The following is a 64,851-nucleotide window of genomic DNA, read 5'->3' as shown; positions in this document are numbered from 1 at the left end:
AGCGCCCCAAAGGTTGGTACCGGATGGCGTTGAAGGTCAAAGGCAAATATCCAGAGGGAGACGCCTGGTTGGGCCCGGACGGATGGAGGAGTCACTCTGTAGCTGGAGAGTGGCCTGCTTCCTACCATGGGACGAGCTTAGATGGAGCCAAAGGCATCATCAAGAGTCACTACAAGGCTGGAGACGGAGCTGCATATGGACGAGGAATCTACTCAACACCAGACATACATGTTGCTGAGAAGGAGCAGTACGCCAAGACCTTCCAATCGAAGAAGACGGGGAAAAGCTACAAAGTGATCCTGCAAAATCGAATCAATCCTGAAAGAAGAGAGGTATACCAACGGAAATCTGACTACTGGCTGATTCCTGTTGGTGAAGGAACGTCTGCCTTACAGGAAAAAGAGATAGTAGAGGGAGCTATTCGACCCTACGGCATTCTGATTCAGAAAGTAAAGGAAGACAATGACGGAGATAAAATAGGTGATGAAAGCGCTTGTTCACTTTGTGGTATTGTTCGTTCATTCGTTTCTGCAGTTCGAAAGATGTTTGATTAGAGACATGGCATATTTCTAGTTGGCTGGTTCTCAAGGGATTCTCATTGGCTTTGTTCAAGGCAACTTCTACTGTTATCATTTTCTCTTCACAATGTAACATTTGCTTTGACTTTCAATCTATTGTATAAACCAAAAAACAATCTAATGACCAAAGCTGATCCACCATATCAGTTTATTTATGAATGATAAGATTTCTCCATGAACAAAGAAATGTATCTTAAAATTGAAATTGCTAGTGTCAGTGATTTTCAACATAAAAAATGATGCCTGGTTAAAACTTTTACTTACTTTTTTCTAATAAGATGGAAAAAAGATTATTTAACACAGTGTTTAGGGGCCTTAAGAACTGTCAGAAATAATAACTATTTGCAGTCTTATGCTTTTAACTGTACAGTGTATTGTAAATATAATTATATAACACAGTATATTTAATAGGCACATTTTGTAAGTATTGACCTTGTTTATTAGAGTACTGTTTGTCTGTGTCTAATTATTAAAAGTTCAACAGTGGAAGAACATTACCCCCTGATCTCGATTTCGTACATAAAGTGTCATTATATAGGTATTAATATGTGAAACTGACCTTTTCCTGAACCATGCTTGTGTTTTATTGTTAAAACCAGCACCCACCCAAAACAATTTTGCGATCAATTCAGGATTTTTTTAGGCTGTATAATGTGCAATAACTTTGTGCTTGTTGCCCAGTAGTTGCAGAAATGCTGTGTGTGTGCTGGGATCCTTTGCAAAGGTTTATTTGTGTATTTCCTTATTAAACATATCAGAAAATGTTGTTGGAATCCTTTGTTTCAGATTTCCACATTAAGAGTAACTTATTTTACACTAAAGTTGACTGCAACCAGTTTTCTAGAAACACTTTACACTTTGATAATCTTTCATTTGTTCTGTGATATAAATAAAGAGCTGAAATTAATCTTCTCTTAAGTGTTTTATTGGTGCTGGGATCTTGGAGGATTTCCTACAGAGACGCTATCAAGTTTTAAAACTGGAAGTTGTACTGTCTGCTGATACAGACCACACCCCTTTGGTGCAAATGTGCTTAGTGTACAAAATAAAAACACCTTGATAATTAGAAAATACAAATTATTTGACTAAATTGTATTTCAAGCAAATGGAAAACTGTCTGTAAAAATAATTATGATAAATAAACAATGACAGACAAAAATGTCAAATTAAGATAAAAACTGAAATAATATGAACAAAGTTTGTTTAAAGCCTCACTGTTATTGTTATGCAATGTATTTTCTAACAAGGAAAGAACCATGTAGTTAGGTGTAGCTGTGCAGTAGTTAAGAAATGATTCCTGTCTCACTGAATGAGCTCTGATCTCAGTGTTCATAAAGTATAAACAGCATTTGCAGAATACTTTCCTCCTTGACACAGCCAAGCTTCTTTTGTTAATTGTACAGGGAAGGCTGTAGAACTGGTATCCGCGGTTGCTCTATGTTGAAGCAGCAAACATTTTTTGAAAATGAAAGTGTAAGAAAATTCTCTAATCTATTTTTATACCAAGTTTCTGATAAGATATTACTTTAGAAGCGAAGCTCACACACACACACACACTCTGTTGACTAGGGAAGAGAGACACTTTGCTTGAATCCTCCTCAACCATGTTTAAGGACCCAGATTTAAGAGCAGAAATTGTATCTTTCATTCTTGGACAGGAGGTTAAACCCTATGACAACCAAACAAACAAGACAAGAGCAAATATTTTGTCTCTTGAGGACTTTCACCTCCGACAAATCTTGGTGAAACAACAGGTTGAGAATGAATTGTTCATCGATGAGAAAGAGTTTTTTGACCCGCAGTATGACCGCGACTTCACTCATCTCTCTGACTCGGCTGAATGCATGAGAGGTGACGAGCCTTACGAGCGCCCCAAAGGTTGGTACCGCATGGCGTTGAAGGTCAGAGGCAAATATCCAGAGGGAGACGCCTGGTTGGGCCCGGACGGATGGAGGAGTCACTCTGTAGCTGGAGAGTGGCCGGTCTCCTACCATGGGACGAGCTCAGATGGAGCCAGAGGCATCGTCAACAGTCACTACAAGGCTGGAGATAGAGATTTATATGGAAGAGGAATCTACTCAACACCAGACATACGTGTTGCTGAGAATGAGCAGTACGCCAGGACCTTCCAATCGAAGAAGACGGGGAAAAGCTACAAAGTGATCCTACAAAACCGAATCAATCCTGAAAGAAGAGAGATATGCAAAAGATCTGACTACTGGCTGATTCGTGTTGATGAAGGAACGCCTGCCTGGAAGGAGGAAGAGATAGCAGAGAGAGCTATTCGACCTTACGGCATTCTGATTCAGGAGATGAAGGAAGTTAATGAGGCGGAGGCTGGTTTACTTGGTGGAATTGTTCAATACTTCTATGACCTTATGAACTTCTAAAGATGTTTAGAGACATGGCATATTTCTAGTTGACTGGTTATCAAGGGCCTTTCAATGTTGTCTTCACAATGTTACATCTGCTTTGACTTCAATCACTTGTATAACCCAATGATCAAAGCTAATCAACCACATACATTAAATCACATGGGAGTTCATTTGTATACATAATTGCTTTATTGAGTAATGCAGACATTATTTTAAAAGGCCTGAAACGTTATCTTTCTCAATCAGCTTATTTATTAATGATAAGAGATCTACACATGAAAAATGTTTATCTTAAAACTAAAATAATTGTGTTACTTCACATAATACATTTCTGTATATGTAGTGTCTGTGATTTCCTCAATATCTGAAGATCTGGAAAGTTAAACTTTACACAAATTAGAACAAATGAGGCCTTGTTTTCACTTGTACTTACTTTGTTGTACTTAGAAGGAGAAAAGCTGATTTTAAAAACAACGTTTTTAGGTGCCTTAAAAACTGTGTAATAATTACAAACTATTTGCAGAATCTTGTGGTCAACACTTTGAGAAAATGTATATCTGATGATTTATTGTATCAAAGTGTCAGCTGCTTTTAACTGTACAGTGTATTGTAAATGTAATCATATCAGGGAGAATATTTAATTTCATTATTAATGAACTTGTTTTTTATATTATTTGTCGGTGTCTAATTATTAAAAGTTCAACAGAGGAAGAACATTACCATCTGATCTTGCTTCTGTGAATAGCAAGTGTCATTATTTAGGTTTTAATATGTGAACTGACCTTTTCCTGAACCATGCTTGTGTTTATTGTTCAAACCAGCACTCACCCAATTCAATTTTGTGATCACATAGGAAAAGTGTTCCCAGCCTGTCTTCGCAGAAATCAAGAGGCTAAGCTGTTTCCAGCTATATAATGTGTAATAACTTTGTGCTTGTTGCGCTTTACACTTTGATCATTTTTTTATTTGTTCTTTTATAAATAAAGAGCTGAAATTAATCTTCCCTCAAGTGTTTTATTGGTGCTGGGATCTTGGGGGATTTCCTACAGAGATGCTGTCAAGTTTTAAAACTGGTAGTTCTACTGTCTGCTGATACAGACCACACCCCTTTGGTGCAAAAGTGCTTAGTGTACAAAATAAAAACACCTTGATAATTACAAAATACAAATTATTTGACCAAATTGTATTTCAAGCAAATGGAAAACTGTCTGTAAAAATAATTATGATAAATAAACACATGATAATAACGCCAATCCGAAGTCGTTATGACAAATTAAGATCAAAACTGAAATAATATGAACAAAGTTTGTTTAAAGCCTCACTGGTATTGTTATGCAATGTATTTTTTAACAAGGAAAGAGCCATGTAGTCAGGTGTAGCTGTGCAGTAGTTAAGAAATAACACACAGCCAAGCTTCTTTTTTAAGTGTTCAGGGAAGGCTGTAGAACAGGTTTCCGCAGTTTGCTCTATGTTGAAGCAGCACATGTTTTTTTAAGGTGTCAACTTTGAGTCAAAATGAAAGTGTAAGAGAATTCTCTAATCAATTTTTATTCCGAGTTTCTGTTAAAATACTATAAACTAAGCACACACACACGCGCACGCGCACACGCACACGCACACGCACACACACACACACACACACACACACACACACACACACACACACACACACACACACACACACACACACACACACACACACACACACACACACACACACACACACCATTGTTGGACAGGTGGTTAAACCCTATGACAACCTAACAAACAAGAGCACACAAGGGGACGGGTAATAACCGGAAAAGCATGACATGGGACCTTTGAAAAAAAGTAAGTGAAATAAAAAATAAAAATAACATTTTGAAAAGAAAAGCAACATTTTAAAAAAAGAGTCAAATTCTGAGAAAAGAGCACATTCTAAGAACATTTGCATATTTAGAAAAAAAAGTCAAATTCTGAGAAAAAAGTCTAAATTGAGATGCATTGTGGGACATGTAGTTTATGGGCAACGTGTTTCTGTAAATCATCATGTAACCGTATAATAAACATATAATATTCTTTGCAAGCTCTTGTGGGGCCGCAGAAAATGAGGTCACGGGCCGGATTTGGCCCACGGGCCTTGAGTTTGAATTTATTTTAAAAAAAATACACGAATAAAAAGTTACAGTGCAGTTTAAGATGTGAATAGTTCACACAGAAGTTCCACTTTACTGATGCCTTTCTTTAAAGTTTCTCTGAAAATGAGCTCTGTACGCTTGTATGGCACATACATCCAGAGCAGCATACACAGAGAAAAACAACCAGGACAAAGTCCCCAGACACGGATTCCCTGGGGTTACTAGCCCCAAATGTCCTGGAAGGAGGAATGGATAGCAGAGAGAGCTATTCGACCTTACGGCATTCTGATGCAGGAGATGAAGGAAGATAATGAGGCTGAGGCGGAGGCTGGTTTACTTGGTGGAATTTTTCAATACTTCTATGACCGTATGAACTTCTAAAGATGTTTAGAGACATGGCATATTTCTAGTTGACTGGTTATCAAGGGCCTTTCAATGTTGTCTTCACAGTGTTACATCTGCTTTGACTTCAATCACTTGTATAACCCAATGATCAAAGCTAATCAACCACATACATTAAATCACATGGGAGTTCATTTTTATACATAATTGCTTTATTGAGTAATGCAGACATTATTTTAAAAGGCCTGAAACGGTTTCTTTCTCAATCGATGACAAAGACTTTTTTGACCCGCGGTATGACTACGACTTCACTGATCTCTCTGACTCGGCTGAGTGCGTGAGAGGTGGCGAGCCTTATGAGCGCCAAAGGTTGGTACCGGATGGCGTTAAAGGTCCTAGGCAGATATCCATACGGAAACACCTGGTTGGGCACAAAAGGATGGAGGAGTCACTCTGTAGCTGGAGACTGGCCTGCTCCCTACCATGGGACGAGCTCAGAAGGAGCTAAAGGCATCATCAACAGTCACTACAAGGCTGGAGATAGAGCTGCATATGGAAGAAGAATCTACTCAACACCAGACATACGTGTCGCTGAGAGTGCGGGGTACGCCGAGACCTTCAAATCAAAGACGGGGAAAAGCTACAAAGTGATCCTGCAAAATCGAATCAATCCTGAAAGAAGAGAGAAATGCCCAAGACCTGACTACTGGCTGATTCCTGTTGATGCAGGAACATCTGCCTCGAAGGAGAAAGAGATAGCAGAGGGAGCTATTCGACCTTACGGCATTCTGATTAAGGAGATGAAGTAAGACGACGGCGTAAAGGTCTTGTAAAAGCTTTGTTCAGGGCTATTTTTCTAACTTTGACTGTTATCATTTTGTCTGCACAATGTCACATTTGCTTTGACTTTCAATGTATTGTAAACTATTGAACAAACCAATGAACAAAGCGGATCAACCACAGGGACACTTATCTCTACTTTAGTAACAACAAATGAAACCTTGTTTACATTTTTACTTAATTTGTTTCTACTTAGATGGAGGAAAGCTGATTTTAAAACAAAAAACGAAATCTTGTTTTATAAAATTAATATCTGATGAGTTTATGTTTCTAAATGTCAGCTGCTTTGAACTGTATTGGAAATATAACTATTTTACCCAGTAGATGTAATAGAGAAATGTAGTTATTATTGAGCTTGTTTATTATAGAGTACAAATTGTCTGTGTCTAGTTATTCAAAGTGACATTACCATCTGATCTTGCTTGCGTTTGGTTCATATAAAGTGTTAATGTATAGGTATTAATATGTGAACTGACCTGACTAACATTCAGAGACATTTTGTTGAATTCCTTTCGTTCAGATTTTTATTTCAGGGATCTTGGGGGATTTCCTACAAGTTTTAAAATGGACAGTTCTACTATTTTCTGATTCAGACCAGACCACTTTGGTGCAAATTATTTGACAAATTCGTAAGTGTAATAAATGGAAAACTCTGAACTATGAAATGAACCCAGGATAATAATGCAAATCCTGAATCATAAACATTTTCAATTAATATATAAACAGAAATCGTCACTTGTATTGTTATGTTCTAACACAGAAAGAGCCATGTAGTACATTTAAATGTACAGTAGTTAAGAAATGATTCCCATCTCACTGAATCAGCTTTGAGCTAAAAAAAAAAAAAAAAACGTTCTAAAATAGCACACACCCTAGTTTCCTGTTGTTGATTTGAAGTCATTCAAACACGGAGAACAGTAGCAGAGGCTTCCACCGTTGCTCTGTGTCAACATAATACTGAGAGAGAATCTCACCACTAACGTTTCTGTTAGAGATGTCCCGATCCGATCACGTGATCGGGGATCGGAGCCAATCACGTGATTTTCAAAAGATCGGAATCGGGAGAGAAAAAATCGGGGATCCGGATTTTTTTATTTTTTTTAAATACTTTTTTTAAAATGTTGTATTCAATGTTACAAAACAAAAATGACCATGTTCAAGTCTTAAAGTCATCCTGAGGCCTTAGTTTTGGTTTCAAATTACAGAACATCATGTATGTGTTGCTTCTTTGGGGCTTGTTTTCATAGACCTGCTTATTTCTCTCAAATCTGGCAACAGAGTGGGCGCAGTGTCTAATTGTAGCAGTAAGCTAACGAGTACTGATAAGCTTTATTTTGTTTTGATCCAATGCTGCACAACTGAACTGATACAATGCTGCTGTGAAAAAAAGAAGCTATATCCATGTTGGATAGAATATACAATTTAAATAAAAAAATAACTTTAAGGGACAACTTGAATGCTTTTTTTCCTGTTAATGTATTGCATAAAGATCGGATCGGGAAAAATCGTTATCGGCAAATTGTCAAAATCAAATGATCGGAATCGGATCGGGAGCAAAAAAAGGTGATCGGGACATCCCTAGTTTCTGTGAAGGCAGAGTTCAGCTCACACACAGTGAACAAGAGAAGAACAGAGACGCTTTGTTCCTCAACTATGTATTTGAACCTTAAATTGAACATGAAAGTTTTATCTTCAATTATTGGACTGCCCGTTAAACCCTTTGGCATTGAAACATGCATTCCGACTGGCAACAGGACTGAATGATCACCTGAATTCAATACATTTGTCTATATAGTGTTCGTGTTGCTAAGAGAGATTTTTATACCAAGATCTTCACACCGGACACGACGGGGAAAAGTTACAAATTGATCCTGCAAAATCGAATCAACCCTGACCTAAGACACATCTGTGAATAACCTAGATACTGGGTTATTCGTTTAATGGAAGGACTGCCTGCCAGTAATGAGAAGCAGCTAGTCGAGAGAGCTATTCAACCATATGGCATTCTGATCAGGGACATTTCATTTAAAACAAATATTGAACAATGACTGGAGAAATAACTCGTTTTTTTGACTAGATATGTTGTTCTCATTCTCTCATCATAAAAGTTTATTTTTTTGGACTACTATTATTATTATTATTATTATCATAGTTGTTCTTATATCTTTCTATCTTTGATTTATTTGATCAAATCCTCAGCTCTCGTGAAAAGATGATTGTTCAAAAATGTGGTGAAAAAAAAGGAAGCAAATATTTAAACATTTACTCTTGTTATTATTTGACATATGACACACGCCTGTACTTCCTGTTATTGGTAACTGCCACACTCCAAATCTAATTCTGTTAAAAATAATGTTGCAAAGCTTTGTTAAAGGTGGGGTAGGTCATTCACTTTCAGGCTGCGTACTTTCAAATTCTAGCGCACTCGAGCTGGTTTCTCCATTCTTACCTACCTTTAATGTTTACTACAATATTTTTTAAGATGGAAAATCAGCTGATGCATTCAGGTTTTTCTGATTGTATTTGTGTATTCTTAGCTTTTTTTCATTTCTTTACCTAACTTGACCTATTTTTTACCATAACTGTCATTATTCATACATGTAAAACTCTATCAGATTACAGTTATCAAAGAGGCAGGGAAACGTTACCTCTCAATATGTAGTTCTGGTAGTTCTGGTCAGCTTCTGCGCCCACTTTGATGAGACAGGTCAGACCTTCGGCCATCACAAACTCATGGACCAGGTCTTTGTCATCCTGGAGTAAAACAGGGGGGGAAAGAGAGCATAGGACAAGTAAGCACAGTACACACTGGTTTTATACTTATAGAATCACACAAAATCCCTCCTAGAACTCATCATTTGACTCGAGTGAATTCAGGTTGTATTCTCTTTTGTTACCACATGGTGTCAGTGCTTGGACTAACAATGCTTCATTCCCCAGAACAGCTGATACATACACGTGTCAACAACCATGTGTTTAGTCATTTGTCAATTTAGACTGTCATGTGTCTAGGGTAAAAAATAAGCATGGAATCTGGGAGAAAACTCCGGCCTTTTTTTAATTGTTTTAACCAAGCTGCAGCAGTGGAACGACAAAGAGAAGAGATGGATGTTTTTAATTTAACTGACAAGACATTTTGTGCTAAATGATCAAATGAAAAAATGTTGGAGGTCAATTTAAGTGTTTGTAAATTTAATAATTGTACTTAAATGCTGCATTAGCAAGCACTTGCATTGCTATTTAATTGTTTTTGTTATAGTTCAGTATTCTTGTGTTCTTTTGTGTTCCAGAAAAAGCACTTTTGAGCTTTATGTGGCTCACTCCTCTCATCTTAAAATAAAGATTCACACAAACACATGAGTACAAATACACCCCACACACAAAGGCCTACACACACCCACATACACACACACACACACACACACAGGGAGAGAAACGCCACGTTGATGGAGATCCCTGTCATCAGGGAGGCGCATGGTGGCCACAATAACTAACTGTATTCTGCAATAACAAACGGACAGTAATTGCATGTGAAATATGCGTGTTACCTGAAAGATCTGCTTTAGAGAGAACAGGGCCCTTCTCAAGTCACGTCCATTGGAGTTATACAGTCTTTCTGGAGGGAGAGAGACACAAGGGAGTGGTTATTATCAACAAACAGTAATAAAAAGCTCAAGTTAAAAACTGTTTCCCCATTATTTTAAGCAAGTGTTTTTTACATAATCTGCTTGTATTGTTCCTTTCCGTGTGAATGTGCACCTTTCATCTCACACCAATCCTCATATGTCTCATGACTAAGTCGATAAAACTTGGAAGTGAAAATGAGTCTCAGCTGTGCAAGACTTGCGCAATAGTTTGATATGCAGAGGAAGGCCGGAGGTAGATGGAACCAATCGCACCGCTCAGCTCTGATCACCTGAGGCAGGCACTTCATCACACACTTTGCATGGTTTCTGTCTTTATAACAAACACACACACATGCACACACATGCACATGCACACACACACACACACACATTGCAGTGGTGATTAGAGCTGTATTGGAATGTTAATGAGCTGCTGGCCGGGCTTCAACGGTGAGGTATTCAGGTCACGACATGGAAAGCACTCAGAACCAACGACTACGAGCTCTAACACCATCACATCTGATATTTAGCCTTATTATTTCTATACATGATTACAAGACATCATTAATAGACTTCTATCAAACTACAGGGCCATAAAAGTCTGTGTACTTGCATATATGGTAGCATTGCATTACATAGTGAGTTTAATATATATTTCTACGACCCTATCCTATAATAAAGTATGTATTACCCTAACACCATTAGAATCAACATAATTCTAGTATAGGAGCAAAGGTGTGGGTATATTTTGCTGTTGATATTTAATCTGAAAATGCATTAATTAAAACCACAAGTTTCAACACAAGCTTTCAAGTTGCCTGGTGTTGGGCACGCATCAATTCACTTTGTGTTACAGTGGAATCCTTAGTGTCCCGAGTGTATATCTGTGCATCCACATATATGCCTACGGGGGCTTTACAATTAAAAAAATACCTTTCATGTGAAACATAATAAATATTTTTGAAAATAATGTGCAATAACGTTTTTGAGGCTGTAATGCTGTACACATAGTACTATTATTTGCATGTACATAGTATACCACAAGGATCAGACAGAAACACATATTGTCCATACTGTCCATGTGTGTGTATGAACTGTGTGCAGGGGCTGGGAGACTGTGTGTGTAAACCAGAGTTTGTATGTTGATGAAATATCTTCACTCCATCAGCGAAGGGTTAAAAGTCTACAGAGGTAAGGGCCTGCTGTCTGTAGCTAAGTGGGAACCATCACTAAGCTAGACAAGGCTAACACAAAATCAAAATCATTATCATTACGCACACAGACTACAAATGACCAGCCTTTCTGTTTCTCCGTCTGCGGGACGCTTTGTGTGAGTTCAGCAGCGGCATTCATGAAATACATCATGGTAGTCTACAGAAGAGATAATCAAATCAACCACATCATTAGAGCCTAGGGGGCAGCTGGTGATGAGTGTCAGTGGGAGGAAATGAGTGATTCTCACAAATAGGTATAATAGCAGGAAAAGAGAGGGAATAATATGTATAGATAGGCATGAAAGAGGTGGGCGTAATAAAGGGAATAGAAGGAAAGGAAAGGAAAGGAAAACACAAGACAGGTCAGGAAAGAAAAAGAAAGTAAAGGATTGAAAAAGAAAGGAAAGGAAAGGAAATGAAAGGAAAGGAAAGGAAATGAAAGGAAAGGAAAAGAAAGGCAAGGAAAGGCAAGGAAAGGGTGACCACTGACTGCATGCAAGGGTATGATTTGAGGCAGAGGTGACATGGAACTGCCCTTCCAAAGATAAACAAACTAAATGTGTTTCCTGGCATGTATTTGAAATAAAACTTTTGAATTTTTAACCTTTTCTAAGCCAGCTGTTATAAACAAAATCAATATGACAGGGGTCAATTAAGCATAATCACTTTCTGGCACAGAGAAAAACCAGTTCACTTTTTCCCTTAACCTTTTGATTACAGAACCACTTCAAAAAAAACAATGAATATATAATCGACCCCTCATTTAGGTAAACAAACAATTGTTGCATTTTCCTCATTCTCGTTTGTCTAGTATTCCCTGGAAATGAAGTGGCCTCTCAGTGATTCGAGGAACACTCGGCCCTTCAAGGCCAACGTTAGATTCAGTCGGTCACGTGTAATGTTCATGGTCTTTATCAGGAGCTGTCAGAGTAACCTTTAGCAAAACGTCTGCTGCCCATCAGGGTCATGTCAGCAGCAGCGATAAGCCTTACACTCGGCTTGATTCATTATGGTGTAGCCTACTGCTGGTGATGCATTCAGGTGTGACAAGGTGGGTATTATTATTAGCTAGATTGTAAAGGGACAACCATCTGCAATGTAAAATAAACACACTAAATTAAAAGTTCAGTAAACACAATTTTGGAATCCAACAATTCTTTAATGTTCAGCAAATGTAAACATTAAATATGAAATGGTTCCACATAATCACATTGTTTTATGTAAGAATGTACCATCTCTATAATATCTTAAGAGACAATCCATGTACTCTGCCTGCTAGATATATATATCTCTTTATATTATTTAATAGTTTAACATTTATTTTCTTGCTGTTTATAGTGTTTATTATAATTATCATTTATTTATATGTATTCTTAGTTAGTGCCATAAGTTAAAGTAGTTTCTACGCTTTTATTTTGAAGGCATGTTTTGGGCACTGGGTGATTAGAGCACCTGGTGTAATTGTATATATTGGAGACAGGTGGGTGGTGGGGGCCAGAGCACTAGTAGGCAAACGTTTTTTTACCAGGGTGTTTCAAGCCAGCAAAAGGAAAGCCATAGGAAAGGCTTAAGGAAGAGGGACATAGGAAACGGGATATAGGAAACCTGTTCGTTGTACTTTGTTATCGGAATAAACTGCACGAATGGAGAATCTTGTCTGGACCTGGATCATTGCCCTGCGTAAGATCTGCTAACTAGTGCCTCAGCGGCTGTATTATTTTAACTTAATTAATTATCTGTTTTATTTCTATATGGTTTTGGCCGCTACACTGCCTATTGGTTGAGATCCCCTTCTTTAACAGATTTTCTTGAACCAAATATCTTCATTTTTTGATACAATTTTTAACTCACTTTAATTGGACATGAAAATATTCAGTAGAAAAATGCGATTAACTTATTAACATGTTTTTTGCACAGCGAAAAACAGTCTCACATCCATGCCAACTTTAAGTTTGCCATGGCGATACTGTGTAGTCACTTGATGTTTGCTAATAAAGTCTTGTCAACATAATTACCCCTCTGCTCCAGAGTCATCAGAGTCAGACACGCTAAATAATCAATGGGCCAATTTCCCATTGTCACAAAAGGCTCCAGCTGTCTTAACACTGTGTGTCTGGAGCGATGGTGCTTTCAAGCTGGAAATAATTCAAACAAATGACTCTCACCTTCAACCTCTGGGCCAAACAGCTTGGCCTAACAACTCTGCATTTCTCCAGAGGGAGACTGAAATAACAAACCAAAGACAAACTAGGAAGATAACACATCATCATTTGGTGTGTGAGTTTTTTTTTTTACTTGCCTAAAGTCCATTTGTTTGCCTCTTAAAAAATATTTTTTTAGTTATCAAATAAAAAACGAAGTAAATAAATCTGGAGTTAGCTGACAACTAAACTCATGTTTCCAGGCTAATTGAAATACTAATTTGAGCTCATCAACTTTAGCAGCATTTCTTGTGAGTGCCCTATCTTCACATGTGCCACCTTTAACATGTGAAAAGGAAGCCAGATGGTTCTCTCTTAAGCTACTTCCATTATCAGCTTCAGAAAAAGTATGTGTTTAATTGTTTTTTCACCAGTTGTCTACTAAAATGATCAAATGATTTGCATGATTGCTGAGCCCTGTAAATAAGGTTCCCTCTGCTGGTCTCAGAGAGAGATTAGTCAAATCAGAGAAAAGATGGGAGGTTTTGGAAGTGAGGGTTTGCCTGTCAACGTGTCTAGCTGGTCATTCTCCTTTTTTCCTGGCCCTTGATTTTCTTATTGTCACAAGAAAAGCTGAGGCACTCACTGGGATGTATCATTGTGGTTTGTACGCAGCCTGTGTATAGTGTGTTTGTGTTTGTGTATATGAGAGAGTGTTAACCTCTGTGTGTGTTCACTGAGAGCAGACAGACAGATGAAGGAAAGACAGAAAGGCACATTTTCTTTATAGGTTCGCTTGGAGTTTTACTGTTTTGTTTTGGAGGAATTGCAGTTCTATCCAAGCTGTTTCACCGTGACCTCACATGCACTGCAATATGTCCGCCTTAACGAGTCATTTAGTCCCATATACCATCTTTAAATATTTAATTTTCTTAAAGCGGGGGCAAAATCAACCAGCAGAATTATGAATCCACTTGTTCCCTGTTTACTTATTATCAAACAAACCTCTTGGTCCATATGGCTTTGATGATATTTAACAACACACACAACCTATGAACTGTACACTAAGTGGCTATTCTCAGAGCCTCTCCCAGGGGGCCCGGCTTTTTCTATAATTAGAGCTTTATGGGGACATGGAGTCCAGTTACTGTGGGAGCTTCATAGGGTTTATCACATCCGAAACACCGTGTGAGGAGGACCCAAGAAATATGTCTATTGTGCACTTATCCAATTATTCTATTTATGAGGAAAACAAGCCCTCTGGAAAATATAGAGTAAAAACTGTGTGTGTGTGTGTGTGTGTGTGTGTGTGTGTGTGTGTGTGTGTGTGTGTGTGTGTGTGTGTGTGTGTGTGTGTGTGTGTGTGTGTGTGTGTGTGTGTGTGTGTGTGTGTGTGTGTGTGCACGGGCCATCTCAGGCTACAGCAGGCCTAATCCACAGCAGAACTGCACAGTACTTATTTGACCTGCTGCGACATATCACATGCTAAATCCCAAAGTCCTTTAATTGATTGAAGTGTAATTCTGCTTAGTTGGCCTCAGTAAATGGAACCAACAGTCTACTACTACTACTACTACTACTACTACTACTACTACTATGCTTAATCCCTGAGATTGAACAACAGCTCAGCTCAGCAGAAGTGTCTTGAAGTCAACCTGGTTACAGAAATAGTGTTGTGAAGGTGAGAGTCTGCAGGCTGAGAAGAAAAATGTGATTATCTGTTTGGCATTCAACATATGAGCTTATTAAATTCATCCATAAGCATCAAAAACATACAGTATGTTCGTGCATTTTCTGTATTCTAAAGCGTGATTGTTGGCCACAGCAGCAGCTTGTTCTTTTAAAAAGCTCTTAAAATCTGGAGTACACAATCTGCACATCAACAAATGGAAAACAGATTATAACAAATAGTGGAAATGGTGGGGAATTAAGCAGCTAAAGAGCAAGATACTATATTTATCTCTAGCTATTAAAGACTATACACAGAGATAAAAGACTGTTGGACTTACATTGATTTGGCCCAGCTTGAAATGAATGCTAATGTTGCGTAGTATTTTTCTGATTGTGCCACTGTTTGCTAACATGTTCTCCATATGCATGCTAAGCTGTATTTATAGCATGTTTTCACTGCTCCCTAGTGGTCAAGGAATGTGTTATGGCAGGTTTAAATAAACATGCAACTGACTCAAATGCATGTATGAATGAAAGGGTTAATGAAGAAGACTATTGAAGCCATTGCAAGGTTATCTTAAAATGCAGTTTCTCTGCTGAGGAAGTTAGGGTATAATAATAACTTGAGGTAACAGACGCTTAATTCATGTTGTTCTACAATCTTGGAAGTAAAAGATGAAACAGCCTGTTTTCTCACTTCCAAATTCACTTTCTAATACTACGAAGAAACCCAACTGTTTGCACCTTGGCCAATTCAAAAACAAAAGGTATTGAAACTTTAAAAGTTTGGTTTATTTAAAGCCAATGCAGTAGCACTTTAAACAGTGTGCTGATGTAACTGCAAGTACATTTGTTTTATGGTTGATTTTAAGTCAACTCGGATAAAATCATTGACTTAAAGGTGACCTATCATGCAAAATGCACTTTTGTACGTCTTTTCTTCATGAATATGTGTCCCCCCAGTGTTCCAGGGAACTCACCAAGTGTCAGAAAACACAACCCTCTCTATTTTCCTCCATACCCAAATCTCTTAAAAAGGGGCTGCAACGGATCTGATACAGACTGATACAGATTTGAACACTTCTATGACATCACAGAAGTGGCGCTACGGCTATTGGGCCAACTCCACCAATCAGGAGGAGGCAGCCACGGACATTGCCGTTTGAAAGCGCTGGAGACGCTGTAGTACATATGCCAGGCCTGTAGATGGTGCTGTTCTCACAGAATCAGCCCATGCAAAGACAGTGTTAAATTGAGCGAAATGAGAAATGGCTAAAATGCATGATCTGTTTGGTATTTTGAAAAATAAAAAGTATAAATATGCCTTATATAGGTATGGTCCTACACTATATTATTCAAATATAGCATGATAGGTCCACTTTAATGAAATGACATATAATGTAATGTGTGGCAGAACAACATAAATAAATAAATAGATTCAAAGAGGCAGACCTAATCACCAACATCACAGATAAAAAGGTGGAACCTCTCCGCCCACAGCATGCATGTAAATCTGATCAGAAGGAATGATTCCATCAGAGAAGAAGGCACTAAGGTCAACCAAGGGTAATATTTTCAGGACGGCACAACTGTCTATGGGTCAGGCGAGAGAGGGAAGGGTCTCAGCTGGTGGTCTTACATTTAAGCCCAGTTATACCCGCTGGCTTATGTTTCTGGAGGATTTTGTTGCACCCCACACGGCCGTCTGGGCCAATCAGTCAGCTGGCTTTTAGACCACGTCTTCAGTGGGATCTAAAATAACGAAGTGAGAGGAGCCCTTGGTGTAATGGCACGCTGGAGAGCTTAATTTAATCCCAGGAAGTCTTTCCCTCTCTGCGCTGGTATCATGCTAAATATAGGTGGGCGGGTTGTGTTCTACTGTAACAAGCCGAGAGACTGAGTTCAATCCGTGGACAGGTCATGCAGCGCACCGTGTGTGGAGCCCGATAAAAAGTCAACTGCATGATACAATTCCAGTTGTTGCCAATGCAGTTTCACCTGTCGTGATTTCTTATATCAACTAATACACTTTTGTTTCCAACTGATCATCTTAAACAAGGAATTTCACACCACTGGCAGATTATTCTTTCCTTTAGACCAGGGGTGTCAAACTCAATTTCCTCCCGGGCCACATCAGCATTATGGTTGCACTCAAAGGGCAGGTAAGTAATTTATATAAATATACACATGTAAATATATAATATATATTAAATAATAATGTATTATATTACATTGTTGTCCCTGCATTGGATTATTATCAGATCTGGTAATATCTTTCAAAAATAACTACGTCTGAAAGCAGAAGTCTAGGGCAAATAATTGAAAGTAAATATTCAACAATTACACCAATTGTATTGTATATTATATTCTTTGCAGGCACTTGCGGGCCACATAAAATTAGGTCGCGGGCCAGATTTGGCCCCCGGGCCTTGAGTTTGACACCCCGGCTTTAGACGAATAAGAGTAAACTTCAATGACGCCTTAAAATCAATCCTTTAAAATGTCTCTATAAAAGGTTTGCATTTTATATCAGTACCCATGTGCAAATATACTGTCGGTGGAATTTCCTTGTGGAGTTAAAAGGATAAATACTCCATCAATCTGTCATAATGTAATATAGTTTGGATAATAATGCATGATTTCAGCCTCATGTCAAGTGCAAAGGAACGCTTGGCAGGCAGCGAAGGCCACACTGCTGAGGATAACTCGGTTATTTTGCGACTGTCTATTTTCTGTCTGTTGCTCTTGGCCTACAGTGCGAGTACTGAGGCTGTTGATGGCACAGATGACGATAGAGGCCCCATGAGCTCAGTATGCCAGACAGAGAGGAAAAAGCAAAGAAGAGGAAGACCTCCAAGGTTTCACGGTAAGATTTCAGAAGATTTAAAGAGTGGCGAAGGACATAAACAGAGATTTCACTAGCAATGACACACACATACCCACACAAGCATACTCTGATGCAGTGCAACAACAGAACCTAAATGCAAACGCACTGAGAATGAAAACACTTGGGAGAACATAAAAACAAACTTTGAATGTGATTCCCCTGTGAAAGCAAATGGCGGCTATATTTTAGAGTTAACACACCAATATACAGTACATACCTACATGCACTTTCGTATAATGACACACGCAGTTAAACATCTCCAGACTGTAACCTTGAACCCTGATGAAGGACATCAGCTGCGAGGGAAGCTCAGAAGCAGATGTCTTCAGGAAGGAAACCTACTGCCACATAAACACACTCAAACACATAAAGATACACACACGCTCACAAACAAAGTATGTCCTGACAAACTCAAAGACCAGAGCGTGCCCTGTGCCCTTCATAATCCCCTGTCACCTCTTAATGTGTCCACAAACATACACACACAGGAATAGTTACCCACAACACAAACACAAATACACCCAGCTTTTCTTACTGGCACCCGATGTTACCACGCTGATGACAGGTCAGAGCCAACAAGCTGCTACAGTACAGATTCACACGATACTGTGTCCAGACAAATCCTTATATCTTCACACTGTATTGTGTCTCCTTCCTGGGTTCATTTTACACAGTGGGATTACAAAAAACGTTATATATATGTCAAAGCGTCAAGAATGATCATGAACAAATGAGACTATGGTGAGATGATTGCCACATCTGCATATAAAGTATGTCATTGTGTTGGTTTCTTTTAGGAATACATAACGTTTTTAAATAGTATAATATAAATGCTATAGATTTTTGCTCCCAAAACAATGTCCAATTTAAGAGAAGCAGCTTCTTCTCATTTTCTCTTTCAGACAGCATGTTGTGCTTGCAGTTAATCGTATATGTTCTTTTGATGAGAGTTGGATAAGAAGATTGACACTTAAAGTCAGGGAAGGTAATTCACTTCAGAAACACTTTTTGCTATATTCCATGGAATCCCGATAGCAATGAATACATGAAATGCTTTGACAATAAATACATAAAAAAAAATCATCTGTGGAAGCCGTGGCGCTGTAAAAAGCACGACCACCTGGATGGCCTACCTGCCTGTCAGCCTTCCATCTCGTGCACAAACTTATCTCGTGCCCTCACTGGTCATGTGCGCGTCCGTTTGTTGTAGGAGGGGCTCTGTAAGGAAGCGCACTCGAGCTGGTTTCTCCATTCTTACCTACCCTACCTTTAACTGTGTCTTCAGTAATGTGAAGCAACAGAAAGCAGCCTGTTAGCTTAGCTTAGGGAAGTGGCCAGCCTGGTTGTGTCCCCGAAAGGTAACTCAAAAACAACCACTGGGCTCCAGAAAGCTATTGTAATAGTTTGACAAAATAGTTATTTAGTGTGCAAAATATTCCTTTAACTGTAAAAAAAAAAAAAAGCTGTCAAATATTTGAATCATCTAATCTTTGTAATCTTTAACCAGGTGTTGCATGCAGCGGACATTATGTAATTGGATTGTATCTGTGATATTTCATTGTTAAAGCGCGACCTGATTTCCAGCACTGTGCAGTCAGACACAAAAGCTGTGGGAAATATTGTTCAATCCCACAAACAAAAGCATGTGTAAAACAAGCGTCCAGTGTTTCCCCCGGGTCTCCCCTCACCCTCTGCCTTCCTGTGTCACTCGCTCTCTGCCTGTCTCTCTTTGCCTCCCTCACTTCTCAGGCTTACTTCTGATGTCATTGTTAATCGACTCGATCCACTGGGCATGAGCAATGACAGTCCGTACCACAGGACAAAAGGAGATGAAGGATTAGAAAATGGATACCTCTGTCATGTGTGTGTTTGGTTGTTTTCCACTTTTTATTACATAAAAGCATTACGACAACAGCTGTGCACGTACATAACAACCAAAACAAAAATAAACAATACAGCTAAGGATACAAATACAGAGATAATATCAAATAAAAAATGCATGTCGGGACTCACATTCTCATTTGTCAGAACAGTTCTTCTTATTCAATCAGTCCGTATTCCTTGTCGCTTGTTCGTGTCTTAAACATTGACCATTTCTCCCATTTCTCTTCATATTGTGTTTCTTGTAGTCTCAGTCGATATGTTATTTTTTCCATTTTATGAATCTCCTCCAGGATCTCCATCCACTGCTCCACAGTAGGAGGCTCTACCTTGTACCATTTCCTAGTTATGGCTTTCTTGCCAGCTATCAACAGTATTTTAACAAGACATCTATCTATGTAGTGAATATTTCCCTCTGTAAAACTGCCCAGATAGAGTACCATGTAGTCCATGGGAACCTCATAACTCAGTAATTTTTTGCAAAACCTTGTGTATCGATTCCCAGAACTTGTGTATTTTCTGGCATTTTCAAAATATGTGTGCATGGTTGGCCTCTGATTCTCCACATTCTCTCCAGCACAGAGGATTTGTATTTAAGTATTTACTCTGAATCTTAGGTTTGATAAAAAATCTGATCAAATTCTTCCAAGAGTATCCCGTCCATATCCGTGAATTGGTGGATGATTGATGTATTTTCCACATGTTTTGCCAATCATCGTCTGAAATGGTTGTGTTCAATTCTGTTTCCCATTTCTCTTTTATATATTTAGTTGAATGTTTTTTCTTTATGGAAAATACTTTGTATAGAGCAGTTTTGATTTTGATTTCTTTGTATGAATTAGTTATGATTTGAATCACACCATTCACTTCAGCAGAGGGGTCTCTTTTGATTTGCTTTTTGTAGTAATCCCTTATTTGTAAGTACCTGTAGAAGTCATGTTTATCCAGATCATATTTATCCTTCAAATTCTGGAAACTCTCCAGCTCCCCATCCCTCTCTAAAGAGCACCATGCTGTAATCCCCTTGGTTACCCATAGTTTGAACCCCTTATCGTATCCAGCCGGTTTAAAACTACTATCAAATGCTACCCATTTTAGTAAATCTATATCTTTCCCTATCCCATGCTTTTTAACTATTTGAAACCATAATTTCAGAGTGAAGGATGTCATTAAATCTAGTTGGTTCTGTATTATCTTGTATATTTCTTTATCGCCAATAATATTCTGGATCGGATATTCAACGCATTCTTTTTCTATTTCCTTCCACTTCGATGTGTAATATGGTTTGCACCAGCATACAACATGTCTTAATTAGGAAGTATTATAGTATTTCTTTAGTTTTGGACGGCCCATGCCCCCTTTGTTTTTAGGTAACTGGAGGGTTTCATACTTTACTCTGGGTTTTTTGCCCCCCCAAATAAACCTTGATATTTGCCTGTCCCATGTTGTAAATTGAGTTTGGGGAACCTCCACTGGCAGGGATTGGAAAAGGTAGAGAAGTCGTGGCAGAAGATTCATTTTCACCGTCTCAATTCTAGAGGTAAAGTCTAGTGGTAGAGTAGACCATCTCTCGATATCTTTTTGTATCTCTTGATTTATCTTATTGTAGTTTGCTTTGTATATTATACTATACTTGGGTGTCATCCTTGACAGCACCTTATCATTTGAAGCTCACATCAACAACATCTGCCTACTTCCACCTCCGCAATATTAACCGCCTCCGCCCATCATTACACCCAACAGCACCGCCATCCTCATCCACGCCCTCGTTACATCCCGTATTGATTATTGCAACTCCATCCTCTCTGGTCTTCCTCACAAATCCCTGCGTAAGCTTCCAACTGGTCCAAAACTCAGCCGCCCGTATCATTACCAGAACTCCTTCCATTAATCATATCACTCCGGTTCTCCAACAACTCCATTGGCTCCCCGTTAAATACCGCGTAGATTTGAAAGTGTTGCTCCTCACCTTCAAGGCCCTTCACAGTCTTGCACCTCCATATCTCTCTGAACTCCTTCACACCTACACTCCCTCTCGTGCCCTCCGATCCTCAAGAGCCTTCAGCCACTCTGCACCCCGTCTCTGGAACTCTCTCCCACAAGACATCCGCAATATGGACTCACTCTCAACCTTCAAATCCAGCCTGAAAATACACCTTTTTAAAATGGCATATTCCATATCTTAATAATTTTTCTAAACTGGTTGTTGTTTTTAAGTCTTGAATTACTGTGTGATCTTCTTTGTTGCTTGTTTTTAATTATGCTCTGTAAGGTGTCCTTGAGAGCTTTGAAAGGCGCCCATAAATCAAATGCATTATTATTATTATATTTTATTTAATCCTCTAGTAATGATGACACCCAAATATTTTATTTGCTTTAAATTCCGATTAAGATGAAATGTATCCCTAATCATTGTTGATGGTGTGTAGTTAAGTGTTAGTATCTGTGTTTTTGAAATATTAATTTTATATCCAGAAAGGTGTCCATATGTTTCTAGAAGCTCCATAAGCACCGGAAGTGATGTATTCGGTTGATCAAGATAGGCTATGACATCATCTGCAAAAAGCCCTATCTTATGTTAGAAGTATCCCGTGGCTCCGGTGTCTCTGTTAGCTCTCCCTCGTGTTTGCTAGCTTCGGCGGATTTGTCCCTTTAAGGTTTCTCTCCTAATTTGCCTTGCTTTTTAATAGATTTCCGGCTTTTTCTATTGTTTTCGTCGAATAGTTGACTTTCGTGGGTTTATTCGGGACCGACCTGATACCGGAAGTCCGTCATGTCTGTGTTTTAAATGTGAAGCTTTAGCTAGCAGCTGGATAGTTTAGCTTTGCAGTGGAAATATTCAAATGTTGCCAAACTATTGAAAAAGCAAAAAACCATGGTTGAATTGTAAGTGATTCAGTGCATTCTTTAACAAAAATTCTATGAGCATGACCCATGCCGTTTAAGGTTAGGAAAAAGACTGAAGAAATAGCAGACAAACAAAGATATTTAATGAAACCAGTACTTGTTATAGAAGGCTTACATGTTCTACATTTTGGAAGTACAATGAGTACTGATCAATATTAAGCACTATATAATAATTAATGAATAATGCATTAGTTAAATTACTATTTAAAGGTGGTTTAACTGCTATTTATTGGCATTGAAAATGTGTTAAAACAGTGGTTTCAATGGTCGATCATCCAAATAAATTGGCCAGAGTTTAAAACATGAGAGAAAGACAGACCCTAAGAGAGTGGGAAAGGCAAACACAGAAAAAACCTACGGGGACCCAGTACAGGCCTAACAACAGTCAGAGTGAGTAAACAGAGAAGATGTTGTGAGGATATGTGCTGCTTGCAGAAAGGATTAGCAAAGTGAAATCTTGCCCTGACTCATACATACCACATTAGCCTGTAATGACAGATATAAAAGAGTCTCACTATGGGGGGGTGCAAAGTTGTACCTCTGGATCAACTTCAAAATGAACCTGTCCTGCAGATAAACTAAATGGAGGCGATATAAAATACACTAGATGAAACTGGAGAAAGAATTTTAACTGAGGTTTAGAGCCAACTCCACTTATCGTCAAGCCAGGCAATTACAGAACTTCGCTAAATAAAACAGCCAATACAAGTGTACCGCAACTATTCTGTCCAACCCCGAAATAGAAGCAACATAGTAGAATAACCTCAGCGTCTGTTAACCAGGGGAGAAAAGAGCAGAGTTGTAGCACATTGGCAAAGCGTCCCTTCTCCTCACCTGTAAGCTGGTGGACTGAAGCGCTATGACATAACTAGTGGAGCGACTGGCCTGTCTGGCAGGTGCATTTCCTCCTTGCTTTGTTATTCCCTTGTGTTCCCTTCCCTAAATGATTTACCATCTCTCTGGAAATCATCCCTCTCACCTCGTCTCTCTCCACACATCCCCTAAACCCATCATCTCTAAAAAACCCACGGCTGGATAACATGCCAAGCCTGCAGATTCTCCACTGTGTGTTCTGGATGTTTAGCTTGAGGTAATTGTAATGTTTTATTACATTATGTAATAGTTTCTAAATGATTCAAACAGACCAGCCAGAGTTTTTTTTGCAGGCACATTAGTTGCATATGAACAAGCCCAGACATAACATTCAGCCGCACTCAAAGCCCTACACACACAAACATGGAGATATATATTTCTTACTACTCCAATAGGAGCGTAAGGCCTGGGAGAGCAAACCTCAAACAGCGGTGTGTTGTGCCACCAGACAACATTTGAGCTGCTCATGGTTTTCAGCCAAACTACAGCTCAGGGAAAACCCTGCCACATCTACACAAAGCACACACTGTACCATACAGACAGGATCACCACAACAACTGATTACAGTGATGATAGACACGGCTGCACAGCAACATATAAAGACATAAATAATCCTATTCGTTTTTTTTATTGCAGGGAATTGTAAATCTCGAGGGATGAGTTTAAGCAGCGCTATATGCAAAGTTGTTATTTATATCTGCTTATTGCGTACTGCGACATTTAACTTTGTTTAGACCAGAGTCCCCCTCAATCTACTACTTAGCAGAAAGCAAGAGGGCAAGTTATTTACGGCCCGTCCACACAGCAGCTTTGAAAAGATCTTGAAAATCTTGGAGGTGGGCGTGTCTGAAAGCGTGGGGATTTTTTGCGAGCAACGCGACCAACAACCAATCACATGAATCTCCCGCCCCCGACATACAAAGCAATAGCAATGTTAAAACGAAGTAAACTGGATATAACATCCCCAAACAGGCGAACACCTACCAGTTTCACCCACTGTCTCTGCCACCTCCCTCCATGCCTGGTTCCTCCGGTTTGTATCCCGGTAAGTTATTAGCGACTGGTCATAAAGAACCGGGTGATTTGCTAAGCAATAACTAATTTCTCCTCCATTTTCAGGAATATAGAAAATGAACTGCGGTCTGGCTCTCCCAGCTTGCACGCGGTTTGATTGGCTAGAGCTTGTACTGTCAGATTTGCATAAACGGGATTTGATTGGCTGACGCTTCCACCTCAGCTTCAAAAGTTGAAAATTGCTCAACTTTTGAATCCTGAAAATCCTGGAAATCCTGGAAATGTTCGCTTTGCTTCCCCACAATGCAGTTCGTCGAAAAGCGAGGCAAAGTGACGTCACCCCCATTCAAAGTCAATGGGCAGAAGCGTTGGAAGATTTTTTTAAAGCTGCTGTGTGGACGGGCCGTTAGAGACAATTTGAAAAGTTCTACTGCAGGAATAATTGAGAACAGCTGCAGGAAAGATGTGTGTTATGTGTTTTGCTACAGCAGCTACTGCTATAAAGTTTTTTCACCACTTCCACTGCTCCTCCATCCCTAATGCCTCATCAGCCATCTCTCCATCTCCCGCAGCAGTAACTTAGCCATGACTCATGTGGGCGCAATGTTCTCAGCTGCTGGTGAGGGTACAGGGGAAACTATTTAAGAGATTTTCTCATTCCTTCGTTCTCTCTGGGAAACAGATGAAAACAGAGCAGCGTGTCCTGTATTCTGAATGCATGACAGCTGATTTCAGGTAATGATGAGATGGTGAAAAGGTTTAACTGCTCAACAATTAATAAGCATGGCAAAATATCCTTGTTGAGCCACACAACGTGCACACTGAGAGATTAAAAGGTACAACTCAATGAGCCAAAGAGGCAAACACAGTCTGTGAAGCTGAATAGAGTAAATATAGATTTAGAAAGCAGGGGCATGCCAGGAAAATAAAAAGGTTGCAGGGGTTAAAGAACAGAAGTGGAGAGTATTAGGGCTGCAATGATTCTACATGTTATCAAAATCACAACATGGACTGGTATTCAAATCGCAGAAACCACAGTATTTGTTAAAGGCTAAACGCTGTTTCCGCACACCCATGTTAATATATCTAATATCTAATATGTAATATGTATATATATGTCCCTATAAGTATATATGCAGGGGTGCACATAAGTGGTACGCAGGTACGCATGCGCGGCAACAATCTGAAATGCGTACCGTCACTTGTGTCACAAAGCGCATTTGCGTAACGACGTACTTGTGAAGCTTTTCCAGTTAGATCACCGGACGACAGAGTCCCTCTCCGTGTGCACAGACAGGGCTGCTGTTAACGTCGGTCTGTACAGCAGCACTGCGCTAAAACAGCTGATCACAACGTTCACATGCTCTGTGGTCACGGAGCTCTACCCCCCCCCCGCTGACATTCGCGATACATAGGGCTTCATGGGAACTTTGAGGGGAGCCTCATTCTTAGTTTTACATTCATTTCTTATTTCATAGTTTTTTTATTATTATTATTTAAATTTGTATCTTGATTTTATTTTTGATTTGATGAATCTGTGTGAATCTGTGCTGTCCTGTTTCTCACCCTTACCCTGTTGCTGCTTGTACTGAATTTCCCCACAGGGATTAATAAAGGTCCGTCTTATCTTATCTTATGTGTTCAAATACCATAATGATTGAAATAACTTCAAGCTGCAGCAATATCCCGGCCAACAAACGTCTACGGACTAAATAAAACACATGTTTGGTAAAGATGCTTTTTTTTTAAAACACACGCCAAAATCAGTTAAAGGTGGGGTAGGTCATTTTGGAAAACCAGCTCGAGTGCGCTAGAATTTGAAAATACACAACCGGAAAAAATCTGCCACTTCCTTACAGAGCCCCTCCTCCAACCCACACGAACCCGCACATGACCAATGAGGGCACGAGATAATTTTGTACACAGATGGAAGGCTGACAGGCAGGTAGGCCATCCAGTTACATTAGCCGGGCCGGCTCAGATGATTGGTCGTGCTTTTTACAGTACTACGGCTTCCACAGATGACTTTTTTGTATGTATTTTTTGTCAAAGCACTTCAGATATTCATTGCTATCGGGATGTTAAGAGCATTCCATGGAATATAACAACAAGTGTATCTCAAGCCGGTTTCTCAAACTTACCTACCCCACCTTTAATATATCTTCAATTATAATGGAAATGATGATTAAAAAATGATCAACCCCTCCAATACTGTGATCCTGTCTCTATTGCAATATCAGTCAAAAGAAACATTTCTAAATTGTGCAGCTGTGATTGAAACTAGTAAGTAAAGTGATGCTCGATGAAAGGTTAGAACATATTGGCACAGATATTGGAGAGTAGCGTGTCAGGAAAACCATATGATGTGAGTAGAGTTTGCCTCAGATGTCCAATACCGCTGTCCCCTCACAGCTTACCCGTCACCAAGCATTATCTCCCTGCCACACCACGTCATCACCAGGCCTTATCTCCCACAGCGGGGGAAACGCACACAGGAAATCACTGCTCGAACCAGCTGTAGTCCTCTCTTTCTGCAGCATCCCTAGCCCAGACTGCTGTCACTAACACCGCACCCCCACCGGGGAAGCAACACTGAAAAGAGACTACTGCTTATTTTACGAGAGACCACCATGCAAGTAAGCTGATATTTATAGAGGTTTTGATTTGTGTAACTCACTAGAGCTATCAAATCCTTAAAATATATCCTTACAATGTATAAATACAGTGAATATTTGTTTTTGTACTAGAGGCCTATTATTACACTGTTTCTTTTTGCAAAATCAAATCAAAGCAAGAGTAAGTAACTAAAGGTGGGAAATAGCCACAGATGAAACACAATCTTTCGACAAGTTGCTAATTTGTGCAACAGCTCAACGAGAGAAAATCAAAGCAACTCAATTTCCACTCCACCTCCGACCCCTGCCTCTCCTTTACAATACTGCGGGGGGTGATTAGGGACGGATAATTGGGGCACAGAAATCCAGCGGTAAAGGAGCCACATTTCTGGAATGAGGGCTAAATTCCAGAGGCAAGTGCCAAGGGATTGAACAGGCGCCAAAACACATGCCAGGTCTTTTGTTCTGCACTCCAACTCTTTTGTTTCACCTGCTGTACAAATCATTGCAGGGAGCTTTACCTGTCAGATAGCATACCCTCTCTTTATTTAATCACTTAAACTGTATTTAATTACTGCATATTCTTTCAATTCATGGGAGGCTGGGAAATGGGGCCACATGGGAAAAGAAAAGCTTGGAGAAGAGTACAGTTTGTACTCAGCCAGTGCAGCTTTATATAGAGTTTCATCATTGTTGTTTGATGTTTTGCTAACTTTGGTGAAAGCTAAGGATCAGGAAAAAAGTAGAAGCACTAAAGCAAAAGTGAATATTACAGAACATTATGTCACTTAAGCTTCATGGCAACTTTTCGACAAATAAAGTAAGCGACGCTGTGGTCAACAGAGTGGAGGTGGTGGAGAACAAAAAAAGAGCGTAAAGATATTTAATAATGAAACTAAATTCACCAGAATGTTCAGAAAACACGCCTCAAAAGAAATGCTATTGTTACTAAGTGGATTTAAAAGGCAACAGTTGTTAGTGAACCCACTAGATCAAAGTCATGCTTGCTCTAAGGAAGGCAGATATTACAGATACCGGAACAAATCACACCCCTAATAGATCATTGTTTTGACGCTCGTGGGATGTGATGGGCACGACGCCTCCAGGTGCAACTGATGGTGCCGACGGGACTACATAAAGTCATTGCTTATTACATGTCATGTTTTCTGTAGAAGAACTTGATACGAGTTCACAACACGTGGTGCATTACTCCTTCCAACTATCCTCCATCTACCTCAATCAACACCTTTGTTACCCTCTCACTTCCTGTATCTCTCACATTTAGTGGGAAAAGGTTCGGCACCATGTTGTCTTCCTCGCATGTTTCTGTGCTGTCAACACTTTCTAAAGATAACACCTGCAATTCACCGCCTGAACCAACCCCCCCTCGAAACAACTCTGCTGCAAATGCAGACTGCTAAAATTAACCCTTAAACAAGGGCTTCTGAATGCCACTCTAACAAGACTGCAGACCACGGGAACAACTGAGAAAAGGCGAGGAAAAAACAGGTCCACAAAAGAACAAATAAGAGCGATATAAAAGGAGATGGGCAAATCGATGAGGCTCAGGTCAAACATGAGGACACTGAGGACAGCATACAAGGAGATATTATACTTTTGAATTGACCCCATTCTCCTAGTAGGTCTAAATGCAGTGAGTACTAAGAAGAGCTGGATCATTAAAGTGCCATGAACGCCTCTCCAGGACAGATACTGTTGAGCAATGCTGACCATGCGCATGTGTTCCCTTTTTCATGTCCAACATAAAAACTAATGAAGTCACACACATTATCACACCCTCAATCACACATACACGCATCACAGAGCATCAGTAATCCCAAGCTGGCCAGCCTGAATGATCTTTCTGTTAGCAGCGAAGCCAAGACATGCCAAGGAGAGCGGTGTTTCTATCTCTTTTTGTTCAACCTTGTGGCCCTGAAAGGAGATCAATAAACAACTGAAGACACAAAGCCCTAAGATCTGCTTGACATTTGACCTTCATTTGACCATCAAATCCTGATCCTTGTCAATCAAACCTGGAGACTGATGAAGACGACGAGATTAGGAAAATCTGTAAGGAAACGATTCATTCCTGGATTTCAAAAAACACGATCATATGTAGCACAATCAGCAATCCAGTCTTTACTGACCAACTGTTTGTGAGTAAAAGAGACTTGATTCGAAAAGCAATTGGTATCCTTCATAGTGACAGACTTTTCATTTAGTGGATAGTATGCTGACCACCACTCAGGCTGAAGGTCAACGCCCTGAAGGATTAGAGAGCGCTAAACGGCCAGATGAGTGGATAGCATTACTGACTCGGTGAAGCAACACTAAGAAGGGGGGGGGGGGATGGTCTTTAGATCTCTAAAGTGAATCTGCCCTGACTCGCTCACACTGTCTGATTACACGTCTCTCTAATGCAGCAGAATTACACTCCAGAGTATCAACTCCAGTCAGGATCTGGTTTGCTTCTCAGCATCTGTGCCATGCACGAGGAAATCTGGATTGCGGGCGATGTATCGGGCAAACTCTTTCATCAAGCCTTGGCACAGGGCAAAGGTTTTTATTCTTACCCATCAAAAGAAAAAAGGCATGTCTCATGGGGATGATGATGCAGCTATTTCTCCATTAAAAGTTGTGCTCAAATTATGCCAAGGCAAGCAAATATAGCCCGGCTCGTTTTTTTTTTTTTTTTTTTTTTCGTAAAACCAAGATGAGCCATGGGAAGATCCCTCATAAGAGCTTGTTTGTGTGTGTTTGAGCGTGGGCGTGTGTATTATATGGGCACGAGTGTGAGAGAAAGACTTGTATTACACAACCTCTTCCTGCTTAATTCACTCTGCCCTTTTGTGTAGGGCACACATATGTAAATATATTTGAATAAGCAGGTGGCTGCAGTTTGGGTCAGGTTTTCTCCTCTCAGAAAGGGCTGAGCCCGTCTGTGAGACTCAACAGATCACTCATTCTAGAAGCAACAGGGGCCATATGTCCAAAGCAATCAACTAAAAGAGGCATATGGGGCAAGTTCAGGGGTTCATGTCCCGAGAATTGGGTTAATGCAAACTGCTATTTACAGTATGTTGCAATAATATCTCCTATAAAGGGACTGTTGATAATGCAGAACCATCTATTTTTTATTTTTTATGTAACAACTGAACTGTTATGTCAACATTTAAAATTGAAAAGATGATGAAAACAAATCCTGTACACGTGTTTCTTTACATAACATTATTAGTCACAGCCCTAGTGACCTTTAACCTCATGACATTCTCCACCAATCCGTGGCACTGATTCTAGTGGACAGAATTAGCGCTGCTATCACTGGCATGGAGAATGTGGACCATGCAGACAAGTCATGGAGGAAACGGTTGAGCACTGACTAAGTGTGGGCTGATTCAGAGGAGGGGGCTGCAGACAGAAGAAGGAATACATCGCTTCTTAAATGACGGGATGTTGGTGAACTTAGATGAATGTAATGAGAACAACAGACATCAAAATCAACCATGAGCTCCCAGTACATTATGTTCTTATTTATATAGAAGTACTGTAATAAGCCAGTAGGCAAGAAAACAATCCTAAAGTTACACAATCAGATTAGTTTTATTATTAATATTTTGTTCTCTCTATAAAAGCTCCCATCACACATGTGTAATGCAATTACTGACGTGATCACAATACCATGTCGAATTTTGGAGAATTTTCAAACACCAGTCAAACCTGCCTCTGAGTGGGAGGTCCCGGGTCTGACCCAGAATGCACCACGTGTAAACCCCTGGACAGCCATCCAAGCGTGCAGTACAGTATGTTCTTAGACCTGCTGATGTGTGTGGCGGGGTGTGTGTGTGTGTGTGTGTGTGTCCACTGGGGGGGACCGATGTTAAACACATACATAAACATGTCAAACACACTCACCAATGCAGGCATGTACACGGACAGTCAGCTGGGTCCGTAGAACAACACTGTGCTTCTTCCCTCTGGACCTGACAACGAAAGAAGAAAACATATCTTTATGAAAGCAACCGGGTATTTTGTCTCGTTTCTACACAATCATTTGACTTAGAGAAAATCGCATGTAGGTCAAATGTGGGATTTGTCTGGCAGTAGTGGAGTGATCTGCCTTGTTCATGATTTATTTACACTTAATTATAGGGAAGAATATCCTGCAACAAGTGAAAAGCTATTGGAAAATGACGAGACACCAGCTAAACCCTTGGCTACTACTTTAAGGAAAATATACTTTTTGTTTAATGATGGCATGACGGGAATGGGGCAGACAAACAGTTGCCTGAATAGAACTTGTACCCCTATACTGATACACATCTGAGCCTCGAGGACAGACAGCAAAAGTGCAGGAGACAACACACACACACACACACACACACACACACACACACACACACACACACACACACACACACACACACACACACACACACACACACACACACACACACACACACACACACACACACACACATTCATACACAGCATATTTCCAGTGGGAAAACAAAATGAGCACACAAAAATTAAAGTAATGCATGATGGTATTTTGAGAGCACCTCAAACTCAATCTTTCCGATCTTCAGGAGCTAATCGCTAACTTCCATCACTAACACGGTGATAGCATTCAATCCAAGCAGGGAAAGCACTGCTCTGATAACACACACAGCTGCAATACAACCATCACGCATAACATGCAATGGGGATAACACACACCCAAACAAGAGACCAGCTGGCCTCCTATCCTCCTGTTAAGCTGCGTTATCAGCTTTGCTCGGAAATAGAGCAAAATGTTATCACGATCTGCCGAGATGCTGATAAATCTGTGTTTTTCTTGCAGATTCATTTGCTGAAGCTGTTTGATAAAGTAGTGGGTAAGAATGACAGGCTATATTACTATGATTATTAAAAGGGATGTTTTGGATTAAAAATGCAAGTGGGATGTGAGGGATAGGATTCATTTTTATTTTACATGTTTGACAGACTTTGGTTAGCCAGCTTCGTCATCTACAGCAGTTTCCTCCCAATTTATCTTTTTCTTTAGTGAGAGCTGGCTCTTGAGCTGTCCTCGTCACCAGAGGACCTTGTTTACTGTCAACTGTGGTGAGCAGTGTCCTGCCACAAGTGGAATCACAACACATTTTTGATGCGTGGGAAAAAATTCTGGGTGAAAATTCTTTTATATCACACTACTCTGTGTAACACTCAGTGAAAGGCTATTTTCAATATGTCAGTTCAGGTTTGCACATAAAAAGCAGAACAATAGCCTTAGCCTTAATTATATATAATTGAAATACATGTGTCCAGTGTTCCCCCTAGGTTTACTGCTTTGGGGGGTGTTGTTGGGATATTTTTATTTTTTTAAATCCTCTGGAGCAGAGAGAGGAGCTGTGGATTATTGTTATTGATTAATGCATCATGTTTCTTAGGGTCAAAAACACTAAACTCATAACTTAAAATGAAAGTGTTTAGTTTATTTAATAAAAGGGCACGTGTTCATTGTCAAAAGTGACAGTAGATAGATTAGTTGAAATTTGGTGCTATAAATTTGTTTTATTAAAACAAATACAAATAAAAAAACACCTTGAATTTTTAAGGGGGGCGGGGCGGGGCTCCGTTGGCACCCTACCGACAATGGTAGGGGAAACACTGTGTGTGTCTACAGTACAGTACACTGCTGAATAAAAGACACATGCAGTCAATCCCATAATTTAAAACCAATATGCAAATGTTTCAAAATACAATGAGAACTGCGTGATTTAAAAGTGAAATATGTAGTGTGAGGCTGAGATACTGAGTTTGACTGTTAATGTATTCATTTGTGACACACTACACACACAGTATACATCCAACAGAGGATGGATAAGACAGGCATTGTCAGAAGCGTCTATCATCAGCCTTTGTGATGTTAAGCCAAGAAAGGTTCAAACTTCAGCCAATGCATGATTCTTTCCTACTGTCAGTGCAGTATGACCTTGGTTAGATGATAGACAGGCCTGTCCTATCCAGCCAGTTCCCACAAACACACACACAGGGATTTATACACCTGTCCATAATCTGTCACAGGGTTTACCAGGTACACACCATAGACTGTATATATAAACACTGATAAACAACTTCATGACATGTACTGTACACATGGCAACAACCACACACAGACACAAATAACAACCCAGCTATTTTGGCCGAGGAAAAATAAATACACTGCAAAGCACTTCTCAACAGCGGCATTAAACACAGTGCTACTGTTTTGATACTAGGAACTAAAGATTGTTTAATTAATTCACAACTGGTTGTTGTGCTAATAAGCTAAAGTAACAACACCTGTTGTTAAAACGCACAGGCTCGTTTTTAAACGGCTGGATTTGCACAACAGTTACCTAGCAAACACTAAAGTTATGATGCTATATAGCCTACTAGTAGTTTAAATTATGGTACACGTACCTGTTGGTTTATTTTCAACGTAATGGGTGGCTTAGTTAACTTGCTTGCTGGTCATGTAATGTTAAAATGAAATACGGAAACTAATAGAAGCTAATTTAGCTAACTGCGCTAACTAGGCTAGCTACAATGTGTGCTGTTAGCTTTACCGTTATTACTGGCTACATTTATTTTACAATAACATTATTTAAAATTTCAAACAAATGCAGGGATTATTTTTCGGTTACTTACTGTACATCGGTCATGACCTGTAACTGTTCTTAAACGGTTCCCTTTTGAACATTAATACAAATTGATGAGGTTTCAAACAGCCTTCGCGTCTGCGTTGACAATGTGCGCAAAAGATGCCCAAATCTAATCTGATTGGATGATTCTCCATAATAGCAGATCCACGGTCAGTTTGCCCTTATTCACTGACATTTGATAATAAAGACAGCAAACCGTGGTAGAGGAGGATCATCTACATTAGTAAAGATGCAATAATAAAACATTCTAGAAATACTATGTCAGAGTTAAAAGCCCTGGCGAAACGAATACAAGTATCAATACATCCATAGAGCACAAAACAATGTTGAATCTGATTTTTAAATGTGTATTAATAATTTATGTTTTCAAAGGATTTAGTAACTAAAACTTAATAAATATAGTAGAATAAAAAAATAGCCTAAAATATTACTTATGCAATGTATTGAAGTAAAAGAACGAATTAGCATAACATGGAAATAAATGACAAACCCTGAAAAGATGTTGATGACTACAAAGACACCTTTCACACAGAAAAGGTCACATTTAAGTTTGGCTGCCATATTGTTTTTGTCACAATCTCTACCAAACCTATTGATCACAATACAATGTGTGTCACCATCTAGATTGCTCACTACCAACACTTTTTGAGGTGGAAATTATGAGCCCTAGTAGCAGATCTCTATTTTCCATTTCTCTTGTTGACCGAAAGAAAGACTCCAGAACTTCTGCTGGTAAAAATCCAGCAAGAGACTAATATATGAGACCCACTGTTACCAAGTGGTCAAGTTGTTCTACAGTTGACAGGTTTGTGATATTTTGTCACAACGTCGATAAATTATGAGTTATTGTAAAACAAAAACACAGAGAGAGAGCCGTAGCTGTGAAAGAGAGGGCACATCTGTCCTGCTTTCCACAGTGTTTCATACTTTCCATGAACTTGTGGTTCCAAGAAATTCATATCCAGCAGTTGTGATTCCTTCCATTTTATACAAATTTAGAAACTAAGAAGAGACATGTGTGTTTGTGTGGGGGAGAGTAAAGGCTAGGGGGCGGGGGGTCATTACTTTATCTCAAATGTTTTGAACAGTGAAGAGTGATAGTGTTTGAGTTTCAAACTGTGAATCAGTCTCACCCTGTGTCGTCCTGATGAAAGCCTTCCAACTCGTCCTTTTGCTCAGCCAGAGATGACTCCAGATCCAGATAGGTGCCATTGTGGGAGAGCTGTAGCGTGCAGTCATCAAGCTATGGAAAAAAATGAAAATATATTTGGAATACAAGTCCTGATGACAGATACAGTATAGACTTGATACAAGGTATTGGATTTCATCAAACAAAACTGAGGGCCAACTTAAAAATTGGCTTTCATACCTAAAATAGCAATGGAAAATATGATTGAGCGCTCTGACATACAGTACATGATGGCATGTGAAATTTCCCTGGCCATGCAGTGATGTGCGTACATGAACCACCCACAGGAATGAAAAAGGTCTCAGGGCTCACTATTTTTAATAGTCCTTCACTACAGTATGTCTCTGCATGTGTTTCACACCCTTTTTTGAAACAACTTGAGCCTGTAAAATAAAGCAACTTTACGGGGTATGGATTTCAAAAAAAGTGTATACAGTGGCCCATGAGAAGTGGGCGAGCCAATTTGGTGCGGCTCTGCTTTCAGCATTACAAAGCTGTAAAGGGAATTAAGTACAGTAGTAGAAACAAAGCAATAAAGGCAGCAAAACATGAAACCAAAACCAGAGGGAAACACTGAAATAAAGAAAGGTTTACGTGCGTTTCAATACCAGCCGATAAAATAACACTTAAATAATGAGCTTGAAGCTCCAGAACATATAGTTCTCTTTAGTCATTCCTACTTACTTTATTGACATGCCTACATTCATGCACTTGGCAAATTCTGTTTAGTAAGTGCTCTAAAACTGACCAATCTTGCCATCTGCAAATGCATGATCTAAGAAAGCAATGCAGAATAGCCTTCGTCAGAATCAAGCCGCTATGCTGTGTAATGAGAAACCATGCTGAGTTTGAGGCCAGGTGCACAGTAATATATCTGCACACCACTGGCATTGATGTTTATGGGTATGGTCACATGTTGATAGCAGGTGCACGCAGCCATTCAAGCTACAACTCATAAAAAGTAACATGCATCACTTCTTTATTGTTACAAAGAGCTTTGCGACTTATTGTCAAAGCTGCTGATATATGAATAGGTGAATGAGATCACTGTCAGGATTTGAGTTAGCATTTAGCACCTTTATATTATGGGTAGGATTAACCTAGCCTCTGGTGTGCTGCCAAACGCCCCATGGCTGTCTGGGGCGAGCTGCATGACGACACTCCCTGACCAGCAGCGACCACAGATCATAAGACCTGCTGCTGCCCTCCGTCTGTCCCTCCTTCTCACTGGGAAACAGAGAGACGGACTGTCGGATGGACTCACAGCATAAATATAACCTTGCTATATTTACTCTGCACTGAGGCAGCATGCGCACAAGAGCTCAAGGGTGGGTGTGTCCGCAAAAACTGGGAGTCTGAAAGGGGGGTGACGGTCACTGCCAATGCCAAAGTGTTGCAAAGGAGATAATAATTTCTTTAAGTAATCCCAAACTCAGAGCAAGGAAATATGTGGCATAATTAAAAGAGGTGACTCTGGGTTCTGCTCCAGTTTCCCCTCAAAACAACATTAATCCATGTGTGCCAAAAAGATAATCCGCAAAGCAAAAGTGCAGCTCCCTGATCCAAATTCAGTCATTCAGACAAATACAAAAGACTGTCATGGCCATGTTTTCCAAGATAGACCACTATGACATTGTGTTGATAGTTATAAATCAGGAAGAGGCTTGTGAAATGAGGCTGAGAGCTAAGTCAAAAAGATAAGTGGACCTTGAGTGGACTTTTACCTTTACTAAAAAGCTAATGACAAGATGATCAAATTGACAATAGATTGATATGTTTAACATTTGACAAGTTTGTTATCTTACTTTTGTCTGTATGCATGCTAACATGTGCTCGTTAGCATTGAATACAAAGTACATCCCGGACTGATAGGATTACGTTTCGTTTTAATGATCGCGAATTAAAATTAAAAGAAGCAGTGTGTAGAATTTGGAGCATCTATTGGAAGAAATTTAATATTTTATTAAATGTTTTATATTACCTTATGACCCGTATATTCTCTGCAGGCTTAGAAAGGGAGGGGGTGGGCAAAGAGGTATTCAGTTGGTACAATCTGCAACCTCACCGTCATTATTTATCAAGCCAACTTTGCCATCATTAAAATCTTGCCTTCTAGCACCACTTTAACATGTTTTAGGGTTCAAATGTAAAGTCTAACGCCCGTATCACAACCTATTGAACCCTAGTGCAATTCCATTGTTATTCAGACATTTCGTGCCAATAGGGGAGGGGGGGATAGACGGGGTAGAGAAAGTAGGAGAGTTAATCATGCCCTGGCCTACTGCCCTGCTTTGTATGCAGCACAAGACAAAAGCATATCTTGTGCTCAATCATCTAGCATTATTCAGCATTTTCTATCCACTAATAATTAAGAGTCTGTATGATCCCTAAATGAGGCCTTCTCTGAAAATCCCCCATTTGTGTCTTACACGTGTCAACCCCTTTTCCCTGCTTTTTTTTTGCTGCTCATCTTTATCTAGATAAGTTACTTAATCGTAGAAATACTGCTCGGACAGCGAGAAGTGAGACCACTCAGAAACGCAATATGTTAACAGCCCCCCTTCCAAAGGGTGTCTTGTTCCTAAAACACTTTGCGTGGGTAATAGCGGTAATATCAAAACAAAACACATCATGCTGGACGGAGCCGGCTGAGAGGTGGCTCCAGAAGGAACCGCAAGCTCTTCACACTCTGGGCTGGGCCAAGGGAACACTTAGTGGCTAGTATACTTTACACTCATTTAATCAAATTCTCCCCAAAGAGCGAGGCAAAGAGAACAAAGTGGGGGTAGGGGAGTAATTACTACCACGTTGAAACAACACTGAGCCTGCTGGCGATCACGCTGGGTCAACACTTAACAATAACCTTACGTAACTCCAACAAGTTTTTAGGAACTGTTTTTGTGTCAGAATCAGAGCAATAGATGATACGGCCGTTTGAAGAGCGTGCAGGAGGGTGGGTGCTACACAGCTATTAAATCTCCCAGTTTTGCTTTAATGGCAACCCTTAGGTAATGAAATACTAGCTGAGCTGTTAAGTCTGCTTTGTTGTTTTTGAGGGAAATGGGAGTTTTTTTACTGCTGATGTTGAGGCTAAATTTAACTCAAAAATCTTTACTTGATATCATCTTTAACATTCGAAAGTTCAAATTCGATGAACTTTGCTTGGCCTCATATTATAAATTTAGGTTTAACAGGAAAGTGATGATTGCGAATCATCATGAAGTGACTGATTTAGCCCTGGCACGTTAGCCTAACCGTGTGTGTGTTTGTATTTGAGTCTACAAACGGGTGCATGGTCAGAGAGGTGGAAGAGGAGCTGGAGGAAGAGGTCAGGAAAACCACAGCAGCCAAAGTGAGGAGAACAAAGTGTCGCAGGGATCCAGGCCATGGCCGCAGGAATTCTGGGACAAGTGACCTATACTTTAAATGCAGAGCTCCACCATCTCAACATAATCATACAGTAGGCTTTTCTCAGAGAACAGCACAGAAAGTTAAGACCAAATTTGCTTTAACAAAGAAAGACCAAAAGGAAATTGTCCCTTTTGCAAGCTTTGACATTTTCCAATAATATTGTAACACCAAGGTTTAAATGCGGACAGTTTGACGGGCAGATTTGCAACCGGTCAGTTTCATCCCTATAATCTGAGCAAAATATCTAGTTGCCATTGCACACAGTCCTCCTTCTGATGTGAACCAAATAGCAAACACGAATGCGGGCTGTGCCATCTGTCTGTGTGGAGGTTGTAATCATAAGCTTTTCTGTGCTGTGGGCCATTTTTCATTTGTTTTGTGGCTTTTAACGATGGGGCAGCAAAAGATCTATTTGGTCTGGAAAACCACTCTGCTGTCGAACGCTGGTTTGCTGTCAGGGTTGTGAGCCAGAAGAGGACCTCTCTTTTTTCTATTGGTGTCTCACTTTTATTTTTAATTAAATGTTTTCAGCTTGAATTTTATGGCAAATGAAGAATAAAAACAAGCTCAGCATCTGCTTTACCTCTCTGTGTGTTTCTGTGACCTAGTCTTATGGAATGTGTGTTGTTTTTCATTGTTGCTTTTATTACTGAAATTCAGACACTTTCTATCAGGGTACTGTAATACAATTATAATCTGACTCGCCACTAAATCTGATCCTCTGTGAATCATGCTTTTGGCTGGGAAACGGCTTTCACTGACTGTCACATGGATCTGGTTTCACTGATGCCATTACACACCTGTCTCTGTGACACTGCAAATATTCAGAACAAAGAAAGATGTATTTTAAGACAAGAATGCATCCTTATTATTAAATTAGGAATCTGTTTAGGGCTGGTGGATTGTCAGCCTTTGCCAACACTGGAATCAATCTGAATATCGAGTCCAAAACAAACTAAACCCATGTGTAATGTTGCTGTGGGCTTCAAGGAAAACTTTTGCAACCCTGTTCGAGTCCTCAGGCTGGAGAGCCAATCACTTGTGCTTGCTTGTGTTCTCAAAATAGCCTCTGAATGGTGGGTATGGAAGTTTATTTGAAGAAGGCTTAAAGTAAAAACAGCATTCAAAACAACCTCATGCAGCCCTGATTTGAACCTGTAGGCCTATGTTAGAATATAAAGAGGAAAACAATGTAATAATAATGAATATGAATGTTGTGCTATTTTGGTTGTTTCCAGTGTTTTTTGGCTTTATAACAACAGCATCCTACTATGGGATTAATTCGGCAACATACATTACGTTTCAGATGATTTGATGGTAACCCTACCTTGTGTGGAGCCCTGAGGAGCCGGTGGATGCCTGCTAGCTGGTTGATGAGCGGGATGTCTTCACTGAAGGTGTACAGCGGCGGTCTCGTCGGTTCTGGGAAGTTGGTGCTGTTGAACGGATCGGTGTCATCTAGAAACTGAACCCTGCAGACAAACGTGGCCATGGTGCATCCATGCAAGTATCTCCTCTGAGGGGAGGCAGCGCGGTGTGAGGCTCGGGTCGCTGAGCGCTCCTCTCCCGGTAACGACAACAAACCCGGGTCTCCAAGCGCGCTCCTGAGGGAGGAGGAGAGGGGAAGGAGGGGGGGTGCTGGAAGCCGAAAAAGTGGCACTAGAAACCGGTTGTGTGTCCTGGCTGTCTCACTTTGCTCCTCTTGCTTTGCTGGGATGTTTCTCTGTTACTCTCGGAGAGGCAGGTGTCCGGTGATAGAGTGAGGCAGCAGGCGGACTGCAGCCGGCCGGAGAGTGAAGGATCAGCGCAGCCTGGGACAGCCGGTCTGCTGTCTGTCTGAGTCACACTAAATCCACCCCCCTCCTCCCCCCCACAACCCATATCTATTTTCCTCTCTGCCTCACTTCCCCCCTCCCTTCAGATCAGTCTCCGGCTTAGCAGTGGCTTCCTATAATGAACCGCACTAATCCTTTCAAAAAATGAGTATATTTATAAATCCTTTAACAAATTAAGGGACAATAAGGACCTACTGCTGTGTTAGTGCAACATTAGATTAAAGAAAAGGGGAAATCTTAAGCTTAAAATATAATAAATTAACAAATAAAGTAGATGTGTTTGGTTTGGTGTACGCTCACAACAGTCCAACACTACAAGTCCAGATCAGATGAATACAGGGATAAATAAATATGTTCCTTTTTGGTGCATGTTAAACTCATAGGTTAAACTGCAGTCTTGACAAATGCCGAACTCTAGTGGCTAAGAGGCGTAAATGCAAGTTATACAGTAATCGGAATCAGAAACTGGTTTACTGGTTTATTTATTTATACTGTAGGTTGACACATACGAGGAATTCGTACTGGTGTAAATGATACAATTTAAGAAAAAAACAACCAAAAATTAAATAAAAACGAGTGAAACTATTATACAAGAAAGTATTTACATGAAATCTGGATAAAAAATACGTGCAGTATACTATTGCAAAGTACTTGAAATAATCAAATGAAATATACAGTATTGTTATGGAAGTGAACAGGAAGTAGCTTGTTTACTGATGTGCAACAGTATCTCTCATTTACTGTATAAAAAAAAGTAGTTGTTGAAAACTGCTCGTGTAGTTTCTAAAATAATAATAATAATATGAATAATAATTAAACATAAATAAATAATATCAATAACAATATCATTAATGATACATTTATAGGGACATCTAAAGAGGGATAGAAATTCAGAATAAAAGGAAAGTAATATAGGAAATTAAACACACATGGAAAAAAATTAAATACACTAAAAGATGAAGCTGAATAAATATAATGCATAAAATAAGTCCCTTTTAAATACACTTTGAAATTAAAACATTTCGAACAAGCTTACAAACAAACATACACACTTAAATGAAAACATAGGATGTGATGAAACGGACTAGAAGAAATAAAACGCTAACAGAAAGCAGTTACAACAAGCGGTGTCATGAAGTAAATGCATTTAACAGGAGGAAGCCATGCGTTTAAGGGGCTTGTTGGATGGTTGGTAGGTTGCAAACATCCTGTAACATGCCATTAAATCTCTAAGTGGGGAATCAGATGACATTACCCCTGTGCTACCACTGGAGTGCAGGAAATCTAGTTTTTTAACAATCGTACAGAGACAATCAGCTTCCTATCATAATAATGTGCATCTAACTGAAAGCTAATGGCCAGTTGTAAAATAAAGAACAAAGTTCAGAGGCAACCTGACCCTCCGAACTTCCAGCAGTATAATTTCTTATCTGTTTCTCTGTAACGTTCTGCAGTACAGTTCAGAATGGCCATGCAGTTAATTTAAACAAAGGGTGGTAATCCAGTTGAAGATGAGAGCAACATGTGTTGTGGTGTGAGGTAATGGTCCTTGTAGTTTCCACAATTGCATTAAAGGATGCAAATTCCCCCTAGATGTGTTTGTGTCAAAATGACCACCTCATTCTCCTCTGATAGGATGGAATATTTTATGATGTTAACACCCATGCTCCACAGATGGTAGATGAGATGAACAGATTCTGCAAGTCCCACGAAACTTTGGTGTTCTTAGTTAGTCAGTAGTACTGAGAATCAATCAGCTTTGAAGGCTGTCAGGCATTTTGGATTAACTCGACAAACACCATGAGGCTGGTTCTCCCAAACCCTGGTCTTGATGACCGAATCCCGTCTCATGCGGACCTGGAGAGGATGGAGAAGGAGGAGGCAGGGGACAGGCCCAAATGGGACAACAAAGCCCAGTACCTGCTCACCTTTGTGGGCTTCTGCGTGGGACTTGGCAACGTCTGGAGGTTCCCTTACCTGTGTCAGACCCACGGAGGAGGCAGGCTGGGATGAGGATCATTTTCTGTAAACTCAGTTTGTTCAAAGGTTCCTCCAAGAATGCAACATACAATAAACTTAAGATATAAAAAGAAAAGACATAAAATACTGCAAGTCACACAAGGGTACACGTAAACGCAGGAATAAGTCAACTGTGTCCATGTCAAAAGTCAAATGAAATACTGTCCTGAGTCTGGTGGTCTTGATCCGGGTGTGCTGAAATTATAAAAAAAATGATCTCAATGCGTCTTTACTTGTTTCCAGAAGTTGATGATGGCTTTTCCAAAACTTGGTCAGTCTACCTTTGGTTAAAGTTTAACCTAGTAACCTCATCTCTAATTATAATGGATTGTAACTCATAACAGACCCATCTGAAGGTAATTATTTATTCAAACTGAATGTTAGAATATGCAATCTAAGCAACCTGAACTTGCGTACTGTATCTTTAAATGTAATTGTATATGTGTACAAAGATACAGTGTTTATAGCGGTACACATTCAGACTGTCTTAATCTGGCACAATAACAAATATACAAATACAATTATAGAAATGCCTTTTTTCTTAGACATACATCAATTAAGAAATGAATGATGGATTTTTTAACACATTTGAAGGTTAAAAATAAGCATGTTTTTTTCAAGTTTGCAAAAAGCCCTAATAATTATTTTAATTCAAAAAATAATGTCTTTATAGTCTTATTATAGTATTTATTTGTTGACAAATGTTCTAGTGTGAGTTGAAATTGTAAAGGCTAAAGTCATATGTATGAGCAAACATACTCCATATTTCAAAGTGGTGCTTTAAACCATGATGCACCATTTTAAACCTAATATCTGCACTTAGGGTGATTTAGGTTAAATATTAACTTTAAGTATTGAATGAAAGCCATTAAAGACAGAATGTCCATTTCACTTTAAAGACCCACAGATGTGCCAAACTTCTTTACATTGACATTTTCCGAGCTTGTACATTTTAAAACACAAATGGGAGAGGAAATTAGGAAGAAATCGTAACGGAAAACTGGATTTATGAAAGCATTTGATATGATTTTTCCGATTCCTTTAACTTTACCCCTTGGCTTTGACATAGCATGCAAATATAAACATGGCCTTGTGCCGTGCTCAGATATCACCTTCACTTATCAGACAAACTAGTATATCTCAAAATGGCAAACAATAACGGTACCATTTTACAAACTTCATCAGCAAGCATCCTTGGTTTCTGTTGCTCACTGAGTTGATTCTCACTAAGTAGTCAATATAAGGCTTAGTCATCTTGCCAAATAGTGAGCTTGTGTTGATGTATGAAAATTATGTTAGAACTGGTTTTTAAATGGTTCTTAATGATTAATAAAGTGTTTACAACCTAATTCATAACCTAATTATGAACCCTTTATGAATCCTTTATAAGGGTAGTCTAATTGTAAAGTGGTACCACGACACTTAGCTGATGTTTTTCAGGGGTAATGTTTACCATGTTTGTGTTAACATGCTAACATGTTCTAACTCGCACTAAACACAAAGTATCCTACAATAGAGGCTGATGTGGAAGTCAGTTTTGCAGGTGTTTGGTCAAAGACAAATTCATTTTCGACCTGTAGATGGGGCTAGATGGAAGTTAATGGGATATCCAAAGTTTTAATGACTCATCCTGCAAGGTCATCAAAAACAAGCAAAGCTTAGAAAACACATATCAACTTGCTAGTGGCGCTTGAGGAAAATGAGGGAATAATCAGATTGGGTGGGCTTTATACTTTGGGAAACATGAATACCTACTTACAATTTAAGTGCAACCCATAGATGTATTCATATTTTAGAGCCAACTGTAAGTATGTGGTTGCGTCTGTAGTATGAAGAGAACCTGTATTTTTGTTTGGGAGTTTTCTGGGCATCAAAAAAAGAGCCTTTGAGTTCCCTAGTCAAACACAGCCACTTTGTTATATGCCCCTCTGCGACTTCCTGCCTCTGCCAAGGTACAATAAAGTAACGATACACACACCTTCAGTAGGCTACAATAAGCGATGCATTTTTAACGATGAGTTTTTATGTGCATCTGCCCCAGTTCAGAGTATCCCCTGTACTTCCTGATTGGCTGCAGTGTGATCTGAGGGAACTAGCACACACCCACACACACAACTGAGTGTAGAGCAGGGCGAAACCTGAATTGATTCCAAATTAATCTCGGCACCACAGTCTTTTGCGCAGGCATACGTTTGCTAATTTCTGCTTTAGACCTAAACTGCTGTAACAAAAAAAAGATAACAGATGACTACTTAAAACTTTGTGGCAGATTTGGCAAATATATGTTTAAAGCCTTGACATGATCATGGAGGGACTGACTAACCTACTGCTCACTCTGGTTTATTTTGGATAAACAAACATATTACCTTGATTCTAAGTATGAGTAGCATAACACACCATGTCCAAGCAGGCAAACAGCACCACTCGCATTAACTGAAGCTGTTTCAGACAAAAAAAGAGGAAACTATACATTTGTTTTTTAGTATATTTTGTCTAATCAATGTTATGATGGTTAGGCTTCTTAAGTGCACTTCCAGTTAAAAGCCAACATTTTTAAGATGACGCTCAACACTCACTCATGCCGTGATCAACAGAGTAGGAAAAGGTGACTCACATACAAAGGTTATTGTACATTGCGTTTGGCTTGTTATCTTGAACTTGCTGTCAGCCCTCAAGGCAATGTGGAGATAAGCTGAAAACATTTTGAAGGTGGAAATCCGATTTCCCAACAATCTTTGTGCCACTGATGTCAAGGTTCGTTTATGAACTGCCGTTTGTGAGAGTCTGCATATTCATCTCAAGGCGTTAACATTTAGCCCATTTTACTACTGAGAGATTCACAACAATCTCTAGTAAACATCCCCTGGGCTACAATGTGTCGAAAATGGCACAACTCCAACTACCCCAAGAAATAAGACATTATACAGTAATTCTACACATATAAATAATTATATGATTGGTAACTTTTAGTGACCGGCAGCAAGAGAACGAGATAAAAAAAAAGACATGGCGATAGCAAGGTAGAAGATAAGAAATAATAAAAAAGGAATTGCACAAGTTAGATGTCAATTCAAGTATTGAAGACAGCTATTCAATGTAATTAAATGTGTTTAAAACAACCTGATCTCACCAGAATGCGTGACTCCACCACGACTCCTTAACACCGCATTGCTTGGTGGAATCACGAACTTTGCTACATTTACGTGTCTGCACCACACAAACAACCCCAATGTAAAGTGAATGAGGCTGCTTTGTCCTGGTGCACACACGCATTTCTACAACGTCCAACAGTGAGCTTTTATTCTCTAAAAAGGTTTTTAAAATCTACTTTATAGCTTGTAGTAACTCACGGGAGGCTTCTTTTATTTATTTGTATTCATAATCGTTTTTTTTTTGTTTTTTTTTTTCGTCAGAATGTATTATGGTGCATTAGTTACGAATTTTTGTTCTCAAAAAACCGTGCATTGCATGATTTTTATTAAATTAGTTTAATTAGTTAGTTTTTAAGGAAGGCCAGAGATTCAGCTGTGTCAAATAGATTGTTCCCTTTAGTTAACGTTTTTTAAAAGAACATTATATTCCGATTTGATCATGTCCCCTTTATTGTATTATGGAGAGCAATGTGAGCGTCCATTCCCATTGGATAACGCAGGATTCCCCCCCCCCCCCCCCCCCTTAGGTCACAGGCTCCTCCAACAGTGCAACACAATAAAACAGATATACAGAAAAAATAGCGCAAGTCAATACAAACAGAAAAATAGTAAAATAGTACAAAGTGAAATAGTGCAATAAGTCTATAGGCTACAAGTGATTGGAATATGATATGTTAGATAAATAATTTCTAAGTAGCAGCCAGATGAATGTTATGGGTGTTGTTTCAAAGTTCAGGTGTTTAATAGTCTTATGGCCTGTGGGATGAAACTGAAAAAATAGGTACAGAAATGTTCCGACATTTTCCGATTCACATAACATTGCGTACCGGCGAGGAAAGTGAGTACAGCACTTCCTACGCCGTTTTCCCTTTATAAATCACAATCGACTCAAAATGCGGTGCAGCTTTTGCGGGCTTCACGTAACGCCCATATTTGCCTATGAATAGTCAAAGAAACGCCCATTCATTCATTCATTTTGACTGACTTTATGAAGAAGATCGCAGGAAATGACGACAGAACAGCTAAAAAATACATCTCACACCGTGTCAGATTTTGGTTATTTTGGGGAGGTCGAGATAAATCATATTGTTTGGCGGATGCAGTTTGAACCAGAGTAGCACAATGGAGGTCGGATCGTCACCAAAATAAATAAATAAGTGGTCCGAAAAAGGTTAATGACAAAATAAATACACATAGCCTTCCTCAGGCAGTGTGTTTGTACCGGGGACAGGAGACCCCCCCCCCCCCCCCCCCCCCCCCCCCTAGATTGAGAAACTGTAAGAAATGATCGGTGAATCCCTCCGGAGTGGAGTCATGACGACTGGATCTGAATTATTTTTGTGTATTTGGTGGTTTGTGTCCCCAGCTGTTGATCAGCTTTTTTGATTCTGTCCTCCTGCTTACCGCATCATTTATGAGAAAACATTTCATAACATTAACACAACATAATCCGAGGTGGCTTTAAATAACATATCCGTATTTATTTATTTCTCCAAGTTATGTTTTTGTGTGCACTGAGGAGTCGCAAACAGGCGTTTGTTTAATAATTTTAAGATTGGCTTTGATCAATGTTTGAAAATGAATTCTTCATATATGATAAATGAGTGGTAACATTCTATTTATGGTATTATTTCCACATATTTCTCTCCATTCTTCCTTCTGCCAACGGTGTCGCAGTTTCTCGTCTCTGCCGTTTTTGTGCTTAGTGCGCACGCATGGGTTAGAGTTTGCGCGGAGGACCGCACGTTTTCCCGTCAAGTTAGTATTTTATAAATCGCAAACATTGCGTAGAAACTGGCGTACGCCATTTTTTGAGCGTATATCCCTTTATAAATGGTGCCACAGATCTCTGTAGATAAATAAAGAACTACGACAGATGTGTAATATTTAAAGCAGCCGAACAATTTATTACAATGCATTCTTTTTACTTTCAAAGAGTAAAGCAAGCACTGCTGAATAAAGTATGATTTTATCTTTTACGAAACGTTTTTTTTCATATGGAATGCATCTGGAGGTCAACCAATCACAGAGCTTGAGGCAAAGCGGAACAATAGCTGAGGATTCTGGGTAGTGTAGTGTCTTCGGCCATCCTAAACTGAACAAATATTTGTTTCTCCGAATCAAAGGGAAAAATTACAAAAGCATTGCACACAATTTAAACCAATCGATGTTGTGTAATCAACAAGGATAATCTAGTGTTTTTGAGTTGATGAGTAGTGCAGATATCACTGTAAAAGCAATCGACAGTAAAGAGAATACTTACTTCCGGTTGTAAAATCCTGCGTTATCCAATGGGAATGGACGCTCACATTGCTCTCTGTAATACAATAAAGGGGACATGATCAAATCGGAATATAATGTTCTTTTAAAAAACGTTAACTAAAGGGAACAGTCTATTTGACACAGCTGAACTAATTTAATAAAAATCACAGTTGTATTACACACAATGCACTGTTTTTTGAGAACAAAAATTCGTAACTAATGCACCATAATACATTCTGACGAAAAATAAAAATGATTATGAATATAAATAAAATAAAAGAAGCCTCCCGTGAGTTACTACAAGCTATAAAGTAGATTTTAAAAATGTTTTATTGAATAAAAGCTCACTGCTGGACGTTGTAGAAATGCGTGTGTGCACCACGACAAAGCAGCCTCATACATCGGGGTTGTTTGCGTGGTGCAGACACGTAAATGTAGCAAAGTTCGTGATTCCACACGCAATGTGGTGTTAAGGAGTCGTGGTGGAGTCACGCATTCTGATGAGATCAGGTTGGTTAAAAATGTCCACCTGTTTGGCCATGAACCTGCTAAACCGAACGATCACACCTGGTAACAGTAAACAAGCTTTATCTATGCTATCACTAACATGTTCCTTCTATATCTGATAACGTTGGTGTCTCCCAGGTGCTTTTAGGATCCATTTTCTTATCCTGGTGGTCCTGGAGGGGATCCCGCTGCTGTACCTGGAGTTTGCCATCGGCCAACGCCTCAGAAATCAATCAATCAATCAATCAATGTTTATTTATATAGCCCAATATCACAAATGTTACATTTGTCTCAGTGGACTTCACAGTTTGTACAGAATATCAGTATGACAATACGACACCCTCTGTCCTTAGACCCTCACATCGTACAAGGAAAAACTTCCAGAGAAAACCCACAGTTTAAAGGGAAAAATGGGAGAAACCTCAGGGAGAGCAACAGAGGAGGGATCACTCTCCCAGGACGGACAGACGTACAATAGATGCCGTGTATAAATTGAAAAGATAATACATTTGCAACATAGGTAGTCCAAATGTTTGGAAATGCATGTGTGTATAATAGGAAGATGAATCCACGAGGATATCCATCCAGGACTTATGATCCAGGACCACAGCCACGACTCAAGATCCAGGACTCGCAATCCATGACACAGGACCGCAGGATCATCCATGACTCCGGATCCCGGCGTATATAGACACCAAAAAGAAAGAAATTTGGGGAAGCTGGGTTAATCGGAACATGAGAGTACACAGGTATAAACAGAGAGAAGGAAGAAGTAAGATGTCCCCCGACAAACTAAGCCTATATCAGCAAAACTAGGGGCTGAATCTAATCAGCCCTAACTATAAGCTTTATCAAAAAGGAAGGTCTTAAGCGCACTCTTAAAAACGGATAGGGTGTCTGCCGTCCGAATACAAACTGGAAGCTGATTCCACAAAAGTGGAGCTTGATAAGAAAAGGCTCTGGCTCCCATTGTACTTTTAGAGACTCTAGGAACAACCAGCAACCCTGCATTCTTGGAACGCAATGCCCTAGTAGGACAATAGGGTATAATGAGTTCTTTAAGGTAAGATGGCGCCTGCCCATTAAGGGCTTTGTAGGCGAGAAGAAGAATTTTAAATTCTATCCTGTGTTCTATAGGGAGCCAGTGTAAGGCAGCCAGAACAGGAGTAATGTGGTCCCTTTTCCTAACTCTGGTTAGTACACGAGCTGCAGCATTTTGAATCAGCTGAAGCGACTTGACTGACTTCTTGGTACACCCTGATAATAAGGAGTTACAATAATCCAGCCTTGAAGTAACAAATGCATGGACTAGTTTCTCTGCATCGTTTTGAGGCAAGATATGCCTGATTTTTGCAATGTTACGTAGATGGAAGTAGGCGGTCCTTGAAATTGATTTTATGTGGGTGTTAAAGGATAAATCCTGATCAAATATAACACCAAGATTCCTTACAGTCTCACTGGAGGCCAAATTAATGCCATCCATAGTTAATATATCTTTAGATAATTTGTTTCGTAGATTCTTCGGGCCAAGTACAATAACTTCAGTTTTGGTCGTGTTTAACATCAAAGTTTAAGGTCATCCACGTTTTTAAGTCCTTGAGGCAGTCTTGAATTTTATTTAGATGATTAATTTCATCAGGCTTGATTGATAAATATAGTTGAGTATCATCCGCATAACAATGAAAGTTTACAGAATGATTCCTTATAATATTGCCTAACGGAAGCATATATAGGGTGAACAAACTAGGTCCAAGCACTGAGCCCTGTGGCACTCCTTGGCTAACTTTGGTTTGCATGGAAGATTCATCGTTGACGCGTACAAACTGAGAGCGTTCAGATAGATAGGACCTAAACCAGCCTAAAGCAGTTCCCTGTATGCCAACTAAGTGCTCTAGTCTTTGCAGTAGGATATCATGGTCGATAGTATCAAATGCAGCACTAAGATCGAGCAAGACAAGAATAGAGACAAGTCCCTTGTCAGAGGCTATTAGAATGTCATTTGTGACTTTAACCAGAGCTGTCTCTGTGCTATGTTGTGTTCTAAAGCCAGACTGAAAATCTTCAAATAAATCATAGTTTTAGCCAAAGGAAAGGGAATTGTAGGGGTTTGGTCTGCAATCAGCCCCTACTTGGCTGGAGTTGGTGAGTGCCTTCATGAGGGATTTGTAGTCCTATTTGAAATAATGGAAATCTGGTTTTCTGGTATTGAGGTAAAATGTTGAAAACACTTGCCCTACGCAGATCTTTGACATAAATGTATAGCTAACCCAGCGCCATATAGATAGGAGAGTTGCGACAACGGAAGTCCAAAATGCTTGATCGTCACGTGGTTCAGGGAGACTCAATAGTTCCCCGGAAGTTCGTGGCGGGCCATTTGAATCACGATTTGAATGCATTAATACCAGGGTAGAAATGCAATTTTTGGTAATTATTGGTCAATAAAGGTTTTGTTTTGCAATATTTGTACAACATATCGATATGTGTATGTAGTTACATCAATGTTTTTTTGTTTTTTTAAAGTAGCATTTGCTAATATTTGAGGATTAAGATAAAATAAGAAGTACTTTATTGATACCAATTGGGGAAATGTTTACGCTGCAGCAGCAAAAGACAAGGCATTGTACATTAGACAGTTAAAAGACTAGAATTAAACAATCGAAAATGTAAACATCTTAAATAGAAATAAAATAGCATTACAAAAAGTAGAAAAATATACATACAGTAGTGTGAACAGCTATCTTACCAGTTAACATATACATGTTAGGCTAACGTTGCCTTGGTTAAAGAGCTTGTTTTTTATTGCTTTGAATTCTTTAAAACAAATATTATCTTCTTAAACTTGTATGGTAGTAAGGAGCATCACATCCTAATGTTTATTGATATATTTAGAGGGAGGGGATGGGAAGGAAGGTTTCAAAATTCAGATTAGATACATTTTTACCATTTCTTTCATTCATGGTGGTTTCAGTAATCCCATGGTAATTAAGGACACAAGTAATCTAAAGTAATAATGTAATCTTTATGACTTTCAGAAAGGACAGGAGACCCACGGGTGCCGATCAACTATTGTCAACTGACAGCACAATGAGTCAAAGGACTAGCAGCAGCAGCAGCAGCATGATGATGTTAAATGTGTTGTTTTAGGAACATCCATTGTAAATAAATGGAATTCAGTAAACATTGAATAGCATATCATGCAGTTGGTCTGTGCCTTTTCCTCCGTGTTGTCCTGGCATATAGTCTCCACCATGGTTTGCTGTTCTGCCTGGGGATGCTCCAAGCGCTCAGAGAAAGGAGTACACATGTAAAGTTTCCCCACTGACACAGAGAGGAGGAAAGAATGGCTGACTCAAGTCAGCAGGAGCAATTTAACTATCACAAAAGACAACAACAGCAACAACACATGTGAGGGGATCATATTTTTCACAAAACAAAGAACACACCATTGGGAAGCTTAACGTCTGTTTAATCAAAATAAGGAACAGGGACAGGCTTGCAGAACTCTGGGAGTTGAAACTCAGGTGCAGGGTGAGGGTCTAATTGCAGGTCTTCAGGCTCCCTGGGGTTCCTGTGCTGAAAGAGGGAGACAGGAGAAAGGGTTAGATACAACTAGCAACCTATAGGATGGGAAATTGCTGACCTATTTGAAACTTACCTTGTGTTTTCACTCTCACTTAAGTCCCTCTCCTATTGCCATCAATCCAAAATCAGCTGACTGCAACACAATACAGACAGGTAATAATCAACAGAATCACAAGGACATTATGGCTCTGCTAAAAACACTCACCCATAAGTTACGTTTTTGTTTACTGTTTGGAAGTCTCAAATATGCACTCTAAATCCATATCAATAGCGATGTATCACAAACATAGCTCTCTTCCTTATTATTATGTAACGTTAACTATAATATACTAGCTTGAACTCCAAAAAAGATATCCTCATTTATCCACCTCCACCCACTACAATCACACGCCCCAATGTTATATTTAACTAATATTTAACTCCCTCCACCCCGGATAAAAGCACGTTAAGAAGCCCCTTTTCTCTAATTCCACAACGTTGGAAGAAATAACGTTAAGAGAACGGATTAATAGGCTGTTCATGGTTAACGTGTGTTGCTAACTTTGCTCCGATCTATATGGTGCTGAGCTCTGAGCTAACCCTTTAGTTATCATCGACCTGGTTCCCTCGATAAAGGCTAATGGAATTTTTCCATTGGGTTCCATCTGTGGCCAACAAGAATTTGAGATAATCTTCACAAAGGAATACCACATTTATTATTTTTAAAGCGTAAATGTAGTTGCCAAGTAAAAATCTAACTTCAAGCACTAAATGTCAATACTACGGTCCAATGACCTTACCACATAGTGGTTGAGTTTCCACTTGCTTGGCATGATGACTCTTAAAACCTCTTAGGCCCCTGGGACCCGGTTCCGGGGCCGAAATCGCGTCATTTGCAGGAAACAACGTCTAAGGAACCTTAATATTTAGTAAACTATGAATATTTTATATCCATATAACGGGGAAAAACTCATTTAACTGATATTTTTCATTTAAAAAAAAAAAAAACCCACACAATGCTAACAGTGAGCCTCTGAATTAGCCCCGAGCGAAAAATGCTAACCTGTTACTGCACCGAAAATCACTCCTAGCTCCCTTATTACTTATCCTAGCTGCACATCCAACACATCGTTTATGATCGTAAAGACACAGAATCTAACGGTGCCCACCTCAACACTGAAAGATACAAACTCGCGACGTTATCAACAAAAACAAGTGGCGCTAGGTAGCCCACAACGCTAACATGGCTTACCTTCGTCTTTGTCTGGTCTAAACTGGTCTTCAATGGCATTAAAACGATAACAACGATGATGTAGTTAATCCATAGGTTAATATCCAATGTGGCTGTGTCCCCTTTGAAATGTTCTGATAATCTATAAGCAATAAAACTGCAATTCCGTTTAAAAAAAGTAGAGCAGGCCATTCCTACGCTCTGTAGCTTCATTGAATGCGTGAAGACGCCATCTTCTTTTTTTAACATGAGTGTGTGCGGGACGATTTCCCTTTGATTCTATTGGCTCTAACGATCAGAAAGAGATGTCACATGTCAAAATCGAAGAAGGGGGGCCAGAGATATGGAAAATCCACCCAAATGGCCCCAGAAGAGGTTTCTTTTGCTAAATCTGTCTAAAAAGGTCAAATATCACTTTTTTTGCATCAATCTTGATACAGGGTACTTATTATATGTTGTACTTTGGATTCCTAAAGCTATTAGTCTACTAACCCATCATCCTAGGTTAGTTTTCTCACTATAAGTACAACATATTTTTTGGACGGACACTATAATTTACAGTTTTTTACCATGTTCAATCTGAATTTTCTTTAAAATAAAAAACATCTATATTGATTCTGATTTTTTTTAGATCCAACTCACAGGTTTATCATTACTTTGAGAAAAAAGATTATTAATTTAACCCTTTTAGAAGGGAAGATATGGTCATTTGTTCTGGGAATGTCATTTTCGAGCCTGAAACCTGAAAAACAGGCTTGGGGCTTAAGAGGTTCACCAACAACCTCTGTAGTCTCATTCAGCCACTTGACATCAAGTAGATTAAAAAAATCCCAAGTGGTGCTGTATGAACAGACACGTTTGATTTCCTAGAAACGTGATATGTAATCGTCAATTTCAGTTTAATATTTCCGAATATTTTCTAAGGGAATTTCTTGTTTTTTCACCCTTCCTCTAGATCTAGTGTCTGAGTGCAAACGCAGCTCTCCAGTGGACTACTTCTGGTACAGAGAGACGTTGAACATCTCGGTGACTATAGAGGACGCCGGAGGAGTGCAGTGGTGGATGGTTCTGTGTTTGGCTACTGGGTGGAGTGTGCTCTATATCTGCTGCATCAGAGGGATTGAGACCACAGGCAAGGTAGGGTGGCCTTCACTTTCTATGATTTGGCAGCATTGATGTCTCATGCTTCACATCAGATGATGACGATATACTGGGAGTATTAGTTGATTTCCCCTGCTATGATAATTCATGTTGATACCATTTGGCACTGTGAGTATGGATCAGAAAAGTGATAAAAGAAGTCTAACTTCATTTAACTCAGATAGGAAGGAATATTTTATGATGCTAACACCCATGCTCCACATAGATGGTAGATTAGATTCGGCAAGTCCCACGAAACTTCACTGTTCTTAGTTAGTCAGTAATACTGAGAATCACTCAGCTTTGAAGGCTGTCAGGCATTTTAGATTAACTCGACAAACACCATGAGGCTTGTTCTCCCAAACCCTGGTCTTGATGACCGAATCCCGTCTCATGCAGACCTGGAGAGATTGGAGAAGGAGGAGGCAGGGGACAGGCCCAAATGGGACAACAAAGCCCAGTACCTGCTCACCTGTGTGGGCTTCTGCGTGGGACTTGGCAACGTTTGGAGGTTCCCTTACCTGTGTCAGAGCCACGGAGGAGGTAAGCTGGGATGAGGATCATTTTCTGTAAACTCAGTTTGTTCAAAGGTTTCTCCAAGACTGCAATATACAATAAACTTAAGATATAAAAAGAAAAGACATCAAATTCTGCAAGTCACACAAGGGTACACGTAAACGCAGGAATAAGTCAACTGTGTCCATGTCAAAAGTCAAATGAAATACTGTCCTGAGTCTGGTGGTCTTGATCCGGGTGTGCTGAAATTATAAAAAATGATCTCAATGCGTCTTTACTTGTTTCCAGAAGTTGATGATGGCTTTTCCAAAACTTGGTCAGTCTACATTTGGTCAAAGTTTAACCTAGAAACCTCATCTCTAATTATAATGGATTGTAACTCATTAACAGACCCATCTGAAGGTAATTATTAGATTATTACTTAAAGGTGGGGTAGGTAAGTTTGAGAAACCGGCTCGAGATACACTTTTTGTTATATTCCATTGAATGCTCTTAACATCCCGATAGCAATGAATATCTGAAGTGCTTTGACAAAAAATCTATTAAAAAAATGTCATCTGTGGAAGCCGTAGTACTGTAAAAAGCACGGCGATTTTTTTTATGAATTGACGTGTTGTAAAAAATATCTAAATGACGATCACACGTGGTAACAGTAAACAAGCTTTATCTATGCTATCACTAACATGTTCCTTCTATATCTGATAACGTTGGTGCCTCCAAGGTGCTTTTATGATCCCTTTTCTTATCCTGGTGGTCCTGGAGGGGATCCCGCTGCTGTACCTGGAGTTCGCCATCGGCCAACGCCTCAGAAAAGGAAGTGTAGGGGTTTGGTCTGCAATCAGCCCCTACTTGGCTGGAGTTGGTGAGTGCCTTCATTTGTAGTCCTATTTGAAATAATGGAAATCTGGTTTTCATGGTATTGAGGTAAAATGTTGAAAACACTTGCCCTACGCAGATCTTTGACATAAATGTATAGCTAACCCATTAGTTATCATCGCCCTGGTTCCCTCGACAAAGGCTAATGGGATTTTTCCATTGGGTTCCATCTGTGGCCAACAAGAGTTTGAGATAATCTTCACAAAGGAATACCACATTTATTATTTTTAAAGCGTAAATGTAGTTGCCAAGTAAAAATCTAACTTCAAGCACTAAATGTTAATACCACGGTCCAATGACCTTACCACATAGTAGTTGAGTTTCCACTTGCTTGGTTCTGACTCTTAATGTTCACCAACAACCTCTGTAGTCTCATTTAGCCACTTGACATCAAGTAGCTTAAAAAATCCCAAATGGTACTGTATGTACAGACACATTTGATTTCCTAGAAACGTGATATGTAATCCTTATATTTACCATGGACCTTGATTATGGGATCTAACCGAAATCCATAAAAACCCAACAAAAAACATACATTTCAAATCCAAGGAACCAGGAGTGCAAAAACGCTGACATATTTCCTGATTTAAAGTCTCCCTTTCTAAAGAACCCTATAATAGATCCTTTTGCACTCTGGAAGTATTAATAATTTCTGTGGTGCAATATTTAACACTGTTTCTTCCCCTTCTATTTCAGGTGTTGCGTCCATGACTGTCTCCTTCTTAGTGGGCATGTACTACAACACCATCATCGCCTGGGTGATGTGGTATTTCTTCAACTCTTTCCAGAGCCCCCTGCCATGGAGCCAGTGTCCTCTCAATGACAATCTCACAGGCATGTCACCATTTTAAAAACACGTTTTCAATTTCAGTTTAATATTTCCGAATATGTTCTAAGGGGATTTCTTGTTTTTTCACCCTTCCTCTAGATCTAGTGTCTGAGTGCAAACGCAGCTCTCCAGTGGACTACTTCTGGTACAGAGAGACGTTGAACATCTCGGTGACTATAGAGGACGCCGGAGGAGTGCAGTGGTGGATGGTTCTGTGTTTGGCTACTGCGTGGAGTGTGCTCTATATCTGCTGCATCAGAGGGATTGAGACCACAGGCAAGGTGGGGTGGCCTTCACTTTCTATGATTTGGCAGCATTGATGTCTCATGCTTCACATCAGATGATGACGATATACTGTATCCGACCCTAGGTTAGAGTTTTAAATCAGAATATTGTTATTTATTTAGTGGCTCCATTTGAAAAATAATTAAAAGGCAATAATAGTTTTACCACAGCAGTACCAGGCAATTATTGTCTGTATAAATAACAGCATGTCATAAATGATGGCTCATTTCCAGTAAGTGTTCCAATAACCCAATAAACCATCACGCACATAACAAGTCTCTGGGAGTATAAAAAAACCAAGGCCCGAGCTGCGGCCAAACTAAATGATGCAATGGTTCATGTAAATCAATGGCTTACTGACTCACAGCTATATCTGAATGTTAAGAAGACAGTCTGTATGTTTTTTAGCAAGACCAACACTGTATCACACTGTGAACCCAAGGTCTATGTGTCTGGGGAGGTCATTCAAACAGTTACACATTTTAAATATCTAGGCATTATCCTTGACACTACTTTATCCTTCAAAAAACAAGTGAGAAAGGTAATGCAAATAACTAAATACAATCTAGTGAACTTTAGATATATAAGGTACTGTTTGACAACACCTGTAGCAAAACTCTATATGACTGCCATGATCCTTCCCCACCTAACAGACTGTATGACCAGCTGGATCCAGGCGAATAGCACAACATTAAGGCCTATCCTGTCACTTCACAAACAAGCTCTCAAAGTTTTGGACAGAAAACCTAAGCTATACCACCATTGCAAAATCCTGGACAAACATAACCTGCTCAGCTGGGAAAATATTTTAAAACACACTGATGCATGTCTCATTTTTTAAATTCTAAACGGCAAGGCAACCCCCACCACTCTGCACTTTTATACAGCAGAAACATTCAAACAGCAGAACCACAAGGTCTGCCCTAAGAGCGGACTGTGTAGTCCCTCTTAGGTCCAGTCCCTTTGGTAAACACTGTTTCTCTGTGAGGGCACCAACACTCTGGAACACAATACCAATAGCCTACAGATAAGGAATAACACCTCCTATCATACATTTAACCACAATCATAAGAACTGGCTTTTAAGCTGTTTATTTATTGTACTGATGTTGTCTGCTATACTCTATTTAATTATGATTTTATTTTCTAGTCTTGTTGTGGTCATTTAACATCTTGCCAAGGACAACAGTTGAAAATTAGCCTGCTGGCTAATACTGGCTCATTTACAGCAATGTGAATTAAGGTGCACTGTCCTTTAAATAAATAAACAAACAAACAAACAAACAAATTAGTTGATTTCCCCTGCTATGATGATTCATGTTGACACCATTTGGCACTGTGAGTATGGATCAGAAAAGTGATAAGAGAAGTTTAACTTTGTCTCAGTGAAAAGAGCTACAGGAAGTGTCAACAGATAATGTAATGTTATTGTAAAATGGTTTACCTCTCTGCCAGGCTGTATACGTCACCTCCACTCTGCCATACGTGGTCCTCACCATCTTCCTCATCAGAGGACTGACCCTGAAAGGATCTGTAGATGGAATCAAGTTCCTCTTCACGCCAGATGTTGGTATTATCATTAGATGTAGTACTCCTGACATTTGCATTGGAAGACACACTCACCACTCTGATGATGATATTATCAATCTCTAGCTAGATGAGTTGGTGAACCCGGCAACGTGGTTGGATGCAGGAGCCCAAGTGTTTTACTCCTTCTCTCTGGCTTTTGGAGGTCTCATCTCATTCTCCAGCTACAACTCTATTCAGTAAGACCATGTTGACTCTAAATAACACCTAATCTATCAGCTGCAATGAACAGAATAAAGTCACATAAATGCAATGTTCTTATTTAATGTATTTTCTTGCAAAAACGTCTAACAAAACTCTTCCTTTTGTACTTTTCTACCAGCAACAACTGTGAGCAAGATGCTGTTATCATCTCTCTTATTAATGGATTTACTTCTATCTTTGCCGCCACTGTCATCTACTCCATCATCGGCTTCCGGGCAACGGAGCAGTTTGACGCGTGCCTTCATGAGTATGTGCATGGAACATTATGTTAAAGGTCCCATGTCATGCTTTTCCGGTTATTACCCGTCCCCTTGTGTTTTATGAAGGTTTTTCTGCATGTAAACGGTGTGCAGAGTCAAAACCCTTAAAGTACACCCTGTAGCGAGTAAAACTCTAACACAGAAAATACCTCCCCAAAACGCCTCGTTGGTGAAACGTCATCATCCATTTGATTCGAAAGCACGTACCCGGAACTAAATGGGCCAATCCGTGGAGCCGTTACGTTACGTCCGCGGAGTCATTACGTTAAGCCCCCGCTGATTGGTCCAAATTGACCAATCCACACACACACTCAGTGCATGCAGCTCTGCTGATCTCTCCTCCCTGGCTTCAGGCTGATAACAGACAGTTGGGATCGCGGCGAAATTCTCTCTGCAGACCCATTCTCACAGCGTTTATCAACCTATAAACCTTTTTCTTACTCAATATCAAGCCACACTTATTGTTTTTATTTTGGCTGTGACTTTGTATGTGTTCAGGTGGAGTTTGGCTGTGTTTGGCTGTGTATCCCTAAACAAGGAAATCACACCTCCACGGAGCTCAGCGCGATTCGTACCGACCAATACGGGCTCAATACGGGCCCCTCCCTGTGAGCACACTGGGCTCACAGGTAGGGGGGGGGGGGGGGGGGGGGGGGAGAGCTGCAGCGAGCCGTTTAGTGGAGAAAGTGAATACTGCTGAATACACATATTTTAGAGAGATGCTGTATGCGAAACCAATGTGAGTTTGAAAAATTGCACAGTATTTTTCTATTTTAGTATACCTCAACAATGGAATTATGATCAGTGGAAATGGCCATGACATGGGACCTTTAATTGTTATCGAGGCAAAAGTATTGTTTTTCAGTCACACCATTTAATCATTTTCCATTTCAGAAACATCTTGTTGCTGCTAAATGCGTTTGATCTTTCTGAGGGGATGTTCACAGAGGGCAACTACGATGAAGTTCTGCAGAATCTCAACAGCACGATCTCGGGGTCAGAGGTCATTCAGGGGCTGGACCTCAGCATCTGCAACCTCAGGACCTTTCTTAGTGAAGTACGACTTTTTTTTGGGAGGCATCAATATGTTTTTACTCAGTTTACAATTATTTTGAGAATGAAAGGCTATTTAAGACTGTATTGAAAAAATAAATAATCCTGTAGGTCATAATCACTTTCAAAAAGTGTCAAAATAAAGTCTAAATATCTAAAAAATAATAAGAATTATTCTTAAAGTCATATGACCTAATGTTTGAAAAATAAAAATAATGAGAACATTTCTCAAAATAATGATTTTGTATCTAAAACTAAAAGGACTTTACTCTATCTCAAGATAATGGGAAACTGTCCAAAATAATGACTTAGTATCTGAAAATAATTAGTCGTAATCCTAAAATATACTTAAATATAATAGACTTTTTCTAAATAATGACCTAGTATCACATTATAATGAGAAACTCTCTCCAAAAATAATGACTCAAAATATTAAAATGCTATCCTAAAATAAGTTTCTCTTAATTTTGAGACATTACGTTATTCTGTTGAGATGCTAATTCAATATTCCAGAAGGTTTGTCTTAATAATGACTTCATGGGTCATTTTTTCATCACAAAGCTAATCTTTTTTAGATTTTCTTCTAAAAGGGCTTTCATAATGAAATGGTAATTGTGCACTTTCCTTCCAGGGAGTGGAGGGAACCGGCCTTGCCTTTATTGTGTTCACAGAGGCCATCACAAAGATGCCTGTTTCTCCTCTTTGGTCCGTTCTGTTTTTCATCATGCTCTTCTGCCTCGGGCTCTCCACCATGTTTGGAAGTATAGAGGGAGTCGTGGTCCCCCTGCAGGACCTACAAATCTTTCCTAAGAACTGTCCTAAAGAGGTGCTCACAGGTAAATGATCCTTCACCCATGTGTGCTGGCACATTTCTACAGAGTAAGGGTTAAGTAACTTTGTGTATAAGGTACTTACCACACACAATGAGATGTTTTTCCGCATTTCTTTAGGAGTCGTATGCCTTGTGTCCTTCTCGATTGCGCTCATCTTTGCTCTGCCGTCTGGAAATTACTGGTTAGCCCTCTTCGACAGCTTCGCAGGCTCCATCCCGCTGCTCATTATCGCCTTCTGTGAGATGACTGCCGTGGCCTACCTGTATGGAATGGACAGGTAAGATGTTAAGACAACAGGAGATAGCTGAGCCTATTGCAATAATCCCATCATTTAGTCCCAAAATGGAAGTTATACGTCTTTTACAATTGATTATTATGACATTCCTCCAGAGTCCTAAGTCAAATCTACCTTCTTTGATAGGTTTAACAAAGACATTGAGTTCATGATTGGACACAAACCCAACATCTTCTGGCAGGCGGCGTGGAGAGTGGTCAGCCCTTTGATCGTTTTGGTCATCTTTGTGTTTTACTTTGTCACCAAAGTCAACTCTGAACTCACATACCTCACCTGGAATCCAAACTCGGTATGTTTCACAACTGTTGTAAGATATATTCCTCCAAATGATCACATTAAAAGAATATTTTCTGTGTCATGTTTACAGGAAAACTTCCCCGTATTGGAGGCGATACCCTATCCTAGCTGGGTCTACATTATCATTTTCCTTTTGGCTGGACTTCCAAGTCTTTTTATCCCAGGATTTGCTTTATACAAATTATTCCAAAGATGCTGCTGCAAGAAAAACATAAATATCCTTGAGCTCAACACTGTATCAGCCAAAGTCAACATGTATGACAATCAATAAACTGTCTTACATTTCTTTGACTGAAGGATGTTCTGTGTGGATGCTCTGTGGCTGTGGGTTTTTCTTAGTGCGCTTCAGTTTCCTCCCAAAATCCAACGTGTACAATTGCTTTCACCCGGTGTCAGCTTGGATTGGCTCCAACCCTCTAATCTAAGATATAAACATTGAATGAAACAAGTATATTCAAACAATTGAAAACAGGCCTAAACAGAAATACTATGCAATATGGGTAGAGGGCAGAGAGTAATGTCAAATGACAGTACAATTGACTAATCATATCTTCCCTCTAAATGGGTGGGTGTTATTATCGCGGACTTTATGACAAGTTCCGCCCGCTGTGAAACTTTTCTTGTTTCCATAGCAACAACAACTTCCTGTCAACAGCGTTAACTCGCCTTCAAAATAAAAGCATACCAAATTACACTTCAGACATACAACTGCAACGAAATTAACAAACACAATGCAATATCCTTTTCAATTTCAAAGAACACAAATAGGGTTATTTACAGGTGTTGTTTTGTGTGATAGAGGGTCGCTTTCATTGATGCGTTTTGCACCCCGGGCCGTTGTTTTGATATTCCGCTGAAGTATACGCTGTGACCGCTGTGACGTAATAACTCGAGGGAAGGGGTGGGGTTCAGAGTGCCTAGGTATAAAAGTCACGGCTCGCCACTGTGATGCACATAGTGTATAAACTATTGAAAAAGACAAATAATAGAACAGACTAATACATTCAAATCAACCTTGGAGAAGGGTCAGAGCGATGGCCATTATAAAATTCAACAGTTTTAATGCTTTAAGTTTAATGCTTCCACACACCAGCTGAGCGATAACATTGTTCAGCTTGTTTTCTGTAACAGAAATAGCTTTAAAACATGGCAGAATTAGCAAGCTGATAGATAGCAAGCTGTCAGTGAGCTGCACCCACATGTGGTTTCACAATAACAAGCAACAACATTTGGCAATTTCCTATATAATGGCCAATGACCAGAAAAATCTGTGCGATGTCCATTTTACTCAAATTGTATTAAACTGTATTCTATTTTTATACACTGATGGCTTTATGTACATCTTTTAAATGACCAGCTATAGATCACCAGTCATCAAACACCATTCTGTAAGTTCCTGCATTTGGTTAGTAATCCTATTAGAAGGATACACTTATTAGGTGTTATGCATTCTGAATCGCTCAACAATTACATGGCAGATTTTTTCCCTGGTATGAACGCAAACAGAAAATAACTTCCTTCTCTACTCAGTTGTGATAACTACTAAAATAATCAGGATTAGAACCGTTTAGAATTAGATTTTCCATCCTGAGATAATGTGGACAAGGTGTGGTGTATTGATCGATATGATACGCTTGTAGATCCCTGTGCAATAAAACCATTACATTTCTAAAAGGGCTCGTCGATACCTCATATAATCTATGATGGAAAATGTGTTGCCTCTGTCTGTACAGAGTTTTAACCCTGTCTGTCCAAAACATTGTGGGTAATTTTATTTACTTTTTGCAACATATTTTGGACATATTTTGGAAACTTAACCCTCATCCTATCAACTTGGGTCCCCACAGACCTCAGATTTATATATTGTATTAAAGGGTCAAAAACACCCAGTTGCAGCCTATGCAGTTATAATACATAAAATAGAAAAACTAAATAATCTTGTAATGGAATCACATTTAAAGTACAACACTAAAAGGTTGCATTTTGAAAGAGACAGAAACAAAGCAGTGCCCAGCAATATGCAAAATAACTGTTACTTTGAATAAAATAAATACATATTTCTATTAACTCAGATGATATGAATAAATAATGTAATAATGTTTGAAAAATAAGTTAACGTTTTGCTATGATGGTTGTTTTGAACAGCAGTTTATTCTTCAGTAAGTAGTCCTGGGATGTTATGAGTTATGAGGGGTGTTAAAATAAGTAAATAAACAGCCAATACAGTGCTCAATTTCCCTCACACACTAATGAATACTAAACTCATCTTCCAGGGAGAAGTGTCAGTGACGGTACCTCATGTGATGTATTAACCATTATAAAGGAGGTTGCACCTTTCTCCGCTTAACCTTGCTGACATTACGTAACACCCCACATAATGAAGCGAGCTACTGATAACTTCGGTTCAGGTGCCATAGGTCGCAGTTAATACCTCAGTGCGCTTTCCCAGGATACAGTAGAGGTGAACGGATCAGAGACAGAGACAGTTCAACAAGAATCAGCAACAGTTTTCACAGAGGAGAATATACCAGAAAGGACGCAGCGCCTCGAAGGCTTGTAGGAAAGTAGCAAAACCAATAGCTACTTACCAAAAGGAGACACAACGGATTTTCTGAGTCCAGCGAATTTTAAAAGAAGACACAATGAAGCTGAAGCTTCCAAACCCGGGACTGGATGACCGAATCCCGTCTCATGCGGAACTGGAGAGGATGGAGAAGGAGGAGGCAGGAGACAGGCCCAAATGGGACAACAAAACCCAGTACCTGCTCACCTGTGTGGGCTTCTGCGTGGGACTTGGCAATGTGTGGAGGTTCCCTTACCTGTGTCAGAGCCACGGAGGAGGTAGGCTGATTGTTCTCCTTTATAGTTTCAAGAAAGCAAGCAGTGTGCCTGAATTATTAAAGGATCTTTACGTGCCTTGACCTGTTTTCAGTAAATGAGGATTTTCAAAAACTTGGTCAAAATGTAACCTAGCACCTAACACTCATAACACACAGGGTTTTGTCACACATTAACTGACCCTATTGAATATATATTTTAAGTACAAATCATGTTGAAAGCTTGAAATTAAGTATCTTTTTTATGGTGGGTTAACCTTGTGCACTGTATAAGGTTCTGTAAGAGTTTTACAAATATATATTTTTTAGCAGTAAGCTTCTTTCTTTCTATACTGAGTCTTCCAAAGTTATGAATGAATGAATCTTTAAAATAGTCTACCAACTTATTTTTGGTAATATCAAATGTTGCTTGAATTACTTACGTTTTCTCTCTCAAACTTGATCGCTATATGTAATAGTGATACTCCTATTAATGGTTTATATGGTACCAAAAGTTTATTGGTATCTTTATGGGTACAGTTATTTGCTTACTTTCATTAAAGTTGAAACTGATTAAATGACTCGACTTGTCACATTGTTAACTCATTATAACGATGTCGATATTGAAATTTTAGGAGCATTTATGATCCCCTTTCTTATCCTGCTGGTCCTGGAGGGCATCCCACTGCTGCACCTGGAGTTTGCCATCGGTCAGCGCCTGAGGAAGGGCAGCGTGGGGGTGTGGAGATCGATCCATCCATGCCTGACTGGAGTTGGTGGGTAAAAGAAATTGAAGAAACATGCCCATTAGATTGTGGTGCTCAATGGATGACAGATATGTCGATCTATCAACCGTTCCCAAATTACATTTCTACACAATTACTTAATGGATTTACTCTCAAATTCAGGCATTCATGGTCCCCA

The 64,851-nt window shown here is 39.5% G+C and overlaps 3 protein-coding genes and 1 long non-coding RNA gene across 4 annotated transcripts in view; 2 read left to right on the top strand and 2 right to left on the bottom strand.

The window, feature by feature from the left end:
• Positions 1-8,862: 8,862 nt before the first annotated feature.
• Positions 8,863-40,230, bottom strand: LOC307027546 (FH1/FH2 domain-containing protein 3-like). Its single transcript, XM_079695818.1, has 5 exons — positions 39,698-40,230; positions 34,904-35,013; positions 30,997-31,064; positions 9,801-9,868; positions 8,863-9,006 (listed from the first exon to the last, which is right to left on the bottom strand). The coding sequence occupies exons 1-5, from the start codon at positions 39,860-39,862 to the stop codon at positions 8,878-8,880; spliced, it is 540 nt and encodes a 179-aa protein (XP_079551944.1). The 5' UTR covers positions 39,863-40,230; the 3' UTR covers positions 8,863-8,877.
• Positions 40,231-51,594: 11,364 nt separating this feature from the next.
• Positions 51,595-58,338, bottom strand: LOC307027544. Its single transcript, XR_013804676.1, has 6 exons — positions 58,206-58,338; positions 58,027-58,113; positions 55,374-55,477; positions 54,599-54,835; positions 51,801-51,860; positions 51,595-51,718 (listed from the first exon to the last, which is right to left on the bottom strand). It is a non-coding gene; the product is annotated as an uncharacterized lncRNA (long non-coding RNA).
• Positions 54,090-61,396, top strand: LOC307027542 (sodium-dependent neutral amino acid transporter B(0)AT1-like). The gene is made up of 12 exons (XM_079695815.1): positions 54,090-54,620; positions 55,315-55,455; positions 56,166-56,303; positions 56,398-56,579; positions 58,038-58,148; positions 58,236-58,348; positions 58,492-58,620; positions 59,528-59,690; positions 60,318-60,522; positions 60,637-60,796; positions 60,941-61,103; positions 61,182-61,396. Exons 1-12 carry the CDS (start codon positions 54,422-54,424, stop codon positions 61,380-61,382), a joined length of 1,905 nt encoding a protein of 634 aa, XP_079551941.1. The 5' UTR covers positions 54,090-54,421; the 3' UTR covers positions 61,383-61,396.
• Positions 61,397-63,049: 1,653 nt separating this feature from the next.
• Positions 63,050-64,851, top strand: part of LOC307027541 (sodium-dependent neutral amino acid transporter B(0)AT1-like) — a 7,235-nt gene continuing 5,433 nt past the window's right edge. The window contains exons 1-2 of the mRNA XM_079695814.1: positions 63,050-63,952; positions 64,563-64,703. Coding sequence (XP_079551940.1) covers positions 63,754-63,952; positions 64,563-64,703 — 340 coding nt within the window. The 5' untranslated portion in view covers positions 63,050-63,753. The remainder of the gene's footprint in view (positions 63,953-64,562; positions 64,704-64,851) is intronic.

Source organism: Notothenia rossii (assembly GCF_949606895.1).
Source record: "Notothenia rossii genome assembly, contig: scaffold_206, whole genome shotgun sequence".
Classification (NCBI taxonomy): domain Eukaryota; kingdom Metazoa; phylum Chordata; class Actinopteri; order Perciformes; family Nototheniidae; genus Notothenia; species Notothenia rossii.
The sequence above is the reverse complement of the archived record's forward strand: the minus strand, read 5'-3'. Positions and strand labels throughout refer to the sequence as shown.

What these genes read in the sequence shown, in the direction of transcription:
- LOC307027546 (XM_079695818.1), bottom strand. Translation starts at nt 39,862, where the DNA reads ATGGCCACGTTTGTCTGCAGGGTTCAGTTTCTAGATGACACCGATCCG. An exon ending in TCCTCAGGGCTCCACACAAG is followed by an intron (nt 35,014 to 39,697) that starts GTAGGGTTACCA and finishes TTTTTTCCATAG; the next exon opens with CTTGATGACTGCACGCTACA. An exon ending in CTCTAAAGCAGATCTTTCAG is followed by an intron (nt 9,007 to 9,800) that starts GTAACACGCATA and finishes GTTTTACTCCAG; the next exon opens with GATGACAAAGACCTGGTCCA.
- LOC307027542 (XM_079695815.1), top strand. Translation starts at nt 54,422, where the DNA reads ATGAGGCTTGTTCTCCCAAACCCTGGTCTTGATGACCGAATCCCGTCT. An exon ending in TTTGACGCGTGCCTTCATGA is followed by an intron (nt 58,621 to 59,527) that starts GTATGTGCATGG and finishes TTTCCATTTCAG; the next exon opens with AAACATCTTGTTGCTGCTAA. An exon ending in TACCTGTATGGAATGGACAG is followed by an intron (nt 60,797 to 60,940) that starts GTAAGATGTTAA and finishes CTTCTTTGATAG; the next exon opens with GTTTAACAAAGACATTGAGT.